The sequence below is a fragment of the Amphiura filiformis genome, chromosome 4, assembly GCF_039555335.1.
Source record: "Amphiura filiformis chromosome 4, Afil_fr2py, whole genome shotgun sequence".
In the NCBI taxonomy this organism is placed as follows: domain Eukaryota; kingdom Metazoa; phylum Echinodermata; class Ophiuroidea; order Amphilepidida; family Amphiuridae; genus Amphiura; species Amphiura filiformis.
In genome coordinates, this window is record NC_092631.1 from 46,425,519 (window position 1) to 46,490,492 (window position 64,974).

The following is a 64,974-nucleotide window of genomic DNA, read 5'->3' on the forward strand; positions in this document are numbered from 1 at the left end:
ATAGTTTCAGAGCACAAAACAATGCATGGGTGATTTTTCAACAATACTTCATTTTTGAGCAATATTACTTGTACGCATTGGTGGTAACGTATCAGTGGTAACGTATCTGTGAAGCCCTTTCACACTTTTGTCTTAATCGTGCAAGTGTAAAAACTTACCGACTTAATACTCATACTTGATCAGTCATCACCCAATGTACTAAAGTCTGGTATGGTATTTGGCTTCATTTATCACAGCGTGTTTTCCGAGGGGAGTAGAATTTAGGTAACGTATCTGTGACGACATGAACGTAACGTTAGGATTTTTTGCCATTAATAGACCTGATTTGTTTTACTTTGAAACCATTGTGTTATGTACCACATATATAATATAACTATGGAGCCTGCTTGATCCATCACATATGAAAACATTCACATAGCTAGTTATTTTGACAGATTGCTATCCATTAGAAATATGGTAACGTATCTGTGAACAATATTGGCGACATAGTCTCAAAGCCCTGTTGGAAAAATTTAATAACGTGCGTTGTGATGTTTATACTTTATAATTAGGGCATGATACCAGCTAATGAAAAGTACCTATAATCCATTATTATGCGCGCATGTATAGCGAACAGGGACACATTATACGGAACGCACCTTGGCTGGCGACATGGAGGAAAACAATGGACATGTATAATCAGCTTTATTGTTTTATACTTTCTAGGCATGTTACAACCTCTAGCCCCACACACTTTAGAAAGCAACTCCTAAGTATCAGTTATATTAATAAAAGTCATTTCTTTCTGACGAAACAAGTCTGAATACGACTTGTAACTATGGGCGACACAGATTTGGCTTTTTGGACACTATATCGGAGAATGTGCCGTTAGATTCTTTTGTGTTGTAAACTGTCATCATTTTTTGTCTACGTGTAACACGGGTGATAGAATGAAGTTTAAAATACCCTCCAAGGCCGCATTACTTCACATTTTAGGTAAAATTGAGCCGACGGGGACCCAACTTTGGCAGCCATTGAGGTATAGGAATGTGTGAAATTGGATTCGTCTATAGGAAGAAAGATCAAACAATTTGTCTGTGTATTGTTCCTTGCCTGGAAATATGCGCGCGCATCATGTTGTGTTCAGGGCCCGTGATTTTAAAAGTCCCGGCACATCACAATAAAGCCATTGAATAGTGTCGTGTGCAGTTCGCTCAAGCATATATAGGCCGTCCCTTTGCGCCACATTAATATGGGTTGAATTAGGTCAGGGACGCTATTATAGTAGTTCGAATCCTTTAAACAAAGGCCTTTAATCACACAGTTGTGGCTCTGCATAATATTTTATCATCAAAGCTGCTACCATAGAAGATTTCATGGAGATGCTAATTCAAAGCGATCAAATTGTCAGCAATTTTGTTGTACGGTTTATCTTGCTGAGTGCAAGGGCTGACAATTTCTCCTCTCCTGGCTACTACGGGTTTATGTGCCGATTAATTCGGTCACCTTTTACCATGTTGGTGTCCCGGTTGGTGTGCTTGATTTTATCATACTACAGGCTGAGTCAAAAAGAAGTAAACTCATGTTTGAGGGGCTGTAACTCGAGATCTGCTAAAAATTAAAATACCACTGGAAAGAGCAAATTCTACACGTCTAAATAAAAGAAGAATTGTTGCAATTGCTCACAGCAAACTAAAGTTATACTCATTTGAATACCACCACCCATTTTTGTAGCTGCACACGGTTTCACTTGGTTGGTAACGCGTGATATTCAAATTTTTATGCAAATAAAGTTCTGTGGCAGGTGTTGTTTCGATCAATAATTACTACATGTTAAAGGGCTCTTTTCAATATGAATTTTACCTCATTGCACTACATTATAATAAAGCGGGCCAAATGACAACATCCCAGTAAACACAAAACGTTTTCGACATCATTCGCAAAAGGTTATAAAAGGTTGTCAGAAAACGTTTAAATGTCGGGTTATATAAAGGGTATAAAAACGTTTTAATAACATTCCAAAAACATTCGTGAAAACTTGATACAAAATATTCTAAACAGAATGTTATTTTGGGGTTGAAAAAATATTTTGCGAAAAATGTTTGCCCAAAATATTTTCAATAACGTTTTTAACGTTTTTCATGACCTTTATATAACCCACATTAATTTAAATGTTATTAAAAGGTTTTGAAAAAACATTTTAAGAACATTTCTGTGTTTGCAGGGTTCAAATATTTTAACATAATGTTATTTAAGTATTGACAGAATATTTGGCAAAAATGTTTACAAAAATAGTTTACAATAACATTTTTTGAAAACATTTACAAATATTGCTGTAGCGTGTTTTCATACAAAACGTTTTAAAACGTTATCAGGACCTATATAACCCGACATTTTAATGTTATTAAAACGTTTTTACATAAACCAAAACCCAAAATATAACTTATTTAAAACGTTTTTAAAACGTTTGTGTGTTTGCTGGGATGGCACTACAATTTACCGCACGGGAGCGCACGTTTCTGTCGACGAAGTATCATGAAACTAAGAGTCGCACTGAAGTTCAGCGTCTTTTTCGTCTCCAATTTCCTACAGCTAACCGGGTTTAATGTAAGGGAGCAGTATATAAGAATGTGAACAAGCTCAATGTGCATGGGATACTAAGGAACAGACAGCCGGAAGCTTCAGGCAGACCACGAACTGCTAGATCACAAATGAACATTGCTAGAGTTAGACATGCGTTACAGCAAGACCAAAGATCAGCTCAATCATTTACCCAACATTCCCCAATCAAGCTTCTGCTGGATCGTTCGTAAAGACTTGACTATAGTACAGTCATGGACTTTGTTGAATATTAATTAAAAGCAAAAGTTGTCTTTTCAACAATAAATCCTGTTAGCACTTTGCTGATTCGTCGAAATTGAAATGGATGGAAATCAATCAACCGTGTGCAGCTACAAAAATGGGTGGTTGTATTCAAATGAGTATAACTTTAGTTTGCTGTGAGCAATTGCAACAATTCTTTTTTTATTTAGACTGTAGAATTTGCTCTTTCCAGTGGTATTTTTATTGTTAGCAGATTCCTTGCAGATCTCGAGTTACAGTCTCTCAAACATGAGTTTACTTCTTTTTGACTCAGTCTGAATAATCAGGGGCGGATCCAGGAATTTTTAATACGGGGGGCGCCGAGCTCGGCGCCCACACAAAGTCAGGTGCCACTCTGCAAAAAATACATAGAGTCAGGCGCCGCTCTGCAAAAAATAGAGGGGGTGCGCGCCTGGCGTGGTATTTGAGGAAGGTTTGGTTGTAGAACAACCAACGACAAAAGTCGCAGATTGCTTGAATTTTCTAAATTCTCTGAGCTTGCGATAGCCAGTACCTTTCATCCTTTTTAATAGCCAATAAACCTTCATCCACATAAACAATCTAAGGAGCAAGCAAGGGATTCACTAAATGGAATGACGCATAACATGATGGATCACATCCTTGAAAGCCCAAGAAGTTCCAATCTAGCGCGAGCCTTGCAAAGACAAGAACCTTCCCCAGCGCAGATATTGGAAGTGACCATTACCTCGTAATAACTAGGCTAAGACTGAAGCTGACGAAGAACATCTATGATACGTTTGACTTGGTGCTGAAAAGAAGCCAAGATTCATCGACAATACATTGGGAAATAGAAAGGGTTCCTGACTATTGTGAAATAGAGAAAACGCCAGTGGTTTGGACACGTGTTGAATATACACAAAGATCACAGATGGAAATTGTCTTGTGCTTTCACCAGCGGGATCATCAGTTGATTGTTTTGGGGAGTGAAAGTCAGTCAGCATTCCTCGTCTGAGTTGAAGCCTCCTCGACTTAAAAACTTCATCCTAACGCACTCCATAAGCTGCTCAAGCTTACATAGAATTGCTTCAAGTGCCTCTGCACTTGGATTAAGGAGAGTAAGGTCATCCATGAATGCTCGTATTGGCGGTAGTTCTTCTGCATCTCCCAATTCTACACATGAACCTGCTTTTTCTGTAGCTCTAATGACGATTTCCATTGCTAACACAAACAGGATTGGAGAAATTGCACAGCCCATTGGTATTCCAACTTCCAACCTCAGCCATGTGGTTGTGTACTGTGTTGTTGAAAACCGCACCGCATACAGAAATCGCTGTAATACTGCATTATGAAGCTTCTCACCTTCTCAGGAATCCACATGAATTCCATGGCAAACTCAATCAGTGCATGTGGAACAGAACCATAAGCATTTGCCTGATCGAGCCATACGGCGACACTCGACTCAGATCCTTTCTCATCTTCTTGGATTCCTGTATGTAATGCCATATCATACTGGTGTGTTCTAGGCACCCTGGGAACCCCGGTATTCCAGCCTTTTGCACATATGTATTGACGAAACCGTTCTCAAGCACAAGTGATAAAATGATCTCTGCTAAGATTCCAAACATAATTTTTCATTTTACATTCAGCAACGAAATGGGACAAAACTGGCTCGATGTACTGGAGCATTTCTCCTTTGGGATGTATACACCTTCCGCTGTACTCCCATGACAGAGGGACCACATCCTGCCTCCATACAACTCTCAGCAACCTCCACAGGAATGTCCTTAGTTCACCACACTTCTTATAGACTTTGTATGGAACTCCCATTTGGGCCAGGTCTACCTTTGTTGATGAACTTCAGCAAGTTTTGGTTGTATAAGTTCAAACTTTACGCCTGGTTGAGTTGGCTTCACTAAACCTGCAATGTTAGATATTGGTTCCTGACGTTGCTGGTCCGAATAGGTTAATTTCCTATAAATGGTCCTCTAGCTCTTCTTGTGGGACACTAAGCTCTCCACTTCTACTTTGCTCAAAGAGCCATTTCGTAAAATGATGAGAATTTGCGAAGAAGGATCTCCTGGACTGTTCTCTTTCTTCTTCCTTTGTGTCTGCACGCCGGAGTGACATGAGCTTGGTTCCCGGGGCTTGGTTCTTGCTTGCTAACGGAGTTGTGCCAGTCCTGGTTTTTCTTCCGGCCCAGCTTTATTCCATCGAGGCTTACGTGCTATTATCTCCTTCCTCAACCTACTGATCTTCTGGCGCCTGTTCGATGTTGGTTCAACTTCAGGACACTGCTGCCGCAATTCCACTGTTCCAAATCTCATCTTTCCATAGTCATAAATCAGATCCCCGGGGGTACTCAGTACAAATGACCATACGGGGACGTGCCGTAAACATGGGTAGCATTTTCAGCCTTCTGGTATATCAATGACCCCTTTTTCAAAGCCTATATTGGTATATGAATGGGTCCTTTTTTCAAAATTTTCTCAATTTTTTCGGAAAACAGCTCAATTTTTCCTTAATCTAGCCAAAATTTTCCCAAAATTTTGGGAAAATTTGTAGAAACTAAGACAATTTTGGGTAAATTCGGCCGAAAATTTTGACTTTTGGTATATCAATGGGTCCAAATTTCTTGAAAAATTACCAAAACCAAACTTGAGTACCCCCACGGGATCAGATCGCCCATCACAACTTCAACATCATGCTGATAATTATCTTCATCAAGTTTACGCCAAGCTTTCTCAGGTGCCATTGTTGACCACTTGACCTTCTTCTTCGTCACAACCACCTCCTCGCTACTTCCTTTCTCAGGTGCCATTGTTGGCCATTTGACCTTCTTCTTCGTCTCAACCACCTCCTCGCTACTTCCTTTCTCAGGTGTCATTGTTGGCCATTTGACCTTCTTCTTCGTCGTAACCACCTCCTCGCTACTTCCTTGCGGGGGATTTACCTGGGTACTGTGGTCTGAAACCTGAACTTGGTTATCTCTTGTCTGACCTGGAGACTGATGACTTCCTCCAGAGCGATCCACTTTGGATAGCAGATTACTGGTGCTTGATCATATAGGTGAAGAGCTCTCTTCTGCAACTGCAGAAACAGCATAACACTTCATTCTGGCTTGTGGTGAATTTGTATGCCTCCCAGTGACGCTGCTAAATACTTTGCCAGTGCCACACTAACATTATGACGGAAGCACTGGGTGGCTTTGTGAAGATTGGGATGTATACACCTTCCGCTGTACTCCCATGACAGAGGGACCACATCCTGCCTCCATACAACTCTCAGCAACCTCCACAGGAATGTCCTTAGTTCACCACACTTCTTATAGACTTTGTATGGAACTCCCATTTGGGCCAGGTCTACCTTTGTTGATGAACTTCAGCAAGTTTTGGTTGTATAAGTTCAAACTTTACGCCTGGTTGAGTTGGCTTCACTAAACCTGCAATGTTAGATATTGGTTCCTGACGTTGCTGGTCCGAATAGGTTAATTTCCTATAAATGGTCCTCTAGCTCTTCTTGTGGGACACTAAGCTCTCCACTTCTACTTTGCTCAAAGAGCCATTTCGTAAAATGATGAGAATTTGCGAAGAAGGATCTCCTGGACTGTTCTCTTTTCTTCCTTTGTGTCTGCACGCCGGAGTGACATGAGCTTGGTTCCCGGGGCTTGGTTCTTGCTTGCTAACGGAGTTGTGCCAGTCCTGGTTTTTCTTCCGGCCCAGCTTTATTCCATCGAGGCTTACGTGCTATTATCTCCTTCCTCAACCTACTGATCTTCTGGCGCCTGTTCGATGTTGGTTCAACTTCAGGACACTGCTGCCGCAATTCCACTGTTCCAAATCTCATCTTTCCATAGTCATAAATCAGATCCCCGGGGGGTACTCAGTACAAATGACCATACGGGGACGTGCCGTAAACATGGGTAGCATTTTCAGCCTTCTGGTATATCAATGACCCCTTTTTCAAAGCCTATTTTGGTATATGAATGGGTCCTTTTTTCAAAATTTTCTCAATTTTTTCGGAAAACAGCCCAATTTTTCCTTAATCTAGCCAAAATTTTCCCAAAATTTTGGGAAAATTTGTAGAAACTAAGACAATTTTGGGTAAATTCGGCCGAAAATTTTGACTTTTGGTATATCAATGGGTCCAAATTTCTTGAAAAATTACCAAAACCAAACTTGAGTACCCCCACGGGATCAGATCGCCCATCACAACTTCAACATCATGCTGATAATTATCTTCATCAAGTTTACGCTAAGCTTTCTCAGGTGCCATTGTTGACCACTTGACCTTCTTCTTCGTCACAACCACCTCCTCGCTACTTCCTTTCTCAGGTGCCATTGTTGGCCATTTGACCTTCTTCTTCGTCTCAACCACCTCCTCGCTACTTCCTTTCTCAGGTGTCATTGTTGGCCATTTGACCTTCTTCTTCGTCGTAACCACCTCCTCGCTACTTCCTTGCGGGGATTTACCTGGGTACTGTGGTCTGAAACCTGAACTTGGTTATCTCTTGTCTGACCTGGAGACTGATGACTTCCTCCAGAGCGATCCACTTTGGATAGCAGATTACTGGTGCTTGATCATATAGGTGAAGAGCTCTCTTCTGCAACTGCAGAAACAGCATAACACTTCATTCTGGCTTGTGGTGAATTTGTATGCCTCCCAGTGACGCTGCTAAATACTTTGCCAGTGCCACACTAACATTATGACGGAAGCACTGGGTGGCTTTGTGAAGATTGTAGGAAGATTACTGACCAATTTACGATTCATCGAATAGGCCTACATGCATTGGGAAACAGAAAGGGTTCCTGACTATTGTGAAGTAGAGAAAACTCCAGTGGTTCGGTCACGTGTTAAATATACACAAAGACCACAGATGGTGAGCTGCTAATAAAACTAAAACTATATGCTTCTAGCATATTATGTGATAAAGAAGATGTAACAGGCACGGGAGCTCACAGGCCAGCCAAGTTGAGCCAGTCAAAAGTAGAGATCAAGCACCAGTTAGCACCCATACTATATCTAGCCTCAGCGTGACAAAGCAAGACGCTTTGCCCAGTGGCTCGGACACGTAGTTAGATGGAAGAATAGCTTTTCACATACTATTCTTCAAGTATGTACAGATAGAACGCGTTAGAGAGGTAGACAAGCCAATTTATATGGATAGTCAACATCAAGGAGTTTATAGGGTTGAAATTGGAACAGCTAGTGAGACTGACATCGCCCAACGGCCTACCATGCAGCTACGGGGCAGTGTCATCGCCCCGATATCTTCATGGCAGAAATCGCCATGGTAGGTTGAATCCACAGCCATGCATGCCCATTTTGTTCCGACCTTTGAGACGCATAATGAGCCGAGGGACATCCGACTAAGGCTACTGACAATAGCCTGGTAATTGACCACTCTGTGTGTGAGTGAGCATGTATATGCCATTATGAGGTCAATGGTCATATGCTTTTAGACTGCTTGCACGAGTGAGTGCAGCTAGCCTACGCTGCACTATAGTTCGGCGCATATAAAATAAGAATATTTTTGTCAGTTTTTGAGTTCAAGACGCAATATGGTTCTTTCTCAAGACGCAAGCTAAAGACTATCATATCCGTTGAACACATATATTCAAGTGCAAGGAACAAAATCTGGCTTCTTTAGACTAAATCAATTACGGGAGATATTCATCATTTTCTACCCCGGTATCCAAAGATTTATCGTGCATAGCACATTCACATGTATCGATCCCGGGTATTCATTTCAGTGTCTCTGCTGTATAATGTAATTATTAACCGGGTGATATCGGTGTGCGGGAGACAGAGTGCATGAGAGTGAGTATATTCTGCTAAATCATAGTGAAATTCCAGCACCGCAACCACGAGTGCGCTTTCCTGCTTTCCCCCAGTGACCTTTCTATTAAATTCACAACGACTTCTGTATTTCCGTCTCAGTAACTCTTACAAACCGCTTGCCAAAACGCTCTATAGACTACTATAGTAGTATACTTTATAATCGAAAGGATTTGATTCACATATTAACTTCGGTTGACTGAGGATTTGGAGTCTTTGAAACTGCATAAAATTGCAAATAATTTGAGTGAAATTTCAATGGATTTATTCTCATTCAATAGACCAAAGGGCACTGACACCGTGCAATCTTGGTAATGGTATACACTATTTCTTTAATTTCAAGGGAAAAATGCAATTTCCTTTCGATTTGTAATAATTCAAGCGAGCTTTATATTGAACTTATTTTCATTGATTTTAGCAAGTCATATGATACAGAATACACGTTTGCATACAAGTTTAACTTAAGGGTTCGAATAGCGACGTTTGTACAGAGCACAGCACATCAGACACACCAAATTGCTTTCTAAATATGAGTGTCCTTCTGATATCAAATAATTTTGATTTTTGAAATTTGCAATATGATACAAATTTTATGGCAAATTATCAAAAATTGATATTTTTGATATTTTATAGCCTTCGAAGTAAAGTAGATCAATCTAATGATATGTACTTTAAAGTGTATGTAGCTGGAAGAAAAGCAGACCATCATTTGAAAATTTTGACCTTTCAGTATTGAAGATAAATGTATACATTTTCCCCAAAGACCTCTAATTTTTAATTGATAAGATCTTTTTCCTTTGGACGACCTAAAAACTCCACAGAACTAAATAAAATGCACTGTAGAGCAGCAAGCAAAAGAAGGAAAGAAAGAGACATAGAAATAGTGGGCGGAGTGTTAATTATTAATTTTTCTATTCAGTGGCCAGCTTAAGGGATCTGGAATGAGCGTTTCGACAGTATTTTTTGTGGGACATGAGAGCACATCAGACATATCGAATTGTATTCTGAATGCGAAGAATGTCTTTCTAATATCAAATAATTTTCATTTTTGAAATTCACGATATAATACAAATTTTATGACAAGTTATTAAAATTTGAGTTTCAAATTTTTGAAATATAACAGTCCTCGAAGTTAATTTTATAAATCTAATGATATATTCTTAAAGTGCATGTAGCTGGGAGGAAAAGCCGACAATCAATTGAAAATTTTGACTTTTCATATTGAAGATATGGATTTTTTTCCCCAAAAGACCTAATTTTTTTTGGTGTTTTGGGAAAAAAAAATCCATATCAATTGATCGTCGGCTTTTTTATCCCACCTACATACACTTTAAGTATAAATCATCAGATTTATAAAGTTTACTCGAGTACTGTTAAATATCAAAAATATCAATTTTAATCATTTGCCATAAAATGTGTATTACATTATGTGAATTTCAAAAAATCAACATTATTTGATATCAGAAAGACATTCTTCGTATTCAGAATGCAATTCGGTATGTCTGATGTGCTCTCATGTCCCACCAAAAATACTGTCGAAACAATCATAACGCTCATTCCAGATCCCTTAAAATGTTCAACAGGGATTTCTATCCAGTGCATTTGTACCTCTATTAATTGAATCTGGTCTATAAGTCCCTGAGGATCGTGTGGGTGGTGGCCATAATGATATAGGACAAGTGGGTCAGCAGCAGCCGGCAGGATATTTATGAATATACTTCCATGATATTAAGGGAGGTGTTATGAGCGAACCGTGGTTTGGATTCCAGAGGGAGGATGCCTGTAAGAGGCACAGCCATCAGAAAATGAATAACTGAGATCGCGCGCCAAATAAACTTACTGCAGTAATTTTCCAACTCTTTAAAAAAAATAGACATAGGTGGGAATCGAACCCGGCACCTTCCGGTTCTGAATCAACAGATAGTATCACTACGCCAACTTCCTATCTGCAATAAAACCTGTGATATTAATTCTTGATAATGTTTAACGAAAAAATCAATACTAATGTACGAAGTCATTCAAACTCTAATAGAAGTCCCACAACTAAAGTAGCAATCGATAAATCTGCTCACTCAATCATCAAATAATCAATCGAAAAATAAATAAATAAATAAAAAAATAAATAAATAAATAAACAAATAAATAAATAAATAAATAAATAAATAAATAAATAAATAAATAAATAAATAAATAAATAAATAAATAAATAAATAAATAAATAAATAAATAAATAAATAAATGTGTCCGTTCTCTCGAGCCCCAAAACGTCATTAAATAAATAAATAAAATTAAATAAATAAATAAATAAATAAATAAATAAATAAATAAATAAATAAATAAATAAATAAATAATACAAAAAGAAATTATAAATTAGTTTTTCTAGGACCTACGCTGGAAAAATAAATCAGCAAGATAAGAAAAAGAGACGCTCGGATTCGAACAAGCGACACTAAGAACAGCAACTAAGAAGCCACAATGCCTTAGACCACTCGCCATAGAAGCACACAGTCTTCTCCATGTCAAAAAATATATATTAACCTTTAACGCTATGCAATATTGGCACATGACACGGGCACATGTCTGTGGGTAAAGATACTGCATGATAGAAAGGCGTGCAAAGGATCTATCCCTGAAGTTAATGGTCATTGACATGTAACCAATTTTTTTGTATACCAGCTACACTCAACCTATACAAAGAAGTATATTAATTATTAGGCGTTGATTTAATCATGAATGCGGGAAGTATAAAACCATAGTCGCCACTCGTGCACTTGTTTGAGTCCACAGGTATTCCGAAACAGCATTCAACCCCGAATTCAGAGGTCGAGTTTGGGTTGTTACATGCAAATACAAACTAATTATATCATGAAAAACCCACCAAGAGGACTACGATACTTATTCAGAGCCAATCTACATTCTGTTATTTACAAAAGCCGACGGTCAAAGTAAAATTATAAAAGGAGCAAGACCAGATATCAACGTTAAATCACGGTAAGCCTAAAATCGCATCGAAACGCAAAAATGCAGTCACAAAATTTATAATATTACTAAATCACCACAACGAATTGTAACGTAGGTATGCAGAAAAGAGTTGTATTAGCAATAACAAAGTATGTGCAAAAAGATTTGTCTTTGGCATGTCGCTTTTTTGAAATATCGCCAAAAATATGAAATTTTGGAAAACGCCCCAAAATTTAAAACAAACACGAACCTTCCAAAATAAATATATAGCACTCGGCGGCCCAGTCACTACCTGTCGCTGTGATTTGGGGTAACTCGTTGCTTCCCTTCTCCAGATACCTGTACTTCAAGGTCGCTCATACCCCAGCCCTTAATGTAATCCATTTTCGCGCAATTTCCCGAGATAGTCGACAGGATTTAATATATATATATATAAGTGTGATTTTAGAACTGCCAGTCAAAAGTTTTGATTTGTGAGCAACATGGAGTGGAGCAAGAGATCCTAGGGCTCGACTCCCACTGTGGATGAAATTCCAGTGACATTTATCCGCACTCTCCTTAATTTACTCTATTTGAATTGTTGGGCAAATCAGGAAAGTGGGCAGATCATTACAGTAGATAACAAAGATATCTTTGCCTGTTCCGATACAGGGTAATGGCCGACTACACGTTGTCCTTGACATCATGGTCTGGGAGACTACTTGAATGCTAAATGATTCAGTCAGGTAATAGGAAAAACAAACACATACAACTTATTACAACAAGCATCCCCATCATAGGCATCTTCATAAAGGGCCTTATACTTAAAAGCAATCAGCCATAGCCCTAATCTTAAGTTTCATTGCAGGTGTTACAGTGATGTTAATTCTATATCATAGCAATTACTGACAATCAGAAGTTTCACATTATATACAGCATAGTCTTAAATTGTGCATGCTTTATATATAAACACAGCCAAAAAAGAAAGTCTCCAGTAGTTCCATCCCCATTTAGTCAGATTCTGATGAGTTTATGGCAAAATAATTTATATAATAATTTTCTATACATTCTCCTTCAAGATTGATACCAAATTTGATATCAAAAGTTAAATCATCGTGAGCATAGAAACATTTGTTTGGAAATTCGTGCAATTTTAAAAATGACATAGGAATTGTATCACGTAGCAGAGCTAGCGTGAGTGCCAAGAATTACGCCGCCTGAATAGGCCGGCAGGTTAAAGGTTTGCCCATGCATGTCAAAATGCAAATCGAATACCCGCTCTTTCAATTGTGCGCAGGCAAGGGTGCAATGATTCCTGTACGGGCATGCTTCAGGCCACATAATAAGCTGATACCATGCATTGATTTTTGCGTGGTCAATTCGTAATTTGTCATTTTCAAAATTGCACGAATTTCCAAACAACGGCTCCTTTGCTCATTATGATTAAATTTTTGATATCAAATTTGGTATCAATCTTCGCAGGAGAAGTGTACAGAAAATTATTATATAAATTATTTTGCCATAAACTCATCCAAATCTGATTAAATGGGGATGGGAACTACTGGAGACTTTCTTTTTTGGCTGTGTTTACATAGATTCTGACGGGAAAAGCAAATGGTGCTTTGCTGAGAGGTGCTGAACACATGTACCTGCGGGCTCTTGATTCCTACAGGTAAAAAATGTGTCCATTTTGAGTTGTCAGCATTAAGCGTTTTACACTCATTGCCACCAAAATACACTTTCATCGCTCTCAAGTGTTTATAGAGATTGACCATGTCTAGGTTAAATAAACCCAGGTTAAAACAGACTCCACTGGATATAAAACCAATATTAGAATCGACTTGATAGACAGACTTGTGGCCATCTATTTCAATCTAATCTGGGTTTTAAATTTGTTTTGAAAGGTCAGTTAGGTCTCAGGTTAGGTCCCTAGGCCCGAACCTGGATAGTCTCAAAGGTATTAAGATAAATAAGAAACCTGACCAGCTTAGTTTGCACAAGATCTTGCCAAAGAGCATTATATATTTGCGCCTATCACCTTACTCTGGGTCTTAAGTAGCCTATCCATCAGGGACTTATAATGGAAGATGAGAATATAAGTTGGTCTGTAAGGTTGAATTTGTATGATTTATGTGATGTGTAAGGATTTGTGTGATGTGTAATGAGTTGATGTAAGGTTGAATTTGTGATCAGGTTATGATGTGCAACTAAGGATTTGCTGCACTTAATTAGAAATGAACACTCAATCAAAATATCTAGGGCACTTCAATGTGCATTCAGGTACCAGCACACTTACAATAATTATAATTATTCTGCTGCCATGGAGAAGAAGGGTGCAACAGAAGCGTGACTCCTCTTATCACAGAAGAGATTGTAATTACCTCTAAACACTTCCCCACTACACCCAGGTGTAATGTGGACATTAAAGGGTTCCACAGATTCAGCTGTTTGTTTTATGAATATTAATCGGCACTTGGTGGCAGGCAGGATCACTCAAATTGGGAAATTTTAGAGATTGTTTTGTATTGTATCTTTAAAAGTAATGATGATATAAAGCACATTAAAATATACTTTTTCAGAAAGGAAAATGATGCAAGGAATCCAAGAAGTATGTTACAAATATGCAATTTTCGAAAAAATTGGCATGGATAATCAAATATGGTCCTTTTCTCAAAAACTGCTCATTTTTGCATAATTATATCGGTCACGCTAGTTGGATTCCTTGCATCATTTCCTTTCTGAAAATGAATACTTTTATGTATTTATCATCATTACTTTTAAAGATAAAATACAAAACAATGTTTAAAATTTCCCACTTTGAGTGATCCTGCCTGCCCCCTTAATTCAAATAACTGTTTTATGTAAGATAGCCATTTACATCAACGAGAAAACATTTTCAAAAATGACAAATTTAGCTATTTGCTTGTCCAAAGTTTGTCCTGCCTGTTTGATATCGACTCATTGAGATGTACCAGGCTTTGAGCTGTATATTAATATTATGTTTGAATAGAGAATCAATGGAAATTTAGTCATATTTGAAATTCTACCTTTTGTTTCAAATTGATACACATTGTAAATTGTAGAGTTATGTCACAATGTGCCAAGTGAGGTGTCACAATGCACTTTACAAAATTTAATCATCTAATCTTGTCTTGGCAGCAATATTTCAAGTTGTATGTACTGGTATCATATCATATTGTTTTCTACAATCCAATTAGGGTATATACAAATTGTATACAATATTTATTCACAAAATCCTGGTAAGCATGAAATATATGTCTTATTAAATTAATGTCGTGTCATCAAACAAAATCAGTCTTGAAGTTGGACATATTCAATTTCAGGTTTCTTATAGAATTGTAAAAGCATTTGCAAAGCTACATTTTGCAGAAAAACCCTGTTGAATTTAGACCACTTTAAAAGATATGAGCAGTTAAAAAGTTTCCAAAACAATGTTTTGATGAATCCAAGTGTGTGAAAATATTGGATTCAAAATATAATAATGATAAAATTGGATATGCCAAATATTTATTGGTCTCGCTATGAGTTTAAAAATATTGGACTCTACTACGTCTCGTCCAATATTTTAAAACTCATACCTTGACCAATAAATATATGGGCTCAATCGATCCAATTTTATGTCAATATGAATATTTCCAAATTCCGACTGATTTTGCTTGATCACATCAAATGTATTAATATTATTTTCTATCATGCTGCATAAATTTGAGTTAGACCATACAAATGATGACACTTATAAACTTCATATAGGAATGACAAATTCAATATCTTTATTACACAGCTGAATTTTATTCAGACCATGAAATACATCAATGTTTTTTTTTCTTCATATCACTCACCTATAGGTGTCCCCTACAGACTTGTATGTATTACACAATTTCATCTACAATTTCTGTACATTTATATGAAATATCACATCTTATTGATTAGAGCCTAGACGATGCAAATGCAAAGTAACAACAATAGCTGCAGCCAGTAGCGTGGTTGAGAAAAACTAATTCATTCGGGACTTAATAACACATTTCTTTGGAGTAACCTGTATTTTTGAACAGGTGCCGTCAATGACGGGTGCATTGACTCCACACTAATGCAATAGTTTTTTATTGCAGTTAGGATGAGATAAATTACAATTGAGGACCCTAGATTTTAAAGGGGATAAGTCACACTATAATGTTAGTGTCAGTCTCAGCTACAAAGGGTTTCTCTACACACTCTATGCAGGTTTTATAGTGAAGTTATGTGGTCGAGCATGTGTAAATTTAAAGACACAGACAGAGAGATGTAACCTGAGGGGTGACAGGTCAAGTTCACATGTGTACATCCATATCAAAACGATGCACTTGTCGGCTGCTACATGCGTCTCATTTTACATAATAGCTAGGAATAAGCATGATAAGTACCAGACTCATCTGAAGTGCAGGTCTCTTCAAATCATCTCCAAATCATATGGTTTCAGGCATGTTTTCTGTATTCCTAAACCATGTGACTTAATTTGTGATGATTTGATGTGACCTTCACTTGAGATAAGTCTGGTATTCATTCCTATCTATTATGTAAAATGAGACACATGTAGCAACCGACAAGTGCATACTCTTGATATGGATGTAGTACATATCTGGACATAGAATTAAAACTATATGGACATAACCCCCTTCTTGCATTGAAACTTTCAATTATTTCAAAATAATGATGGTATTATCAAATCCTGGATGCGACCTCCTTCTTAAAACCATGTTGAATAAAATCATCTTTATTTAGTAAATATTTTTAAATGAAGATACTATGGTATTTTTAACACATAGTGTTTAAAATCTAAAATGGAGGTCAAGTTCAATATTGGACTTGACCTCCTTAATATTTGAAAATGGCAAAAATATATCAAATTTTTCAAAAGAAAAAACCTTTTAAAAGATATTCTCAGTAATGCAAGAAATAATCCCCATCCACATGTCATTTTGTCAGAAAGAACTATAGATGAAAAACAGGTTTTGACCATTCTCTCAAAATACATTCATTGTGAATTGACCCCTTTTAGATCTAGGGTCCTCAATTGTTCTGCAAGCATTAGTATATTTGAAGCCAAATAAACAAGTAGAATTCCAACACATCAAAATTTGTGACACAAATTGTGAAATATTCAACTATTTAATCATCTCGAAGGTGGTCAATAAATAAAATTGAGTTTCTCATTTTAAGCTGAGGCTATTGAATAATTGTTGTTTTGTTACTACCGAACTGCATTAAACTTTCTGACGATATTAAACAATACGTTTTTTATGTTGCACATTTCTAATTCGGCAGTATCATATACATGTTCAGTGTTACATGTTCAGTGCTTACCATAACTTTGAATAAATAATGGCAAACTTTACTAAACTTTTCTTAAAAGTTTGTAAGACTTCTCAAAAAAAAAAGGACAAGACAAGACATCTACAGTCCATCCAGCCTTACAAATGAGGTAAAATATCTGTGTCCAGTGGTGGTGCTACGGGGTGGGGGTGCAAGGGGGGCATTTTCCCCCAAATATTTTTCTTGCCCCCCCACTCCACCCCCAAAATCATGTAAATTTCCACTTTTTGCAGCAATTTTGCGCAAAATGTGCCAATTTTGCCCCCCTGAAATTCACTTTGCCCCCAATCCCCGCTTGAAAAAAATGGCACCGCCACTGTCTGTGTCGTGATCAGGCAAAATGAGTTGATGTCGACCACATTTGCTTTCTAATTGTCAGCATAATTACTTTACAAATTGTAATTGCTTTTCTGAAAATTGAATCAAAAGATGAAATATGCACAGTTATGCCTGTATCTCAAACGATGTTTACAACCAACTCACTTTGCTTGATTGCATCGCATAATGGGGCTATTGCATTTGAAAACAACACTCCCTTTGTGGAAAATTTTGGGAATTTCAACCAAATTCTTCCAACCTTTTTCATCCATATGAAGTGCTAACAGTGTGGAAAGTTTTGAAATTCCAAACAAAATTGCCCAATTTTGTATCAAAATTTGAGCAATACTGAACTGGATTTTATGAATTTCAACAATTTTCAACAGGAATTTAACATAAAATTAGCACAAATTTTCAGGTGGATTGAACATTAACTACAATTGGATTTGAGATGGTAGTGAAATATTCCACAGGGGGTGTGCATTATAAATGGAATAGCCCAATGCATTTCCAACTGCCTCAGGATGTCTGCAGAAAACAGCCAAAATAACCAATGAAAACTGCTGAATTATGAAGCGGCTTTACTTAGTAAGCTGTATAAAGTTTATATATATATCCATAAGGTAGATCCTTCAAGCAATCAGTATGACGATGTAAGGTAGGTTTACTTCCAGAATTTCTTGATGGACATATTCTTCTCTGAATCTTTCTGCATCACCTGTAATATAAATATAAAAGGTACAAATTGACATCAGAGAATTTTTTTAATTAAAAGAAGGAGATTGTGAGAAAGGTTTTTAACACAAGTGTCTGTCAAGATCTGTTCCATGATTACAATTGTAAAAATATTATTTATATAACTCATACAAAGATCCTTGTCATTTGATTGGCCAATTACTATTGGTTATTTTTAGCTGCTATTTTTAGCTGCAAAAAGACTATTGCACTCAACACAAGTGCAGTAGTCGATTTTCCATTGCACCCACATGGATATTACCATGGCAACACTGACATGTGAGTGTATGGTGCGTAGTTATACTAAATTGGACTTATGTTAAATTTTAATTTATTTTGTCTCCCTGGTGGTCAGCCGGCTGGCGCCGCCCACCAAAGCTACAACCCCCCTGCCTGGAACTGACGCTGGCTGGCTGCCCGGCATTAAAAAAAAAAATTAGCAAATGATCTTCTCATCATAAAAAGAGCAAAATACCCTTTTTTAGTGGGGAATACGCCTAGGCTATTCCCCAATTCCTCATGTTTGCTAATAATTTGGGCCCTGAGACAGCACTCTAAGTGGATAGTAAAATTGGCTGGCACTCAACTTGGACTAGCTATATCCCTGATGGTAATTTATAAAATTAAGTGGAACAAAAGGAATTTAATAAAACAAATATTGAATGTTTTTATTTGTACATAGGAAAGAATATTTTCATTCGGTGAAATATGAATTGTTCCATTAAGGGGTACTACACCCTGTGGTAAATTGTGACTATTTTTGCATTTTCTCAAAAATATTAACATATTGGTAACAAAAGTTATGTATATTATTGGGGCAAGGAACCCAGTTACTACACTGAAATTCCAGTGACTCAAGACAAGCGGTTCAGTATTTATGATAGAAAACGAGGTACATCCTAGCTGTACCTTATTTCTTATCATAAATAACAAACCGCTTGTCTTGGGTTACTGAAATTCCAGTGTAGTAATTGGATTCCTTGCCCCTATATTATACATAACTTTTGTTACCACTGCGTTATTAGTTTTTGAGAAAAATGCAAAAATAGACACAAATTTATCGAGGGGTGTAGTACCCCCTTAAACTCGGCAAAGAATAGAACGATATAATAAGCAAGATACATACATAAACACAGGGCTTTTATAATCCACCTTTTTTAGACCACAGCGCAAAAAAACCCATTAACAACATATACAGCAAACAATGAAAAAATGAACCAGACATGGAAATATGGTGACTGTGAACAAGAACTATCAGTAAAAGATATAAGCTAAAATAAGCTCTTTAAACACAAGATCAGCTGAAATACAGATGTGAGCAGGTAAATTGATGAAAAACAATTCTAGGAAAATCTTTACTACATCAAAAGGCCATTTTTTAAAAATAGTTGTTAACATCAATATTTTCTTCAGTTGATGAAGAGCTATTCTTCTTTTAAGCTATTGATACCCTGTGGTTGACAAGTACTTTTGTCACACTGCGGATGTGGCAAAAAACATCACCAGATTCCTACTATTTTTGTTCAAGACAACAAAACTTGATGAGTTTTTAAAAATTTATTCTGGGAACCTGGAAAGGAATGTTAAATTTCAATATTTGCTCAATGTTTGATATTAAGTGGAAATCTTCCTGATTTTCAAAATCTTTACTTATCTTTAGTAACCTAATAAAAATCACCCTTAATTTCATTCTTTCATAAAAGAATATTAAACATGTTTGTGGTTTCCACAATAAAACTACACTGAAAGTGAAACTAGTCTTGTAAAAATCTTTAGTTTGAATGGTCTGACTGGTGAAAAAAAAAAAACCCAAAGAAATACAGGTTTCAGGCCCTATTTCTGAAAATTGATTGAAATTGTAATTTTATTTTTATTACCAATTTGATCAAACTAAAGAATTACGATATGAGAAGATGGAATAGTTTCGTAAATAAAACAAAAATGTAATGATGTATGGTGTGGGACCCTTTCTGTACATCTCATCATACTAACTGACATTGGAATACTTTCTCTAGAGAGAGTTTACTTTTCAATTTTTTATGATTTTGCATTACAGGAAGGTTAGGTAATAAAAAAATCTTGGCAAACATACAGACCATTGGTGTAATGGTAATGATGTTACTGGTTATAGTTTGATCAGCTCATAATCGGCTGTAACTGTTATGCTTTTACCACTACCCGGAAAAGTAGACACGAATTAAGGGTGATATAGTTGTGCGTATTAAATAAAGTAGACAAAATATAGGTCTTGAATTAATAATTCGAGATACTTCTGGCAAGATATCACAAGATAATTTTCCAATCAAAATATAAAAATATGAGATGTTATAATGCCTGCCAATTACAAACTGATCAAACTATAGGTGAAAGGTGAAATAAGGCATATGTCACAAGTCCTACAATTCTCTGATCAAATGACAGTGATCCATAAACCTAAATATCATAAGTGATACCTACCTTGGCAACGGCCATCTCAAAGTCCTCCTGTGTGACGTGTACTCGTCTCTCTCTCAATGCATACATGCCTGACTCTGTGCAAACACCCTATGTAAACACAACAAGAAATGCAAGCGGTTTGGGGTTAAAAGACACTTTTGATGTTTTTAAGTGATACAGAGGATTTGTCTATATGTGATGTGTCATGTCAAAAGGAGACACTTTTGGGCAGGTTATAAATTTTGAGGTTTTTACATATCTTAAATATAGAGATATTTTGCTCCATAACGCCATTTTCCCCAATGAAATCGGACATTCCTAAGCGAAGATAATGAGTTCGTAAGTTATGGTATTAAAAAATATTATTGACAATGTTGAGAGTAGGAATTACCTTGAAAAATGTCTCAAAAATACAAGATGCCAGTTATATTCCGGTCTGAAACTATCAGACAATATTTTTAACATCACAAATTCACAACAAACCCAAATTGTGAAAAAAATCACCCCGGGCAGATTTTTGGCTATAATTTCTCCATTTACGATCCTGCCCAAAAGTGTCTGCTTTTGACATGACACGTCACATATTTGCCAGGGCACAAAATTAACAGGTGCAAAGAGCCATTTGATTGAATTTGATTAAAGTATTTTCTAGCATGGCTACTAAGCCCCCCCCCCCTCCCCTTGAATACAGTCCACATATTCCACTTTGCATGATAAAACCTACAATATATAGGCCTATATATCCACTATGATGAATGGTAAAACAGAATATTTGAAGAGTGCATCCTTTCATAATTTATGGCAACAAACTTAATCTCCACCTGACAAATATAAGTTGCATGTTTTGGGCTAAAGTGGGGCCGAGGCCAAAAAACTGGAAAAAAAATGAGACCCCTACAAATCACCTTAATTCTGTTTTCTAGCATCAGAGGAGTATTGTTCCTATCAATCAGTACCTCTTTGTTTGCATTTGAAAATGAACTTTAATGAGCTTCGCTACAGACATTAAAGCAAATTTATCCAGAGATTTGTAAGATCGCATTAGTTGTCATGTAAGTTATACATGTATACGTAATAACATTGACAGAGCTGCCTTATATTTTTTCGAACTAAGGCATGTCAGAGTCTTCAAGCCATATTTTTCCAGTTTTAGTAATTTTGCTTAAGGGATCTGGAATGAGCATTTTGAGCGTTTCGATAGTATTTTGAGCACATCGAATTGCATTCTGAATACGAAGAATGTTCTTCTGATATCAAATAATTTTGAATTTTTGAAATTCGCAATTGAATACACATTTTATGGCAAATCATTAAAAATTGATATTTTTGATATTTAACAGTACTTGAAGTAAACTTTATAAATCTGATGATTTATACTTAAAGTGTATGTAGGTGGGTTGAAAAGCCGACGATCAATTGAAAATTTTGACCTTTCGTATTGAAGATATGGATTTTTTCCCAAAACACCAAAAAAATTAGGTCTTTTGGGGAAAAAAATCCATATCTTCAATATGAAAGGTCAAAATTTTCAATTGACCGTCGGCTTTTCCTCCCTGCTACATACACTTTAAGAATATATCATTAGATTTATATAATTTACCGAGGACTGTTATATATCAAAATTGAAAAATATCAAATTTTATAATTTGTCATAAAATTTTATTATATTGTGATTTTCAAAAATGAAAATTATTTGATATCAGAAAGACATGCTTCAGTATTTAGAATACAATTCGATAGGTCTGAGGTGCTCTCATGTGCCACAAAAAATACTGTCGAAACGCAATAAACGCTCATTTTAGATCCCTTAAACAATGCGGTTTATTTATGCAGGGTGATACGTTGATCTTATAGTCAAGAAAGCCACTGGTCACATATATATTTTCATATGTATAGCGATTATTGGGTTATGACAAAAAATAGGTCAAAATGAAAGTTTTTGCATTTCCCCCTCCCAGACAAAAACATGCATTACACACAGCAGAAAAATAAAACCCATTGCAATGAGCCTTAGGATCTCACATATTGAACCCATACCTTTCCCTGTGAGTGTGGGCTTTATTTTTTTTCAATATATGAGTACAAACTCCGTTAGCTCAGGCACCGCTCCGACTCATCTTAAGCAAATGAAAGAAAATTTCCGTTCGAACTTTTCTTCACATGGACATGATTCCGCATTTGACATATGTGACCCCTCAGCACAACTAAGCCCTGAAGTCGCCAATCATCATTTTTGAGATATTCAACCAAAATATTCTGCTTGAAATTAGCTTTAAAATGATATATATCATGTCTATAGTACTTGACATTTAAGTAGTGAAAAATCAATAAAACAGTCAATAAATCCTTTGTTTCCTATTGTTTATTGTTAAGTTCGATGGAGCATATCTCAATAGTGGCACTGGCGACATCCGGGCTCAGTTGTGGAGGATGGTCACATATTATGAATGCATACAATGCACAAGAGACATAATATTTACCACTTAGGCCAAAATAAATTACCGGGTAATTGTTTGCTTGTCCATAGATCACTTTCAGAAGTTGGGTCGGTCGGTCGGGAAAAGGGTTTTTTTTTTCTTATATCTTTTTTTTCCAAGTACCAAAAGTATTAATAATGTGAAGTACTTTTTGTATGTAAAACACTCACTGACCACAGAATTTCCACCAAAGATAAATTCAAGGTAAACCCTGATCTATTTGACATGTAAAATACTGCATTTCTAAGTTCAACAATGTTTTACTTTGTGTAGACACTGAGGGTGATAATACGAAATATCGGAACCCTTAGCCAGGTACGACTGGACAGGGGAAAACATGCAGGAAATGGTATTTTACAACATTTATTTTATATCTTCAGTTTTTCAGACGAAAAATTCATGAATCTTTTGGGAAAATGGTTAAAAAAACCTTTTTTCCAAAAAAAAAAAGTTCTGGTCAGGACTGCCGAGACGGCCAGTCGGATTTGAGGACAAGCAAACAACTTTTTTTTTTTGACCTTAAAAAAGATGCTTTAGAAACTTAAGTTGTTAAGGGCAGCTACTGTTGGCATACCTCAACTGCAATTTTGTGATGATCTCTCGCTCTTTCTAAGAAGTGATTAATTAATATTTGTCAGAACTTGAACTTTGTAGTCAAAAGATGAATCAGTCCATTTCACCCACCCACCCACCTACCGGCTTATGAAATTGAACAATAAACTTTCTTCCTCTGTAATCATATTTCAACCGTCAGTCCGCCACACTCATAGACCCAGTGGCGGCACTACAGGTGGGGCATTTGCCCCCCCACCCCCAATATTTTCTTCCCCCCACTTTAGAGGCAACCTCCCCAAATTAAGTAAATTTCCACTTTTTGTGCAAATTTGCATAAAATTGTTGATTTTGCCCCCCTGAAATTCACTTTGCCCCCAATGCCCCCCCCCCCAATTCCTGGTGCTGCCACTGATAGACTGTTAATATTTGTACAGTTACCATATTCTGCATCATCTGTGATGATGCTTAAATCTATTACTGTCATCCATTTGATACTATATACCATGCATCATAAACATTGCACATGTGTGATATAATTATAAATGTGTGCATAGTTCATATTGAGCAGTATCATTTAAAGACTCATCTTTTATTTTCTTGCAGGCAATTAAAGTTATAATCAGGGACAGGCGATTTTGCGCGGAAAAAAATAGCAAATTGCGCGGAACTTTTTTTTCAGTGCAAATCATGTATCCCTGCCCATAGGAAAAAAAATAGCCAATTGTGCGGAAAAAAAGTTCCGCGTAAATCGCTTGTCCCTGGTTATTATCAATGGATTTCATGAAGCAAAACACCCTACAATTCATCAGAATTCACATTTTTTTGCCTTTTACGACAATCATTGATTGTGCTACTGAAGTAGCAATGATGGCAAACATGAAAGCCAATAGGTTAAGACAAGATTGGATATCAAAATTTGACACAGAATAAAAGTAGCTCTAGGCTGTTGAATTTGGCATGGTATGGTATGCTACTTACGCTAACAGCAGACGTATGAAGATATCAATTTAAACTCACAGATGTTTAAATGCTTTATGAAATAGACATGAGATATCAAATTGGTTAACATAATATATAATTGTTAATCATTTGGTGTGCTGTTAAAACTAAATACCTTGTACCGAAAATTTCTGATAAACACTTTGAAGCACTTTTCTAAAGGGTTCCTAAAGCTATAAAACCAACTATAAAACATACATGTAATAATGGCTGAGTTACATTAAACTGCTTGAAATCAGGTGATAGTAAAACTTTGTAACACCTCATGAATATTCATGAGCAAATCATGCCAATTTATTGGTCAATTGTAAATGACAACCTATTTCACAATACACTATACAGGAAGATATTTTTGTGCTATTCCTTTTCTCCGATCGACCTTCCTTTTACGCGCTATTAACCAATCAGGGATTGCAGGGAATTTGATTGACAGTGACGTCAGACGCAAACTAATCTTTTTTATCTCTGTCTTCAATTATAGTTTTCCCTATCTACATGACAATCTTACCCCCATAGCCTAAGTTTGCTGTAATAAAACAAATACTATATGGTTTATATCGGGGGGAAATAGGGCAACTAAATTTTCCTCAGTACTGGCTACAGGGTGATAGGCCTGTAGCCAGTACCTCAAGAAAATAGTTTGTCCTATTTCCCCTTCAACCATGTAGCATTTGTATAGTACAATCCCTCTTTGAAAGATGTATTGTTCTATTTTCAACAACTCTTCCTATACCTTTGTAGTTTGTACAGGAGCCAACCGTTGTTAATCCGTGATGAATCCACAGTCCAGTAGCGTATACGCGAACGCAAGGTTTTGCGTACGCGTTACACATGAACGCGTAAAATTCGTCATGCCTGGAACGTATGCGTAAACATGAACTCTCTTATGTTGGTGGTAGCAGCTAAATATTACCGCTTTATTCTTTAGTTTTATTGCCGATATCAACAGAGAAATACCGCGATCTTCTTGTAAAGGTTGAGTGGCAATGACAAATGGACATTCCGAATGAAATAATCATGTGAATTGGACATCTTTAACTTGTTTCGTTGTTGAAAGGGATTCAATCATGTTTCACCGTTGTTCATCACCGATTAACAACTCGCGTCCAGCGCATCTGCGTGGTTTACTTCGCTCGGGCAGCTAAAGCTGCCCTCGCGTCTGGCGCGTCTATGTGGTTTGAACCACTCAGACGACGCGGACGCATCGTTGTTAATCGGTGATGAACAATGGTGAAACATGATTAAATCCCTAATTGGCTTGCAAATGGAAAAAGATAGTAAGCTATATTTCTACTATCACACTTGAAAACAGCAAGTATACATGTATGTATTCTAGGCATATGATAACTACAGAATACCCACCTCACCTCCCAACACAGCGTTAGGGTTAGGGTTAGGATTAGGGTTAGGGTTATAGGCACCCTGAGCGGGGGTATTCTGTAGTTACTCCGTATTCTATTCACTGCACAGGTGCATTCAGAGACACCTGTTAACTGTGCGTTCTCTCCCTTTCTCTTCACATACCTTTACTTCAGCTCCCGAGGCACCAGGCATCAGCTCGGCAATCTTCCTCAGATTAATACCTCTCGTCAGATTCATCTTACGGGAATGGATCTTCAAAATGTCCAGACGAGCCTCCTCATTGGGTGGTGGGAACTCAATCTTACGATCGATACGTCCGGGACGCAGAAGGGCGGAATCTAGGATGTCAATTCGATTTGTTGCCATAATAACCTAGGATAAAGTAGAGAGAGACAATTGATAAGTGATTTACTAATTAATAATACTCTAATTTGGCAAATAATCAGAAAGCCTTTTCATACTTGTGAACTTTAATCAATTCAAAGCTGTATTGTTTTACCTTAATATTCTTTGTAGCTTCAAAACCATCGAGTTGATTGAGTAATTCTAACATAGTACGCTGCACTTCGCTATCACCCCCTGAGCTGCCTTCAATACGTGTGCTGCCTATAGAGTCAATCTCATCCATGAATATAATGGACGGAGCATGCTCTCTGCAAAAAAAATACAATCACATGTACCGTTATTAGCGTTTGATTCACTATTTGTAGTGGAATTCCATCATTAAACATTCCAATATTAGATGTATTGTAGATTACATGTGGAGTGGGAATGATCCAAAAACTACCATCAGAAATTCAATTGAATTAACAAAATGTGCCTTTATTCACTTCATGCATGGTCATCAAGTTTGAGGGTAGAGCCTTGATCTGGCAGCATGCATGAATGGGAATTGAACGAGTCATATAACATTGTATAAAGTGACGTAATTCTTTCTTTCATGTCTACAGGAAGAGTCAAACCCTGTGCACGTTAAGTGTCAGAGCTATTCGAAAAGAGAAGCGACACCATCCCCGGTTCTGATATTTGCAATCAATCCTAGGTTCCAGGATCGTGCATAGGTAAACTGTGCACGTTAAGCCCGTGCAACAATACTCAAATTAAAGTATTACCCAATATGGCGGAACAATGTAAGGGGTGAATAACCACACACATGACATAATTTCACACGTCTGATGTGTTCTTTAACCCTAACCCGCCCGTATACTACAAAATACTACTTGATATAGATGCGCTGTTCGTGCGTGCATCCCACGTGGTGTGATGATGCAATCGCCCTAAGTGATATATAGGCACGGTTTCGCTGGCCAGCGAAGCCCAAGACCCGTGGCAAGGTGTCGCCGACCCAGTGCTTGGCATGCGAGGGGTCTCTGGTTCGAATCCCACCCAGAGCAAACAACTTGTTTCTTTCTTTTCTCTCTTTATTCCTTCCTTCTTTCCCTTCCTGTAGCCAAAAAGCCCCTGGCGGGTTAGGGATAACCTCCCTCTGTGCATGTTGTCATGGTTGAGTGGAGGGCATACATTTGTTCGTCACGCTGTATTCATTCAACTGCCTTTCTTTGCATATATAAACCAAGGAAACATGTGTGTGATGGGGAAGCAAAGTAAAGACCAAAAAGGGTAATTTCGTAAGTTCGACACTGAGCAGCACTAGAAACTCTTTTTGTGGTTTGGCTATGTACCCATCAGGGCTTGAATTCTGGCACTTACTCATTGAAATGAGAGCGGTAAACATGTCCAGAAAGTCGTACAAGTATTGTTACTTCCTGAAAGTCCAGTTGCACAATATGGGCACAACAAATAAATGTCACCCAAAGCTTCTCATTAAACAAAACTTCAACAATAATTATGCACTAAGAAAACTACCAAAAATATATATGGGCTAGATGAATATTGGTGATGGGTCAGTTGTGAAACAAAGCAACCAGTGCTCTCTGGACCAATGGGCAAGGTGAAAGTGAGAGCCCTGGTACCCACCTGTAATAATTTGAAACACAGCAACTTGTATTTGACATACCTGGCCATTACAAAGAGTTCTCTGACCATACGTGAACCTTCACCGATGAATTTCTGCACCAGTTCTGATCCTGATACCCTGATGAATGTGCACTCAGTGTGGTGAGCTACTGCCCTTGCAAGTAGTGTTTTGCCTGTGCCTGGTGGCCCATATAAAAGTACAAAAAAAAAAAAAAGGGAAGATAAGAATGAGTCTTCTACTCAAAAGACTTTAATAAAAAAATGTTATCTGCCCAATGAAGCAAACACTAAGTGGTTCTCCAGGTATTACCAGATTAAAAATGCTGGAAATCCAAGCTTAAGAGAGACTCATTCTTATTAAGCTTGATCTGTCCTTTATTTACATAGCACCACTTCTCTTCTCTAGTCTTTTGTTTGCCATTAATTATGGTAGGTACATTGAGTTCTATCAGGCAACTTTTGCTAGATTTTAGTGGAAGCATGACTCATAATGTACTTTGTTTTTCAGACCATAAGGCATTCATTTCATAAGATGAGCCTGGGTGTAAAAACGTTTTTGAGGGTCACATTTTAGGCAGTTTGATGGGTCGCATAGAGCATTATTTTTTGTTTTATATTTTCATAATGTTGCAATGTTGATAGCCACAATGGTCACCCTGCATTAGATGAATGTGTTTTGGGGCATGTATATTATACTCCCAAGGTCAAATGCAGCGACTAAAGTTTCAGCCAAAGAAGAACGGCATTTGCTTACATTTTGAGAGCGTGCAAAGTGTAAACATGAAAGTGGGGTTCTGATTCAATCGTCTGACAATCATCACAACAGACGTGGTAATCTGATTGGTCGATTACGCGTCAAAACGTTGGCCGGTGCAAACAAAGCTTCTCGTATGTCGCTCATTAACAAGGCGCTCGTGTTAACCTGAACAAGGGACTGCAGTTCTTCTCTGAAACCCGAGCTTAGTACTTACCTTTGGCTGTGCAATTCCTAAAGCATCAAACAGCTCTGGATGTTTGACAGGCAATTCAATGACCTCTTTGATTTCTTTGATCTGTTTGTTGAGACCGCCAACCATTTCATAGGTGGAGTCTGGCACTTTCTCAACCATCATCAAGCTGACGAGAGGATCCACCTATACAAGCAAGAAAACATCAATATAAATAAATGGATGTATATGTAGAATGCCATTAACTAGTTAAGCTCTATTACATCAAGTCATCATTTTCACACATAAAATACACATGTAATACAATGCACAGTTACATAAATAAAATATTTATTTAATTTTTTTTCTAATTTCTTAATCTATTATTTCTAACAGCAATAAACTTCTCAGTATCTCTACAAGATTTCAGAAAGTTTACAAAAAACATTAAATATGGCGTTACTGTCATCCCATTTACAAGTATAAATAAAAATACTTTGCATAAAGAAAGAAAAAAGTTTTGATTTTCAAAACCTAAAAGGCCCAAAGTGACATTTCTCATCTAAGTTCAAGGGAATTTCCCAAAAGGTAAGTGTGAGCTTTTATCACTGCGAGAATGCAACGGAAGTGTAGAGTGTGATTGCCAACTTATATCTACGTAACAAGTTCACCTATCTGTGAGTTATTCCTTACCTTGTTTGGTAGAATCTTGTGTAATGTGTGACTGTCATTTCGTAGTGCTACTCTACAGTTGGGTTGGATGTCATTGATATCTACTGACTTGTCAATGTCAACTACAAATTTACCTTCTGGATGAACCTGAAATAAAGGTAAAATGGTTACAATTATTAGAACTGTATTGAACTGATTAAGTGCCCCTAAATAAAGTCATTTCAAGAGGCACTACAGTATTAGCACTATAATCGACATGCAGAAAAAGTTGCCGACGTTTTTTTATGTCGACATGTTGATGGATTTTTCCGACATGTCGACAAGAAAAAACCATTTCAATGACACCACTATTATATCCAATTGAATGGATACTCCTGAGCAATAAACCTTGTTTTCCTGCAGCTCATCCATGATAGCACAGCCCCCTGGGGAGGTTATGAGACGCAGTAGATGCGTGGAAGTACACACACATCTAAAATGGCATGCTGTGTGTGCATTCACTTTACTTTTTCACTGATTACTGGATATTTTCCATACAAAATGATGGTGCAACTTGCGATAATAATTTAACATAAATTAAACATAGATATTACACTCATTGCAACTCGATATCCAGACTGTTTTCCTAAGGCCAAAAAAAAAAAAAAAGTTCGTATCAAAAATTACGCGCTCGTTTAAAAAATCCCACGATTTGACAAAAAACAAATGCGGAAATTTTTTTTATTTAAAAAAAAAATATTTTTTTAATAGTTTTTTCCAGAAAAAATCGGCGAAAAAAGTCGGGAATAAAAAAATCGCATTTCGCATTTGTTTTAAATTTCTCGTGAGCTTTGAGACAAACCTTTTTTTTTTTTGTGGCCTAATTCCTAAATTACATAAGTCCACAGGGTGTGCTAATTACGGGACACTAATCAGGGTGAATTTGAACTGCAGAATAACAAGATTGAACTCAAAGTAACTGAGCAACAAATATCTGTTAGCTATCATTGTGCTAATTTTACCCCTTCCTATCATTTACCATATAGCTGTTAATAAATTCAAAGAAAACTTATATTTTTGATCAAAAAGGACAACCATTTTACAACATCATTAGAACAGCATACCTTCACTAAGACTTTCTTTTTGTCCATTGCTTTTACCACCTCCCCAACATGAGATCCTTGCTCCTGGAGAAGTTGTAACTCCTCCCGTAACATGCGCACTGCAAAAAGAATGTAAGGGATTCAAGACAAGCATTATTACTTATAGTGCATAATTAGTAAAGTGACACTGGCCGGTGCTTTGCAATTGTGGCAGAACCTTAGCAACAACATAACACTTAATTTTATTGCTATCCATTTCAAAAACAAAACACAATTTGTCAGTTTGCATCCAGGTTTCTCTACACCTTTGATAGATGGGATTTATTCTTTTGTTGTGCATTTCTCATATTTTCACATTTTTGTCATCAGCGGTCATTCCTTTTTTTACAGCAAAGGGTAAAATGACTAAGACGCATAATAAATGTAAGGGTACAATTACCGAATAGGGTGCAACTTGCTAGACTTGAGTCCAGGGCTCGTTTACGGAGTTTAGGGTTAGGGTTTAGGGTTGGGGTAGGACAGTCTTGTAATAAGACTAGTAGAGTTGCACCCTATTCGGCATTCACTCCAATATAAGAAACAAATATGACACAGATCTGCTGCACTCACACTGATGAAAGATGAGTACCATGACTACCATGTGAAAATTCCAAGGTAGAAATTAATTGTTTGTGTTTCAAAAAACAGTTTGATCAAGAAATATTTTCTACTTGCAGGGCAATATTTTTACATTGTATTACTTTTTCTTCTTAAATCCTATGTTTATATCTCACCTTTTGCATTCAATTCATTTCTTTGGGCTTCCAATCGTCTCAAATTCTGACTCTTTTCTGTCACAACCATCTGAAATCAAAACAATGCTAATTAATTAATAACAATTGATACAAGACAAATCGTCGGCAGAATGCAACACTAACGTAAGTGCAGTAGAATGTCATAGCTGCCTTGTAAAACACCTATTGTTTGCAGCACAATCCCTCATCACGCTCATCGTAAAGTGTGGATTTTCTGTATACTTTCCTGGCCACTAAGCTAACCCCAAGATATCACCTTTACATGTAGTTAGGTGTTTTTCTAGTGTCATTGGTTAAAAGTAAGTACATTTATTAAAATGTTGCAAATGGCAGCTATTGCATTCTACTACACTTACGATAGTGTTGCACTCTGCCGACAAAATATATCCATCCATATTTCTATCCAAAATATAGATTTTCAGCACAAAATTAGAATGACAACTTTGAACATAATTTCTCCTAGAAATATTAGTCCTGAGCTGTTGATTTTGAAGTTCATGATTTGTTACTTTGAAGGCCTACTGTTCAAATAAAGCCTTTTATTGCATGTGATATAAATCATAAACCTAATTTTGCATTTGATTGCATGACGTTACAAAACATGTTGATTAATGATTATGTTACATACACAATACAGTACATTGTAAAACTTTGTAACACCATCTTCTGGTCCGGAAATCACTGCTTCAGTGCACTTAAAACGCACCAATTTTGCAACAAAAAAGTAAGTTTACCTGAAGTTCCTCTAGTTTAGTCAAGTAGTATTGCGGATGCCTTCACTCCTTCCATCTCCGTTGGCATCAACTTCCATCTACAGACAGAGAAAAGAGGATTATATACCGGTACATGAAAACAATAATTACCGTATACATACAATAATTGTAAGTACTCTGTACAACTATGACAACTTGGAAATTTTGCTGTTGCATCAAAAATGCAGGCGCTGCCGCTGATACATGTAGTGTTGTGCAGCAAGTGTTGTGCAACAAGTTTTAACAACCTTTGCTTGTGCTATTCAAAAAAGTGAACTTACAATGTACTTTATGATTCTCAATTCATCTCACTGAAATCAAAAGTTAATGAAAGAAAACTGATGACCCATTATATGACATGTGATTGTGAACTGTTAACTTGTTAAGCATCTCATTTAATTTAAGAGACGTGTTTGAGTGTCTCATTCGCCATCTTGAATAAATCATAATACACAATTGCATCACACACAGAAAATTTAAGACTAAGTAGATGTGTTTGAGTGTCTCATTCGCCATCTTGAATAAATCATAATATTGCGTCACACACAGAAAAATCTGTCAAATGCACTTGAAAATGTATGCAAGATAGTTGATACCTGGACACTATCGTAAATTGCTGCTACACAAGGCTTAAAAGCTTGAGCTTGCATTAGCAGTTTTATAGCAATTAAACTAAAAACATGATTCATGCACTTGACGAAGGATGAATTTTGGAACAAAAATCAGTAGAAATTTCAATTGAATGAAAACGGCTTTCAACAGCTGCACTTGATCCAACCGCAATCACACCAATTATAGTGTTTGGGCCAATTTGGCTGACAAAGTGTTAACTATAATATTTTGCAGTAAATCTTTGACGAGCGCATACAATGTAGTATGCATACATATGTGCATACTACTGTGATGTTGCAAACTCAGAGCCAAAAACATGTGCGGTGCAAAGTTCATTCATAAATTTCTGCTCAGCAGCAGATCACTTCGGCAGCCAATCAGACATTTCAACGTGCAGTAAATACACAATGTACGCTTAAAATACGCTCTCTCATTCTCAAAGCCAAAGCAAAGGTTTACTGCAAAATATTATTAAGGTTTGCCTACTCTATTAACGTGGCTCTGTGTACTCTAGATGTTGTTTCTTTCCGAAATTGAGTTTTTTGATATGTTTGTACTTTGTTATGTTTTTTATAAATACAAGGAATGAAAATCCAGATTTGTAAACTCCAACTGCAATATTTTAAGGATTTTATTTCATTATTCCACTCGTGTTTGAAATTTAAAAGGAAAGAAAATCTTTGTTGTACCAGCATCTTGTTGCGTATCGCGCAATTTGTTAATGTACAGATACGCTACGCATACGCAATGCTTATCTGCATGCGCAGCGCATCTTATGGAAACATCACGGAAGCACTGATTTCACAAAAACCTATAGTGGGAATTCCAATTGAATGGAACGCAGCTTTCAATAGCGTGACAAATTTTTGTGCACACTGCACGACGTACGCCAGCGTGTGCGACTGTGCATGAGTAACACGGAAGTGAATCCAACCATGCCAACGCACTTGTGATTGGTTAGCAATAGCATTGTATCCAAGTTCGTGTGTTAGCGTTTTAGTTTGAAATCGCGATATACGATCACGGTTGGATCGAGTGCAGCTGTTGAAAGCTGTGTTCATTCAATTGGAATTCTTACTATAGGTCACGTGTCATATGGTGGGGCACATTTGCATTACAAACACTGATTTTGATCATTTGTCTTAATTTTCACTTAAATTGATGCATGTCTAAAACTATACATCTCACACCAACAAAACTATACATTTTTGGAAAGCTAATGTTCCAAGGAATCCAACAATGCAAAATTGATGTTGGTATACAGGGTGTGTAAGAAAATATATAGGGTGATATCATGAAAAAAAAAAAAATTTACTAGAAAATTGATAATTTATTGCATTTGCTACTGATATGGAATACCTCTAATGTAATCTAATTTAGTGGCAGGCAACACTATGAGCTTTAATAAAATGTATACTTTTACTATGTTATGATTGGCCAAAGTGGTGATACAGGGTGTGAAAATGTATGTAACTTTACGCACCAAATGTTGATTACATTTTTGAAAATATTTTCTTTAGAGTGTATCCTACATTTATTTTAACTGCATATTTGGATTCCCTGGGTAAAATGCTTTCCAAAAATGTATACTTTTCCTATCTTAGGGTGTATAATTCTCAAGTAACAACAATTTAAAGCCAAAACGCACGTTGTGACTGAAAATCTCATATAGGGTATAATCTTCTTCCACGGTAAACCAAACAGCTTCCGTGGTAAACCTTATAGCGCCATCGCTTGATGAAAGTACGTTATTAATAGGCGTGAGTTAAAAGCTATCTGGGCTAGAACTATTTCGACTGTAGGGGTGAGCTTGCCTACAGGTAAATACTAAATGGCGGTTACATTATACACGTATAGTTTAGAACAACGGGGGGTGGAAAGGAGGGTATGCCTACTACGGGGATGTGCGACAGAATCGGGGTGCATTTTGGTTTCTTGATGGCCCTCAATTTCATGAAAATTTGGTTATTTTTTTCAGCCCTCAAATGAACAAAATCTCAAAAATTTTACAGATTAGACACTAAAAGTGACCACCTAAATAACATATTTGAACTCCCATGGCCACCAAACACAACCCTCTCCTGTATAGTTTAAATAGGCCTATTAATATAATTTTAAATGCTATTTTATTATTTTGTTACTAATTGAAAATCTAGAATAGTATAACATTGTATATGATGCCTTAAATTAAAGTTTAAAACGTTCTTCCAATATTAAAAACTATTATTAAATAATCCCTAACATCTCAGACAACACCCCCTCCCCAACACACACACCTACACACCCCTACACCAACAACCACATGCCAAGTACATCGGTGCAACCCAGCGTGCACCCAGCATTGCCCGCTAAATACACTACCCTATTACGAGCAATGGAATAGCCCGTCAATCATACACAGTGGTTGCTCCTGGAAGGAAGATTATACCCGATATGACGCGGTTGCTCATGGAAGACAAGAAGGATTATACCCCTTTTCGAAAATCTTGGCATTTGTGTGTAGTGAATAGGGAAAAATTGTGGGTCTTGTGACTTGCGGTTCTCAGTGAGTACTTGAAAACATGAAATAGATCAAACTAATAGTTGAATATGAATAATGAATGAACAAGCTTTGATTTGAGATATGATTTGCATGTATAGCACAGAATTTGGCAATGATAAAATTTAAAATTCAAAAAGATATCATGTTTCCACAACATTTCTCATAGAGATTGCACATACTCCTCTACCGCTTATCCTCTACCGCTTATCCTCCAGGTTTATCCTCGTTAACATTTTAATATTTTTCACTAATTAAACAAATGATAATTTCAAATTGTGAAACATATTTGAAAAGTAGAATAATCAAGCTGTATAATGAGCCCAAACTTTATGCAATTGAACAAAGAATAGCTCTGTACCAACAAGTTAAATCTGGAAGAGGAGAGAAAAATGTAACGCCTCCCACTATTTTGGGGTCCCACCATATAACACATGACCTATAGTGGTCAAATGGCTCGGTTTTAGCTGATAAAATGTGAGTTTTGTCAAGCTCTTTCCCCCGATTTAAATATCAACTTGTCTTATGAATGGATTTCGCTCAAACTTCTCAAGGGATTTACCCGATGTTAGCGTAATTCAAGGTAGAAAAACGAAAACTGACGCATTCTCTTGTGAGATTTGATGAAAGTGCAAAACGACTGACATACCGAATCAGATTGTCAGATAATTGTCAATCGTTAATATAAATCGTGCGAGAATAAAAGATAAAATGCTTGTAGTTGTACAGCTAAATTTTAAGCATTTTTAACCTTGATACAAAAGTTTAATTTGATAAATTAATTATTTTAATAATTTATAGCTCGGTGGTTCAAAAGGAAAAAAACTCGCCTCTGGCCCCTGTCCTGGTGCATTAGACTGCGGAACTCAGTCCTCAATGATAGTCAGTCATTTATCTTTTGGTCGTTATATGACTATCATTTGAGGGACTGAGTTGTTATAATATATTTTCCGAGGTGCAATTTCAGACAATAGCTGGGGATTAGTGGGGCAGAGGTTATCTATTGAATCCTTTCATGACCACTGCGTGAAGCATAGTCAAGTCTGCCAAGGATAGACATGTCCACATTGCTTATTATAGAGGCGACATTCAATCCAAAAGTTGCGACCACAGTAGCTCACAGTCAATGGCTTAACTGTGTAAACCCCATAGGGAATACAAAAATTTGAAATTTGGACACCAGAAACTTGACGACGTAGTCTAAAAAGTGCTGGTACTTTATCCTTGATACAGAAGTCAGCATGCAGTGAAAGTTAGATTTCATAAAATAAAATTGCCTTTGTGTAAAACTAGCGGGATACCCGCGCTTCGCGCGGGTCCCCGCTAGATGGGAGGCAGCGTTCACCATAACAGGAATAATTACTGAACAGGTAGAATCATTGAAAAGGTACATTTTATTTTTCTAAACCTGTCTCTTCTTACACTTTCTTTTTTTAGTTTCTTTTGCTTAGCTTGTGATTTTCCGTTTCCATGTTATTTATTTATTTAAGGGGGTACTACACCCCTGGCCAATTTTGTGCATATTTTTGCATTTTCTCAAAAATTATAGCGCATTGGTGACAAGTAAGATATGCATATTATAGGGGCAAGGACTACAACTACTGCACTGAAAATTCAGCAACTCAAGGCAACAAGCCTTGAATTTCGTTATTTTTAGGGCAGGCCAACTTGGCCTTGGCTATTTAACATTTTAGGGGGCACCGAGGCCATCATGCCAGGGCACCAAGGCCAAAGCAAATTTTGTTATTTTTAGGGCAGGCCAACTTGGCCTAGGCTATTTAACATTTTAGGGGGCACCGAGACCATGATTTATTTATTTCATATATTTATTCGTTCATCCATCCATCCATCCACCATTATTTCTTCTTTCTTTCTTTATTTCATGATTCATTAATTTATTTATATATATATTTATTTATTTATTTATTTCATGATTCATTCAGTGAAATATGAGTATGTAAAAAGTAAATAAACAGAAACAAACACCTGGGAGGTGCAGTGATACAGTCAAACTTTTACCTGTTATTAGAATGATTATACAGCTTCAATTTCCATATTCGTTCCAGGTTCGTTATTAGAATACATTCAGGCATGAAAATGTCAGCGTTTTTATTTTCCAGCATTTTTTTTTAACGCTGAAAAAACACGGAAGAAAAAAAAATCACGCAAAAATACGTAAAATAAATCTCCGATCACAAATTGCAGGATGTCACAGGATCTCTACCTGTTGCAGAACGATCGAAAAACATATTTGCCAACCCCGCTAAGGAGACACGTGTTGGGCGCTTTCGTCAGCAAGGGAACATGCCCCTATGACCTTTGTTGTGTGCAGCATGCAGCGCATTTGCGGTGCTTGTGCGGCAAAAGATCTGGCAACTCCGTTGTGATATCGCTATGGGCGAGGAAGCTGGAGAAAGCGACACGTGTGATCATAATGATTGAGTGTAACCTGCGATTGTATGAAAGCTTAAGCTTTACAGTCAATTGTGATACAAAATAAAAGGGCTACTTTTAAATTGGTTCCACTTCCGAAATCGAGAGCATTTTTTGTTCCCGACCGAGACTCGATCCCAAATGCTACTGGCCACTGCAAAATTAGGGCAAGGCCATTGTGGCCGCGTAAAGTTCTTGTTTTTCAGGGCATTAAGGCCAAATGAAAGGGCACCGCGGCAATGGCCGCGGTGGCCGACGCGAAATTCGAGCACTGCAAGGCAAGTAGTTATTGATTTATTGATCAAATATTGGTTTCCCCTCATTTTGACTGTAACTCCAGAACTGTTGTCTGTGTTGAAATAAAATTTCCAGTGCAGTAGTTGTAGTCCTTGCCCCTATAATCTAAATATCTTATTTGTCACCAATGCGCTATAATTTTTGAGAAAAATGCAAAAATAGTCACAAAATTTGGCAGGGGTGTAGTACCCCCTTAACCTCGTTCCCATTATTTTCTAAATCTGTTCTTTCTTACTTTTCCCTTTAGCTTCTTTGTTTATTTGCTGCTTGTGATTTCCCGTTTCCATGTTTTTTATTTAATTCTGGAATCTGTTCTCATTATTTTAACTTCTTTTTTCTTACATTTCCTGATTAGTTTCTTTCCTTCTTACTTTGTTTCGTTCCCGTTTCATTTAGTTACTTTTAACTCGTACTTTTTTGTCCTCATTTTAATTTAATTTTTCTTCATAGTACCGCTTCATGTTGTTTATACAACAAACATCTTTTTCCCGTATTTATTCCTCTCATAGCGTGTCTGCGGACGTGTTCACCTGTTATCATAATCCTGTGACCCTTCTTTCCGTATTATCATGTCCACTGGCCTCTGGCTCGCAGTCACGTGGCTCTGCGCCGTTTATGCGCCCATTGGCGTAGTGCGCATTACGCACAAGGCGCCGACGCGCTGCCGGCCAGCTGCAGTGACGCGTAGGCTGACAACCGATTTTCATAACAAAAAACCTGTTTTTACCCATATTTTCACTGTTTTTGCAGCCAATTCTTGACCGTTTTCAACCAAATAAAGTTTAAACATGTTTCCGTATATTCATCGATCTCCGTATGAATTTGGCGACATTTGGATTGAAACTGACGGAGCCTTTATAGCGATACATACATAGATACATAGATAGATACATACAACATTCCCCTATTTATAGTAAGATGGATCATCGTGGTAAAAAATGATGCATTACATGCTTTTTTTGTATAGTAAGGCATTGTCAATGATGGCCGCAGAAAAGTGTAGTTTTTTAAAAACAGACATTTGCCCATAACTTCGCTAATTTTTGACCTACAGACATGGTTGACCCCTCATTTTTAAAGTTAAATAATCACCTTTTTAAACAAAATAATTTCCATGTGAAATATCCTACTTGAAAATTTTGTGAACATGCCTACCAAGCTGTCCAAGCCTAGGTCAGGACACTCGGCACAAATTGAAAGACCATGCCATGTCAACTCTCGACAAAAGAATGCATGCATGTCAGGTCATACGACACCAATTTGGTGTTTGTTATGACACCAATTTGGTGTTTGTTATGCTCCTCAGTCCTCGAAATTAGTACCTTACAGTCTATGTCTGCTGGTGCATATGGTGCCGAATTCGGCATGCATAACAACATGACAAAGCAAATGCTACAAAAATGTAGCGATCATTTTAGACGCAAATTACTTAGCGGATTAACCTGCATTTCGACAATATAAGAACAGAGTAAAATAGACAAGGCCATGGACCAAATATATATAGAATAGTGCCAAATTATACTGGAAATTTGGTGTTATAAAAACTTTTTCATCCAACAAAATCACAAAATTCTTACCTTGGTTGCGGCCATTTTGATCATTTTCGTTTGAGGGCGCTTTTGTTCTTCTTTTTTTCACCAGGCGGGGCGGGGCTGTAAGACCATCCTTCATGTAAATTCCGTGTAATTTCATCACTGATGTAAATAATCTCCTCTCCCTCACTACCGGAGGACAAAGGCAAAGGGGCATTCCCCTCCCCAACATTTTCTTGCCCCCCCTCTTTCAGCCTTAAAACCCAAAATTACGAAAATGCCAACTCTTTGCGGCAATTTTATGCAAGTTGCTCCGTCCCAAAATTATTGGTGCTGCTGCGTGTAATTTGGACTGTACTGATGAGATTCTAAATGCTAGGCCTATCTTCAGTAGATATAGCGAAAAATATCCTAAAACGCGCACGGTTACTCTGTGCGAATAAAAAAAAAATCGGCATTCGGCCTATATGCCGCGCTATCATAAAAAAGAGGTAAAAATAGAGAAACAGGCAGATGCGGAAAGTGATGAGTCTGTAATATCGCTTTAAACTTTCTGATCGGGACTGGTGTATTAGAAAGAAAAACTCGCCGCTACATGATGAAGTAAAAATTTAGAGAAAATAATGTAAAACATTACTTCTAGAGTAGAAAGATGGAATGACTAGGGATGAGATTCTAAATGCTATCTTCAGATAGCCTATAGCCAAAAAATCCTAAAACGCGCACGGTTACTCTGCCCGAATTAAAAAATCGGCATTCGGCCTATATGCCGCGCTAAAAAAGGGGGGGGGGAGAGGTAAAAATAGAGAAACAGACAGATGATAGTCTCGTCATTTTTACATTTCTTTATAGCTCTGCAGTCGGCCCAATGCCGAATTTTCTCTGAGCGCGCAATCGTGCAATGCAGTTTTGCCATTTCGCGCCGTACTGAATCATTATTTACAATGCGTGCTAGGCAATAGGGCCTATAGGCTATATATATATTTTTTTAATATTAGGCCTATTATTATTTTATTTTTTTGCTTGCTATCTTCTGAAGATAGCAATTTTGGTCAGCTTCGTCATTTCAACATTTCATTATAGCTTTGCATTTGACTTAGTGCCGATTTTTATACTACTAGAAAATGTGGCGAGACATGCCGTAATTTGCTCGATTCTGGTACCGGTGTCTATAGAGCTCCTGCATTGATTTACATGTGTAATATTAAAATTGAAATATCTCAAGAACCGAATACCGTATGACGCTGAAACAAACTTTGAAATAAAGCTTTTACATTTCTCTATCTGTTTTAAGCCATTTTGGTGTTTGTCGGATTCGTGTGATTTTGCTATCAACTGCAGATAGCTCAAATTTAAATGCCCGTTGGTTGTCATTTTTGTCTGCTGAACGAGATTTAAGGGTACTATCACATAAAAAAAACCCTTTAAAAGGGTTAAGCAGCGTCAAAGGAAATCTTTGAAATTTTGGAATCTGTGATGAATTTTTTGGTAAGGGGGGGTAGATGTTTTACTGTTGTATTTTATTACTTTTTAAACAATTTTGGAACTCAACATGTCCGATGTTTAGGATCTTAATACTGTCATATGATTATTCTTTGTGTTTATGTGTTAACTTCATGTTTGCTTTGGTGTTTAGGTGTCTTTTACACTTAGTGTGAATTGGACAGGCCTAAATAAACACTTTTCAGTGTTAAAAAGTGTTACAAAAACTTTAAACACTTTGATAAAGTGTATGCTCAACGAAATGTTTGGCATTTAATAGGTTTGTGTTTTATGCACACTGTTTGAAGTGGAAGCAAAGGAGTTAAGCTATATACTGTGAGAACACTTCGGAGTAAAGCACTTGAACACAGAAATTGTACTTCGTGTAAGTTTATTTGGTGGAAAAATATAACGTTCAGATGTACATATAATTATAAAAATATTAGTTACTGGCAAAAGTAAGGCTCTGTTGAAAGATTACATGAAATCTGGTTTGGCAGATGAGTTGTACAGTTTGTACTGGTAAATGTGGACATTATAAACGTATTTAAAGTTATGTGGAGAAGTACATTTGTAATATTACAAAGAACGCATATTATACATAAGTTAAAAGTTAAACTAATCTAAGTTATAAGCATTAAGTTACAATAATGATTTTGGTGTAAAATGTTAAAGACCCCGGGGGCACTCAACTTTGGAAGTGATGGGTATGTGCCTACCGGAGTCGCGAAGTACAGGGGCCTATCGGGTGAGCGTTATTTTAAAAAGGGGTCATTGGGTACAAACAAAATAAAAAAGGGGTCATTGGGTACAATATTTTGAAAAAAGGGGGTCATCGAGTATAAGATTTTAAAAAAAGGGTCATCTGGTAGAAAATTTTGAAAAAATAGAGCAAAATTTTGAAAATTTTGGCATAATTTTGAAAAAATGGAGCAAAATTGTACATTTTCGGCATTTTTTGTTGCATTTTGATAGCTTTTGATGGTGCTATTCTAGAAAGAAGGGGGTCATTGGGTAGCTGCAACCAAAAAAAAAGGGGGTCATTGGGTAGCTGCAACCAAAAAAAGGGGGTCATTGGGTAGCCGCAACTAAAAAAAAAGGGGGTCATCGGGTATGGCTTTTAAAAAAAGGGGGTCATCGGGTATAGTCGACTTCAAAAGAGGGGGCCTATTGACAGGCACATACCGTCACTTCCAAAGTTGAGTGACCCCCCCCCCGGGGTTAAAGACCATGCTAATCGATAACCAAGGAGTTCAGGTTTGTTTACAAGTACATTGAATCATGGAAATAAGAGAATAAGATATTCTCTTATTTCCATGATTGAATGAAGATTGAATGCTATAATCGCCCCTTGCCAATCGATAAACCAAGTTTTATAGTTTTTTGGACTCGTTGAGTCTCCGCGCGTATCGTATCGTAACGTATCGTAGCGTATCGTAGCGTAGCGTATCGGCTACCATGACTATCCTACAGTTGGAAAATCATCATACAGGTATCAAAGTACAGCACAGAAACCAGTGCTAGTTTACGTCACTCGGAAGATCTGCATTATAAAAGACATACCATTATATTTTTAGGGAAACATAAAATTGTAATCTGGCAAGCAAGAGTGTTCCTAAATTACACACAAAAGACACCATTCATAATTGGTAAGGCCCTGTCAAGTTTCACTAAGTTTTCATCTGGTTTCACTAAGGGCACTACAGTCACTTTATAAAATGGCGTGTCGTTTGTTTTGAATCAGAGTATAGTGCAAATTCACGACTGAATAATATAATATAACCCCTTCCAAATCTGGTGGTCTCACCTTAGTTAACCTCTACTTACACTGTCAATACATACTACAAACCGGCCAACCCTTGCACAGACTGTTAAAAAGACAAACTATGCTTATTCTCTTTCTCAGTCATGTACTGCCATTCAAATCAAACTCATAACAAAATACAGCATGTGCATGCGCCTAACCTGTAATATTCTAGGCTCATTTGAGCTCAATTATCGTAATGTATTTTGAATGGTGTATCAACGAAAGTTGAGGAATATCACCTAATCGTATGTGCAAGCCATTTCAGTGAAATTAAATAGGGAAGCATCGCCTGCGGGCGCTGCTTCAAAAAAGGCTTTCCAGAGACTTTACGTGCTAAATAGGGGTCGATCGCGTTTTGGCCATAAGTCGAGTTACGTCCAACTTTGAAATATATATTTGATATCATCTTAACCAGAACAAACAAAATTCTGCATAACATATCTGAAAATGACACCAAATTTTAGGTCTACTTTTGAGAAAAATAGCGCTATATAAAAAGGCCCGATTTTCCCGTGTTTACGTCCGACTGCTCACCGCGTTTTGACCTCGTGTGTTCATGCGCTCATCATCGTAAACATCACTCAATTTTTTTGCGTTTTCTGTTCAAATTAGTAGAGATCACATTCACAAGTTCTAGCAAAATACGATTTGCAACACTAAAATTGTTAATATTGTACCGATTTTGCACAATTTTTATGCAAAGTTGGGACTATAGGCGTGATAAACTTTTACCGGAAAACGCTTCACAGGCGGATTTAGTGGTATATGAACCCTAAAGCGATATTTTATAGAATCATGTTACTGGTGTGCTATCTTCTGAAGCTCAAATTAAAATTTCAAATGTTGCTACATTTTGTTTTGGTATAGGCCCTAATTTGGGACTATACGCGTTAATTTGGACTGTACTGATGAGATTCTAAATGCTAGGCCTATCTTCAGTAGATATAGCGAAAAAATCCTAAAACGCGCACGGTTACTCTGTGCGAATAAAAAAAAATCGGCATTCGGCCTATATACCGCGCTATTAAAAAAAAAAAAAAGGGGGGAGAGGTAAAAATAGAGAAACAGACAGATGATAGTCTCGTCATTTTTACATTTCTTTATAGCTCTGCAGTCGGCCCAATGCCGAATTTTCTCTGAGCGCGCAATCCCCGTGCAATGCAGTTTTGCCATTTCGCGCCGTACTGAATCATTATTTACAATGCGTGCTAGGCAATCCCTATATATAGGCCTATATTTTTTTAATATTAGGCCTATTATTATTATTTTTTTTGCTTGCTATCTTCTGAGGATAGCAATTTTGGTCAGCTTCGTCATTTCAACATTTCATTATAGCTTTGCATTCGGCTTAGTGCCGATTTTTATACTGCTAGAAAATGTGGCGAGACATGCCGTAATTTGCTCGATTCTGGTGCCGGTGTCTATAGAGCTCCTGCATTGATTTACATGTGTAATATTAAAATTGAAATATCTCAAGAACCGAATACCTTATGACGCTGAAACAAACTTTGAAATAAAGCTTTTACATTTCTCTATCTGTTTTAAGCCATTTTGGTGTTTGTCGGATTCGTGTGATTTTGCTATCAACTGCAGATAGCTCAAATTTAAATGCCCGTTGGTTGTCGTTTTTGTCTGCTGAACGAGATAAAGGGTACATATCACAAAAAGGCTTTCCAGAGACTTTACGTGCTAAATAGGGTCGATCGCGTTTTGGCCATAAGTCGAGTTACGTCCAACTTTGAAATATATATTTGATATCATTAACCAGAACAAAATTCTGCATAACATATCTGAAAATGACACCAAATTTTAGGTCGAGAAAAATAGCGCTATATAGAAAGGCCCGATTTTCCCGTGTTTACGTCCGACTGCTCACCGCGTTTTGACCTCGTGTGTTCATGCGCTCATCATCGTAAACATCACTCAAATTTTTTGCGTTTTCTGTTCAAATTAGTAGAGATCACATTCACAAGTTCTAGCAAAATACGATTTGCAACACTAAAATTGTTAATATTGTACCGATTTTGCACAATTTTTATGCAAAGTTGGGACTATAGGCGTGATAAACTTTTACCGGAAAACGCTTCACAAGCGGATTTAGTGGTATATGAACCCTAAAGCGATATTTTATAGAATCATGTTACTGGTGTGCTATCTTCTGAAGCTCAAATTAAAATTTCAAATGTTGCTACATTTTGTTTTGGTATAATTTGGGACTATAGGCGTTAATTTGGACTGTACTGATGAGATTCTAAATGCTAGGCCTATCTTCAGTAGATATAGCGAAAAAATCCTAAAACGCGCACGGTTACTCTGTGCGAATAAAAAAAATCGGCATTCGGCCTATATGCCGCGCTATTAAAAAAGAGGTAAAAATAGAGAAACAGGCAGATGCGGAAAGTGATAAGTCTGTAATATCGCTTTAAACTTTCTGGTCGGGACTGATGTATTAGAAAGAAAAAACTCGCCGCTACATGATGAAGTAAAATTTAGAGAAAATAATGTAAAACATTACTTCTAGAGTAGAAAGATGGAATGACTAGGGATGAGATTCTAAATGCTATCTTCAGTAGATATAGCCTATAGCCAAAAAATCCTAAAACGCGCACGGTTACTCTGCCCGAATTAAAAAATCGGCATTCGGCCTATAGGGCCTATGTCGCGCTATTAAAAAAAAAAAAAAGGGGGGGGAGAGAGGTAAAAATAGAGAAACAGACAGATGATAGTCTCGTCATTTTTACATTTCTTTATAGCTCTGCAGTCGGCCCAATGCCGAATTTTCTCTGAGCGCGCAATCCCCGTGCAATGCAGTTTTGCCATTTCGCGCCGTACTGAATCATTATTTACAATGCGTGCTAGGCAATATATCTTAATACTAATTATAGAGAGTTTGTCCGTCTGTCCGCGCGCTATCGCGTGCTCGCGGAGCTATCCCGTGTTCGCGTGCGCGCGGAGCTATCGCGTGCTCGCAGAGCGCAATCGCGGAGTATCAACGGGCGTGAACGCGGAGTATCAACGGGCGTGTACGCGGAGTACCAACGCGTCGCGACGGGCGCAGTGCGGGCATCGGAAAGCATTACAGAGTGCATGTGACTAGCAGGCGCATCTCATCGGACCAATAGGCCTATTTTCAACATATATTTAAATACTGAACGCGTGCATAAGCCTCTTTCATGTATTTCAGCAGGACATAACCCATTATATTAGGCCTTATTGCGTGCACATATCTCCCGATTGATTTCATTACTTTAGTAACGGCCTACATCCAGATACCGGGAGCAGCAGGACACTCAGGGCTTGGAAGAGGCGAACGATGGGTTTCAGATAATGGATACCAAAGTAAGCGTCACAGCTACAAAACAGTTGGGTCTTGATCACTGAGTGAAGTAAGCCTATATCATAGAAGTTTAAAAGGTCAGGGTAGGTATATGGTTAACGGCCATTAGAGATAGGCCTATAAGAGAACCACCCAACCCGAGAACCGCGAAATCTAGTATATGGTCGAATCCAACGAAAAGTGTACACGGCATGTTCAGGGCCATAACTTAAAAGTATTAATCAATTGGCATTCGTTTTTGTATTGTGTTTATTCGCCTTGATCATACGCTTCGCGCCATATATAATAAGACCCCTTCTGTGAAAAACTTAGACACAGAGACCCCAAAACATGCTATTTTTACCCATTTTTCAAAATATTTCTTAAAGTATTTTTAAAAACATCTAAATCAGTTATGAAAAGAAGTCATTGGATTGAATCTAAATTGATTTCCTGAAAGGTGTGTATTCAAAGATTGCCTGTTCAATTTTTCACATATTTGTACATAATTATGAATTTTTGTGATAACTTTTGAGTGGTATTTTTTTACATTACCTACGAATACAATTTTTCATAGCACTAGATATATCTTTAAAAATGGAAATCACTAATAAATGCGCAATTGATACAAGCTTTGATATGTCCAATACTGAAATGCATTGCATTCGGACATATTTATTATTGTGTTTAGCTGCCAGAAATTCTAAATGGCACAAAGGTAGGTTTGGTAAAAAATATGCATTACCTCCGAATACATGTTAAAAGCTGTGTCATTTCCACAAAGTGAGAGAATAGTAAACAATAGTTAAGCAATAGGTGCAGGGTAATACACTCTTTATTTCTACCAAGTTTCAATAGCCTGCGTTTAAATAATTCTGAGATGTCAACAATAAAAGCAAGTATTCGTAGGTAAATTTCGGTAACCGAATGTTACCTACGAATACAATTTGACATCATGACAGTATTGTGAAACACCGCCATTCATGCCAATGCCCATATTGGTACATAACGAAGGCCTGTATGTTTGCTATCAAATCATATGTCAATGAAAGTTGCGAATTCACATACATGCCCACCATGCAAAAGTGAATACGGCTTAATTGTTAAAAAATATGTACTGAAATAGATGAAGGTCTGATAATTAGAAAGAAAAATCAGATTCAAAGACGATTAGAAGTGTATAAATACCTGGATTTGTCAACTGTCATGTGTGCTTCATTTTAAATGTTTACCGACCTTCTGGTTTCTGAGTAATTTGTGTCCAAATTGATTTATTCGAAGGTAACTTTTGACGTTTTCGCTAAGGTTACCTACGAATACCATGGAAAAAACGACTGTTCTCATTGTCTCATGATCTAGACAACACAGTGATGGACCCTGGTATAAAGCTAATTGTAGTTGCCCTCAAACGAAAGGCCACAAGACGTAACTGACTCCAAGATGGACTTCACAAGTCTGCAATAACGGTTTTAAGCGATTTGTGTGCAATTAAGCAAATTAAAGTCACTTTAGTGCCTTTGTTTCTTACTTCAATCCTCTTTCAACCGCTGTGAACCGACATTATTAATACATGATAGGGTCTAAAGTATCAATAAACGCACATAAAGAAAATATTACATTCAAAGTGCTTTATAAAATGAAGTTTTGATTGCGATATCCACCAAAAGTCTAATTCTTACCTACAAATACTGAAATGTTACTTACGAATACAGCATAATACATGACATGTGTAATGAAGTGTCCCTACCAATGGAAATTAATTGTCAAAAACTTTAAGCGGTACCCCAGGATACTATTATTACCCATATACGGATTCATTCAACAATTATTTATTATGTAAAATTGCTGATTAACTACTTGTATATCAAAATGAAGTGGTCAAAATCTTGCTAAAAGCATCAAAAATTTTTTGATCTAAGGTAATAGCATTTATTCATTTGGACGTACCATCTGAAAGAGATCTAAAACGACATTGGAAGAGCGTCGTGTACCATAATAGCAAAATTTAAACCTCTAAACTCAATATAGATATTGTTAAATCGCTCATGTTACCTACGAAAACCCGGGTTTCTTCACCTTTTCATTGTATAAAGCGTTAGGTGTATGCGTATAATTCCTAATATTCTTGAAAACATATATCCTACTCGTTCTTATACAATGTGTAAATTGATTCATACTCATTTGATAAAAAGAATACAGAAACTGACCTAAACTTCATTTTCAAAAATAAACTAGCATACATTGACTAAGATCATATTGATCGCGTTATAAAAATAAAAACAAATATTTTCTGGTTGAGCTAGCATTTTCCTGACACCCTGTGGTCTACATTACACGAAAAAAGCGTTAATGGGAATTTTCCATTTGTTTTAGGTTGATTAGTATTGCGATAGTGAAAGCATCCTAGTGGTATTCGTAGGTAACATTGGGTTTTGATATCACATTTACAATCACACGTCCTGGATTTATTTTTCAAGATTAGTAATGGCACTTTTGGTTCCTATAAGGCCAATATGTCACCAATCAATGGGCAAAAGGAAAAAATTGTGGAGACATTTTTATTTCGGACTTTTATTTTTGGCCCGTGGACACTTTTGGTTGGATTCGACCATATATATATTTTTAATATTAGGCCTATTATTTTTTTTTTTTTGCTTGCTATCTTCTGAAGATAGCAATTTTGGTCAGCTTCGTCATTTCAACATTTCATTATAGCTTTGCATTCGGCTTAGTGCCGATTTTTATACTGCTAGAAAATGTGGCGAGACATGCCGTAATTTGCTCGATTCTGGTGCCGGTGTCTATAGAGCTCCTGCATTGATTTACATGTGTAATATTAAAATTGAAATATCTCAAGAACCGAATACCGTATGACGCTGAAACAAACTTTGAAATAAAGCTTTTACATTTCTCTCTCTGTTTTAAGCCATTTTGGTGTTTGTCGGATTCGTGTGATTTTGCTATCAACTGCAGATAGCTCAAATTTAAATGCCCGTTGGTTGTCGTTTTTGTCTGCTGAACGAGATAAAGGGTACATATCACAAAAAGGCTTTCCAGAGACTTTACGTGCTAAATAGGGGTCGATCGCGTTTTGGCCATATTAAAGTCGAGTTACGTCCAACTTTGAAATATATATTTGATATCATCTTAACCAGAACAAAATTCTGCATAACATATCTGAAAATGACACCAAATTTTAGGTCTACTTTTGAGAAAAATAGCGCTATATAAAAAGGCCCGATTTCCCGAGTCCGACTGCTCACCGCGTTTTGACCTCGTGTGTTCATGCGCTCATCATCGTAAACATCACTCAAATTTTTTTGCGTTTTCTGTTCAAATTTGAAATTAGTAGAGATCACATTCACAAGTTCTAGCAAAATACGATTTGCAACACTAAAATTGTTAATATTGTACCGATTTTGCACAATTTTTATGCAAAGTTGGGACTATAGGCGTGATAAACTTTTACCGGAAAACGCTTCACAGGCGGATTTAGTGGTATATGAACCCTAAAGCGATATTTTATAGAATCATGTTACTGGTGTGCTATCTTTTGAAGCTCAAATTAAAATTTCAAATGTTGCTACATTTTGTTTTGGTATAATTTGGGACTATAGGCGTTAATTTGGACTGTACTGATGAGATTCTAAATGCTAGGCCTATCTTCAGTAGATATAGCGAAAAAAATCCTAAAACGCGCACGGTTACTCTTTGCGAATAAAAAAAAATCGGCATTCGGCCTATATGCCGCGCTATTAAAAAAGAGGTAAAAATAGAGAAACAGGCAGATGCGGAAAGTGATGAGTCTGTAATATCGCTTTAAACTTTCTGGTCGGGACTGATGTATTAGAAAGAAAAAACTCGCCGCTACATGATGAAGTAAAAATTTAGAGAAAATAATGTAAAACATTACTTCTAGAGTAGAAAGATGGAATGACTAGGGATGAGATTCTAAATGCTATCTTCAGTAGATATAGCCTATAGCCAAAAAATCCTAAAACGCGCACGGTTACTCTGCCCGAATTAAAAAATCGGCATTCGGCCTATAGGGCCTATCGGCCGCGCTATTAAAAAAAAAAAAGGGGGGGAGAGGTAAAAATAGAGAAACAGACAGATGATAGTCTCGTCATTTTTACATTTCTTTATAGCTCTGCAGTCGGCCCAATGCCGAATTTTCTCTGAGCGCGCAATCCCCGTGCAATGCAGTTTTGCCATTTCGCGCCGTAGGCCTACTGAATCATTATTTACAATGCGTGCTAGGCAATATATATATATATATTTAATATTAGGCCTATTATTATTATTTTTTTTTGCTTGCTATCTTCTGAAAATAGCAATTTTGGTCAGCTTCGTCATTTCAACATTTCATTATAGCTTTGCATTCGGCTTAGTGCCGATTTTTATACTGCTAGAAAATGTGGCGAGACATGCCGTAATTTGCTCGATTCTGGTGCCGGTGTCTATAGAGCTCCTGCATTGATTTACATGTGTAATATTAAAATTGAAATATCTCAAGAACCGAATACCGTATGACGCTGAAACAAACTTTGAAATAAAGCTTTTACATTTCTCTATCTGTTTTAAGCCATTTTGGTGTTTGTCGGATTCGTGTGATTTTGCTATCAACTGCAGATAGCTCAAATTTAAATGCCCGTTGGTTGTCGTTTTTGTCTGCTGAACGAGATAAAGGGTACATATCACAAAAAGGCTTTCCAGAGACTTTACGTGCTAAATAGGGGTCGATCGCGTTTTGGCCATAAGTCGAGTTACGTCCAACTTTGAAATATATATTTGATATCATCTTAACCAGAACAAAATTCTGCATAACATATCTGAAAATGACACCAAATTTTAGGTCTACTTTTGAGAAAAATAGCGCTATATAAAAAGGCCCGATTTCCCGTGTTTACGTCCGACTGCTCACCGCGTTTTGACCTCGTGTGTTCATGCGCTCATCATCGTAAACATCACTCAAATTTTTGCGTTTTCTGTTCAAATTAGGGGGCTGGCATTTTCTTCGGAAGGGGGGGGGTCCCAAATATGCCGGTGACCGGAGTCAATTTTTTATGACCCCCCCCCCCTATCGCGGGCAAATTTTTTTTACGACCCCCCCTATCGCGGGTCGAAAAATTTTATGACCCCCCCCCCCCTTCCAACTACACAGACTCAAGAAAAATTATTCATTGCCGGAACTAAGGCGCGGAGCGCGTCAAAACTTAAAAGTGAAGAAAGTGTGTGGAGCGCGTTAAAATTTTTATTGTAAGTGTAAAGAAGGCGCGCGGGCGTGTAAAAAATTTGCATAGATTGTATGCACATTTCGATTACGAAGTTAAAGAATGCGCGCGGAACGCGCGAAAATTTTGAGTCACCAGCCCTTAATAATTCTATAACCCCCCTACTTTGGGTGTTAAAAAATTATAACCCCCCTATTTTTGGTCTGAAAATTCTATGACCCCCCAGTATTTTTGGGACCCCCCCTTCCGAAGAAAATGCCAGCCCCTTAGTAGAGATCACATTCACAAGTTCTAGCAAAATACGATTTGCAACACTAAAATTGTTAATATTGTACCGATTTTGCACAATTTTTATGCAAAGTTGGGACTATAGGCGTGATAAACTTTTACCGGAAAACGCTTCACAGGCGGATTTAGTGGTATATGAACCCTAAAGCGATATTTTATAGAATCATGTTACTGGTGTGCTATCTTTTGAAGCTCAAATTAAAATTTCAAATGTTGCTACATTTTGTTTTGGTATAATTTGGGACTATAGGCGTTAATTTGGACTGTACTGATGAGATTCTAAATGCTAGGCCTATCTTCAGTATTAGCGAAAAAATCCTAAATCGCGCACGGTTACTCTGTGCGAATAAAAAAAAATCGGCATTCGGCCTATATGCCGCGCTTTTAAAAAGAGGTAAAAATAGAGAAACAGGCAGATGCGGAAAGTGATGAGTCTGTAATATCGCTTTAAACTTTCTGATCGGGACTGATGTATTAGAAAGAAAAAACTCGCCGCTACATGATGAAGTAAAAATTTAGAGAAAATAATGTAAAAATTACTTCTAGAGTAGAAAGATGGAATGACTAGGGATGAGATTCTAAATGCTATCTTCAGTAGATATAGCCTATAGCCAAAAAATCCTAAAACGCGCACGGTTACTCTGCCCGAATTAAAAAATCGGCATTCGGCATGCCGCGCTATTTAAAAAAAAAAAGGGGGGGGAGGTAAAAATAGAGAAACAGACAGATGATAGTCTCGTCATTTTTACATTTCTTTATAGCTCTGCAGTCGGCCCAATGCCGAATTTTCTCTGAGCGCGCAATCCCCGTGCAATGCAGTTTTGCCATTTCGCGCCGTACTGAATCATTATTTACAATGCGTGCTAGGCAATATATATATAGGCTTATATTTTTATAATATTAGGCCTATTATTTATTTTTTTTTTGCTTGCTATCTTCTGAAGATAGCAATTTTGGTCAGCTTCGTCATTTCAACATTTCATTATAGCTTTGCATTCGGCTTAGTGCCGATTTTTATACTGCTAGAAAATGTGGCGAGACATGCCGTAATTTGCTCGATTCTGGTGCCGGTGTCTATAGAGCTCCTGCATTGATTTACATGTGTAATATTAAAATTGAAATATCTCAAGAACCGAATACCGTATGACGCTGAAACAAACTTTGAAATAAAGCTTTTACATTTCTCTATCTGTTTTAAGCCATTTTGGTGTTTGTCGGATTCGTGTGATTTTGCTATCAACTGCAGATAGCTCAAATTTAAATGCCCGTTGGTTGTCGTTTTTGTCTGCTGAACGAGATAAAGGGTACATATCACAAAAAGGCTTTAATGTAAATAATTTTGTGTGATGTAATTTTTTACCCTAAGCCAAAATCAGGGACCAAAATCCTATAAAACCCAAACCGTAACTTCGTGTAATTAGGCCGAGTAAAAAATTAAAGCTTGCCCTCCGGCCCGCTTCCTTTTTGAAGACTATAGTCTTAAATTTTCTTTTGTTTTCTAAAATTTCAGTTAAAACTTTTTAATGAAGATGTGTGAGAAGTTCTATAGCCTTACAAATGTAAAAGAAGCACTTCAGTAAAGTTTTATGATCAGTAGAGGAGCATAACCTACCAGAAAAACTAAAAAAGGGTCTCCTCCTTTTTTTCTAGGTATAGGGGTTGGCACCATTTTTATTTAAAAAAAAGCCCACCCCTCCTTCCTTATTTTTCAAAAACCTGGACACTAAACAGATATACATTGTATATATTTATTCGGCCTTATAGTGTAGGAATAGACTCGGCCTATTGAAATTTGAATACTTTACTATGATCCAATCATCTACTCTAGTAATCGATCACGTCCATCACGAGGATATCAAGGCAAGGGATAGTGGTGAAACTGACGGTAGACATATTGCCCCTCCCTCCACGCCCAGATCAATTCAATATATTAAATTCAATACAAAATTACACTATCAAGTTCAAGTTATGGTTAAGTTTAGTATAACTTGCAGGTGTAGGCAATTAAAGCGCAAGTTTTAAACATCATTTTTTGATATGCGATTACTTCAGGAAACAAACAAATAAAAAAAACGACTTTGGAAAGAGCTGAAAAGGGGCAATTTGGATGACAAAACTGAAGTGGCCCGGAAGGTGACGAGGAAAATAATGTGATAAACAGGTAAGGGTGTGTCCAGTTGGTGGGTGTGTGTGTGGGGGTGGGGTCAATACTTGTCAGTGGCGTCATCATATCAGGAAATTTTCATAAGGGGGAGGGGTAAATTTCCAAGTCATCCCGCTGACATGACAAACTATGTGCAACAAAAATACACTCTTAAATATATTCAATTTCACATTTCAATTAACATTTATTGTTACCTGTACAAATACATGGAAGTTTCATCTTGAGAAATTGAGCTGAATATCCGGGCTGAATATATAGGCCTATAACATAACGATATAAATATCTATACTATTAAAGAGGAACTTGCCGATAATCGATACTTTGAAGAGGAACTGATCGATTCATCGGTATCATCTCGGAGATTATAGATAAATTATAAATTAATAAATAGATAAATAAATAAGTTCTAGCATTTCCAGATGAATGGTAAATGCATAGATAGATAGATAAATTAATAAATACAAATAATTATTTGGATTTATTCGGTAGATCAACCAATGGTGGCCCGCTTATTTACGGTCCGTTGCTGCGTTGCTATACGCGGATTACGCACAGGTCGTGGCAACTTCCCGACGCGCTAATGGTAACAAAACTTCCAGTTTCATCTAAGACGGAAAATATCACATCTCTTAGTCTTAGACGGAACTAACAAATTAATGGCTGAGACAAAGGTGGTTTTAAGTTACGTATTTTGAAAATAAATGGTCCAAGTGATCTAATAATTTTGAAAGTGATATTAGTTTATCCGTTCGTGGTGACTTTCGACGGAGAGTGGGCATTATGCGGCATGGTAACCGCAACGGCTATAATAATAAATCAACTGCATTCGTTTATGCAAATTATGACTTTCGGAAACTTCTTTTGTGATGACTTTCCGAAGATTTTAAATTCAAGGTAGGCCTAGGCATATATACGGTATTGGAAAGTAATTTGAGTTTATTCGTTTGTCATGTTGTGATGAATTTCGATGGGGAGTGTGGGGCATTATTAGCAGATTATAGCATGGTATAAAACCGCAACCGCTAAATATCCGTGGCGTAGATTTCTTTTTGACATTGGGGGAGGGATGAAAACATTTCTTGAAGTAGGCATATTAATAGTGAATCCGGCATCTTTTGGCAACATTAACAATGGCGTAGATGGGGGATGGGTCCGTTTAAATCAATTTCTTGCAATAGGCCTACAGTGAAGCCAGCATCTTGGCGACAGAATAATTTATGGCAAGCTAATTAGGCCTACTGGTGAATTATATTGTGCAAAAGTGGAACAAATTCGCACGAAGGCCGCAAAATTGGCACTTTTAGTTTGGCCAAAAATGAGGTGAATTTTGTCAGGTACCCACACCTATTATGCCTGTGTGATCTTGGAGTGATTGTACGGACCATTGTCCTTATCAAAACATTGGGGGGGTTTACCCACCCCAACACCGGAATTTACGCTATGTAACTCAACCTTCTTGAAACCCAATGTTGCTATAGGCCTACTTGATGAAACAGAAACACATATAAAAAAGAACGAACGAAAGAAATAAAGGAACCCACATACATGCGTCAACATGGAGGTGATTCAGTAGATCATGCCCCTTATCGAAATATTGAGGAATTTATTACTCATCCCGGGATTTATGCCTATGTAAAGAAAGAAGAAGGAAGGAAGGAAAAAAGGAAGGAAAGAGGGAAGGAAAGAGGGAAAGAACGAAAGAAAGAAAGAAAAAGAAACAACGGGAAAGCAAGAAAGAAAGAGGGAGAGAGAAACGAAAACAAAGAAGAAATAGACAGACAGAAAGAAAGAAAGAAAGAAAGAAGAGAGAGAGAGAGAGAGAAAGAAAGTGGGAGAGAAAGAAAGTGAACAAGCAAGAAACAGAAAGAGAAATGGAACGCAGGAAAGAGAGAAACTGAAAGAAAAAGGGAAAAAACAAAAAAAATAAGTAAAAGGGGAAGGAAAGAGGGAAAGAAAGAAAGAAAGAAAGAAAGAAAGAAAGAAAGAAAGAAAGAAAGAAAGAAAGAAAGAAAGAAAGAAAGAAAGAAAGAAAGAGGGAAAGAAAGAAAGAAAGATAGAAAGAAAGGGAAAAAGAAAGAAAGAAAGAAAGAAAGAAAGAAAGAAAGAAAGAAAGAAAGAAAGAAAGAAAGAAAGAAAGAAAGAAAGAAAAAGAAAGAAAGAAAAGGAAAGCAAGAAAGAAAGGGAAAGCAAGAAAGAAAGGGAGGGAAAGCAAGAAAGAAAGGGAGGGAAAGCAAGAAAGAAAGAACGGGAAAGCAAGAAAGAAAGAACGGGAAAGTAAGAAAGAAAGAACGTCGTTTGCAAAGTAGAGGAAAAAAAAAGGGAGGGAAAGCAAGAAAGAAAGGGAGGGAAAGCAAGAAAGAAAGAACGGGAAAGCAAGAAAGAAAGAACGGGAAAGCAAGAAAGAAAGAACGGGAAAGTAAGAAAGAAAGAACGTCGTTTGCAAAGTAGAGGCAACAAATGGTAGGCCTACCACATCACTAACCGCGTAATAATTGAGCTGTTAAAAGCGATACCAATTGACATGATTACCATTTCCATCGTTTATACTAACCGATCCCGTTTACTAACCGCTCCCATTTACTCATCTAGCGGGGGCCCGCGCGAAGCGCGGGTACCCGCTAGTATAACATTATTTATGGACGGATCCTGTGGACGGATTGAAGTTTTAGCACTTGGTAATTATTTTCTTGGAAGTTCGTATTGAAACACTATCAATGTTGTCTTCTTTACATAGAAAATTATTTGAGAAGAATATATAAATTTGTTTATGATCTCTTTAGTCAGACCCAGTTCATCAATAACAAAATATCATGGATTAAATTGGCAGCAGCATGCAATTGAATTAACCAGTTTTTGAAAAAGTAATAATAACAGTATTCTCACAAAAAGGTACATGTACATATAAAATTTTGTGGTAAATAACCCAGAAGCTACGTTTTTTTTATGTGTATCAAAATTTACTTTCATTACTTTTCTTTTGGTACATTCACATACTTCAGTGTGTATTCTATGGCATAAAAATGCTACTCAACTCCAAAATTGTGTTGCAAATTGATAAAATTGTGTAGCATTTTTCTACGTGATACCAATAATTTCCAACGCTGATGGTGTACACCAGGAAGCAAAGGTCTTGAGTATCAGATATTATGTTCCTGACCATGTTGATAAGCCTCCTCTGGTTGCACAATGCATATCAATCTGAAGTGCATCATTATCACAAGCATAAATCAGGGGTTAAATTTTTTTTTTCATTCACAAGGATTTGATATCAAACGTAAGATGAACTGCTGAAGAGTTCACATGCAAATGCTGATAAAATCCATTTTCAAACTTTCTGCGTTAAGGGATCTGGAAAGAGCGTTTCGACAGTATTTTTTGTGGGACATGAAGAGCACATCAGTCTCAGACATATCGAATTGCATTCTGAATACAAAGAATGTCTTTCTGATATCAAATAATTTTCATTTTTTGAAATTCACGATATATACAAATTTTACGACAAATTATTCAAATTTGATATTTTTCACATTAACAGTAAATTTTATAAGTCTAATGACATATTCTTAAAGTGTATGTAGCTGGGAGGAAAAGCCGACGATCAATTAAAAATTTTGACCTTTCATATTGAAGATATGGATTTTTTCCCCAAAAGACCTAATTATTTTTGGTGTTTTGGGGGAAAAAATCCATATCATCAATATACGAAAGGTCAACATTTTCAATTGATTGTTGGCTTTTCATACCACCTACATACAATTTAAGTATAAATCATCAGATTTATAAAGTTTATTTCGAGTACTGTTAAATATCAAAAATATCAATTTTTAATCATTTGCCATAAAATGTGTATTACATTGCGAATTTCAAAAAATCTAAATTAGAAGGTCATTCTTTGTATTCAGAATGCAATTCAATATGTCTGATGTGCTCTAATGTCCCACAATAAATACTGTAAAAAACGTTCATACCCCACCCCTTAAGGCCACCAATATCTGCCCTGTACATTTGTAATACTATAAAAATCCAATGTGGCTTTGAATTGACATCCTACTTTTAAAAATCCAATGTATATTTTTGAAATTATGAACAAAAAACAGCACATATTTTCACTTCCATGTTCTTAATGACAAGTTATGTTTGCCTATATTTTAAATTGAAAAAAAAATGGATACATCAGTTTTTGCATCTGAAATCTTCAATTACATTTGGTATTCAAGAAACACACTTTCAAAATGTAAATGTTTTATCATTAAGTGTGAAGTCAGAGTGAATAACTATACATTTTGATTAAACATTACAAGTTAAAACGGTGTAAGACTTATTAAAACTTGTAGCTTGCCACAAATAAATTATCACAGTTAAACATGGTGCACAATTTGCTCCAAGCTTAGTATTAGATTTGTTCAAGCATCAAGTGGCACCCAGGGTGGTAACATTAGATTCTTATATTCTTGCAAAGACTAAAATTGCATGGACATTTAAAATCCTTTCATGTTGTGTCTTGATCAAAAGTATGTTGAAATTTCGTTTAAAAATTATGTTTTGGATGAAAAAATTAACAATATAATAGTGTACACCTTATGTATAAACAATATTTACATAATTACATTCATATGTACAAGTCTTGATGATGATTATCATTAACAGTGGCGGTGCCACGGGGGGGGGGGGTTGCAAATTCCCCCCGCTCTTTCCCCCAAAAAAACCCAAAATTATGAAAATTTCCACTTTTTGCGGTAATTTGTGCGCAAAATTGGTTGATTTTGCCCCGAAATTCACTTTGCCCCCTAATAAATTTCCACTTTTTGCGGTAATTTATGCATAAAATTGGTTGATTTTGCCCCCCTGAAATTCACTTTGCCCCCCTAATAAATTTCCACTTTTTGCGGTAATTTTATGCATAAAATTGGTTGATTTTGCCCCCCTGAAATTCACTTTGCCCCCCCTAATAAATTTCCACTTTTTGCGGTAATTTATGCATAAAATTGGTTGATTTTGCCCCCCCTGAAATTCACTTTGCCCCCTAATGCCCCGAAAAAAAATTCCTGGCGCCGCCACTGATCATTAACAGGAAGAATGCTATTGGTAAACCTCATTCTCATTCAAAAAAATTACAAAATAACACTTTGGAAGTTATTTGGTCCACATTTGTGACTACAAAGTTAGTATCTTATTTTCCTCAGTCATCCAATAACGCAATTACCAAAAAAGTATACAATAAATATAAAGCAACAATAATTTGTTAACTTATGTCTAAAATTTGATGAAAAGGTCATATTTTTCCAATTGTTAACAAAACCAATCAAAACTAGTAAGTCACATTGCTTTGAAATTGATACTATTCTGTTAAACTTTCCCCGCCTCTTTTATGTCCCAGCTAAAAGTTGACTAACCAATAAGCAATGTCTATTCAAATAAACTGAACCTAGTTCAACTAGTGCTCAATGAGCAATATAGATGGTTTTATGTTTCTCTAATAATTCAATGTCTCTTTCTAGTTGTTTCATTTCTGCCTCCATACGCTCTTTCCTAGCTTTCTTTGGTGGGGTATCTGTGACGACCGATAAGCCTTGGTACTGATGGTGGATCTCTTGCCAATTTTTCTTGAGGCCGTCTAAAATGCTATTTCTTTCTGTTCCAGTTAAATGTTTCATTGCTCCTTGCCTGTAGTACTCCTTGATGTAAGCGTCATATTCTTCCTGCGCCCTTTTCACTTCTGAATTGCGCTGTTGGAGGTAGTTAGGCACTTTACCAAACTCCTGTGAAAGACAAATAAAATAATTATTCAGTATAAATATTAAACTAATAAATATTTACAAATTAACAAAATTCATTAGTATTATTACATTTCTTGTTTCAATTTTAAACCCATAATGTATGATTTCCATCAAATTTAATTTTGTTATTCTCTACTAAAAATATATAACAACATTAGTAATAACTGCCAGTCAGGAAAGGTTTCTGTCCAAAATAACAAGGTAAAGTGAAAGAAATCCCACTGGCTATTTTGGCTGTTTAACATGGAGTTCTATGAGGGACTTAATGTGTGAATTATGACATGCATGTAAGTTGGAACATGTGTAAACATTACAATGCCAAAAAAAAAGAAAAAAAAAAGAAAGAGAATAGTAATAGTGAATAAACAGAACTTCTTCTCAACGATCAACACAGGTTTTTTTCTCAAAACAGCCAGTTATTTAAGTTTCCAAGTGTACCAATCTCAAAATATGTATGTACTATTGAAGATGTCTTGATGTCAAAGAAGTGCTGTGTGCTCTCATCAGCATACCAGAGTTTTGTCCTTACCCTTTTCTTTGTGTAAACTGGCATGAGTCCTGATGGTTCCAAAGGCTGTGTTGAGCCCTTCGCAGTATCCACAAAGTTTGCTGCTGGTTTCTTTGGTACAGACATGATATTCTCTACTGCATTTGTCTTGACAAAGTCTTTATTGGATTTGATTCCCATCAATGGCTTCTCAGTATGCCTGGGAACTGGTGGTCTGGATTTGTCGGCATCTGAATATCTGAAATCTGTCTTCTCTGGAAGTTGTGGTTCTTTGGACCGCTTCGTGAGATACTCTCCAGGAGGGTTCACTTGTACTTTGGCTGGTCCCATGGTTTTGTTGGGTGATTTGTTGGTCTTGGTCTCATTTTTCACTGTACTTCGGAATTGTGACTGATGCCTAAAAGCAACAAAAAAAATGGGAAAGCGATTAAAAATTGCACAGAATTTACTATTTTTTGCACGGTCATCTCAAAATCAGCCTCTACCCCAGAACTGAGAAAGAAGAGCTAGCTATTAAATGCAAAAGTGAAAGAGAAGAGAACACTCTCAAATTGAAATTTTAATATTTTTACAATTTGAGGGAAAATGGCCCCAAAACATGCAATTTTGTTCAAGTCTCTGGGCTTGATTGTCACAGAATACGAAAAAAGGTAGAAAAATGCCCTAAAAATGCATGTTTTTGGCCCTTATTTCCAAAAATTGACCAAAATATTAAAATTTGACTTTTACTGCCAGTTAATAGGAATAACAAAAGGATTTCAGCTTTCAACAGCTGTACTCAATCCAACCGCAATCGTATATATTTCAAACTACAACGAGAACGCACCTTGGATGCAATTCACTCGGTCGGACATCCGGGAACATTGTCCCCCTTCGTACAAGCGCGCGCATAGCAACCAGCTGGAGAAAGGGGAACTGCACATGCGCACACTGGTTTTACAAGGCTATTTCCCCTTTGTGACGTCAGCCCGACCGAATGCTAACCAATCACAAGTATGTGACTTGGCTAGGTATGTCCACATTGCTTATTATAGAGGGCGACGTTCAACTCAAAAAGTTGCGACCACAGTAAAATGGCTTAACTGTGTAATCCCCATAGGAAAACACAAAATTTTGAAATTTGGACACCAGAAACTTGGAGACGTAGTCTAAAAAGTGCTGGTACTTTATCCTTGATACAGAAGTCGTCATGCAGTGATAGTTAGATTTCATAAAATAAAATCGCCTTTGTGTAAAACGGATCGACATGGTGAAAAAATGATGCATTATTTGCTTTTTTGTACAGTAAGTCATGTAAAGGCATTGTCAATGATGGCCGCAGAAAATTGCAGAATTTTAAAACAGACATTTGCCCATAACTTTGCTGATATTTGAGCTACAAACATGGTTGACCCCTTATTTTTTAAGTTAAATAATCACCTTTTCAAACAAAATATTTCCATGTGAAAAAACCTACTTGAAAATTTTGTGATCATGTCTAACTTGGCATGGTTGGATTCACTTCCTCGTTTACCTCACACACACAGTCGCACAGGCTGGCATCAGGGGTAGCATTAAGCCGAGGCCCGAAAGTCGGGGGTTGTTTTCCTGTGTTTTTCACTCCCGAGCTTGCAGAAAATCCAAACAAATATTTTGCAGTGCAGTCAGGGGTAGGAGTAAGGTCCAAAAGTAGAGGGTCAGAGTTCACCCCCGAGCTTGCACATTCCCCATATATGGAGGCATTTGGAGGGTGAAATATTAATATTTTTTCAATTTAGGGGGTCATTCACCCCCGATCGGGGGTTAACGCTACCTGGCTGGCATACATCGCGCAGTGTACACAAAAAATCATCACTATATTGAAAGCTGCATTCATTCAATTGGAATTCCCACTATAGTAAGTTATTAAGCTTTCTTCTCGGCTCCGGTCATTGCCGGTACGTACTATTACTGCCGACCATTCTGCCGGCATGGCTGGGGTCGGTGGACCCTGCATTTTTCAATACATCGTCATCAGTGTTTACTCAGTCTCAGACAGAGGCTGTATGTCTCAATTTTGGCCCAGTGAAAATTATTTTTGGCGCAAACAGATTTGCAATACTGTATTACAATTGATCAATTTGGGGAATTACTGAGACAAAATTAGGCCAATTTGGGAAAAAAATGTTTCATTTGGCGCACCCAATTTCCAGAGAGAGTAAACACTGATCGTCATCGATTCGATGTTCATGCCAATCGTGCGGAGTGGAGAAGGCTAGGAATTCAGCTAATGACATTCTACACTTTTTAAGCTTATAACAGATCAGCTGCCAGTCATGGCAGTGGCAGTGCCATGAAATGAATGATGAAACCATGCAGGGCTGAGGGGGGCACAGCACTGAACTGTATCATGGGGTAACTCATGAACTGATATCATTTTAATAAAATTACCGTATTTTGACTTCATAAAAACATTGGTAAAAACCCGGGGTAAAAACACTCACCTTTCTTGTTTTGGAGGTTTAATTTCCTCTCGAGGAATCAAATTATAGATACTTTCCATTATGGTACTAAAAAGTAGGGGGGAACTGCACGAAATATTGTAAATTGCAGAGTACTTTCGACTGCTTGTTTCTCGATCACTCCACGTAAATGAATGAATGTGTCCGTAGCAACCATACCGCGGAAACATGGCATGTTGCCTCAGGGGATCGACGCTAAGTCAGGTACCGGCGTACCGCGTGAGCAAACTCAAAATAGCGCAAACAGCGCGAGCGTACACAAAAGAAACTTCTCGCGTAAGATAAGCGATGTCGCCAGGTCTGTACGCTGTACCGGCGTCAGCTGAATTCTGGTACGCTTAGAGCGCACAGGCATGGAAAATTCCAATCTGTGTATTAATAATCTAAGGTAGCAACCAACAAAATATCGAAAATCAATCTCCTTCAAGCATTTGATTCACGCACTTTCAAACAAGAATACCATGCAAGCGTAGATTCTAAAACGTAACAGAGACTATAAAAATTTGTAGAGTTGGGCGGTATCTCCGATTTATTGGTGCTCCTACGAAAGCGGGATCAGAAACAATGTCAGCTCCCAGTGATGCAGTACGTGTTGGCGAGATAGATGGAATGTGGGCATTTTTAAAGCAAGTAAGTTCTATTGAAATACCTGTATACCTGTATACCTACCTGTATACCTGTAGAGTTGGGCACTGCAAAAGGAAGGCTTTTTAGCCTTATAACGCCCGTCCATATTCACACATAACTTAATGCAATAGTACTGAATGCAATGGAAGGAGGGATATGTGATGTGAGAGCAGGATTTATCTGGATGTCCACATAATTTGGTCCTGTGCTGAAAACCCGGAGAAGCTAAACATGTCAATATGTTTGGTGAGAAACTCATCAATACCATTCTTGAAGATGTTGGTGGATTGGGCATGAACAACAGCTGCTGGGAGTTTGTTCCACACATTACACACTCTCTGTGAGAAGCAGTTTTGCTGTAACCTCGAAAAACATCTCTGCTTATTAATCTTCAGATCATGACCTCTCAGGCCTTCTACATTTCTCGTCATATCAAACATCTTCGAAACTTCAATATCTTGTAGTTCATGCAGAATCTTGTATACTTGGATGAGATCTCCCCGAAGTCTTCTATAAGCCAGTGTCGGTAGATCCAAAAGAAGCAGTCTTGTAGCATATGGTATATCACGTAGTGATGGTACAATTTTCGTTGCCCTCCGCTGTACTTTCTCAAGTTTATCAATATCTCTCTTCAAGTAGGGGCTCCATACACTATTCGCATACTCCAAATGCGGACGAACCATGGACTTGTATAGTGTCTTGAATACATGCTCATCCATGTGGTCAAAAGTTCTCTTAATCACACCAACAACTCTGGTTGCCTTATTTGCTATTGTTCCTATGTGCTTACCGAAGGTCAGTGTCTTATCAAACTGGACTCCAAGATCTTTTCCTCATCAATTATCTTCAGGTCTCTCTTATCACTGCCATCATTCATACTGTAGGTGTAGTTTTCAGCATCTTTCCCATAGTGCAGTATGCCACACTTACTAACATTAAACTGTAACTGCCATCTAGCAGACCAATCACAAAGATGATCCAAATCTTCTTGCAGTCTATGACGATCAGCATCATTATTGACCGATGTGAACACCTTGGTGTCGTCAGCAAACATCATTACTAAACTGCTCACCACATTTGGCAGATCATTGATGTAAAGTATGAAAAGTATTGGCCCAAGGACACTGCCTTGTGGAATACCGCTTTTCACTGAGGCCCATGCTGACTTCTCTCCATTTACCGATACTCGTTGTCTCGTCCAACCAGGAAACTTTCAATCCAGTGAATCAACTTCCCGTTTATCCCATGTGATTTGGCTTTCTTCAAAAAGGCGCTGATGGGGAACTGAGTCAAAAGCCTTGAAATCTAAATACACTACATCAATGTTAGCACCTTCTTCTAGTAGTTTTGTCCAAATCTCCATAATCTCTAGAAGTTGAGTTACGCACGAACGGTCTTGCCTAAACCCATGTTGCTCGTCTTTGATGACATTATGCTCCTTCATGAATGCCATGAGCTGGTTTCTTATCATTGATTCCATTATCTTACACACAATTGAGGTTAGACTGACTGGTCTATAATTTCCTGCATCAGCTGCACTACCTTTCTTAAAAATAGCTGTGACCTCTGCTTCTTTCCAAGCTTTAGGAACTTCTCCTGCATCCATTGACTTCCTGAAGATTACACTCAGTGGATAGGCAATCTCATTGCTTACTTCTTTCAACACTCTAGGGTGTAGGCCATCAGGCCCCGGCGATTTTGCAGGCTTAAGTTTCTGTAACTGCTTCAAAACTTCTTAGGCTTTAAAATCTACATCCTGGATTTTCTCTTCGCTAAATATGATATCAGGTTCTGGCATGTCATTTAAATCTTCATCAGTAAATACACTTGCAAAAAATGAGTTCA

General features: G+C 37.1%; 3 protein-coding genes across 3 annotated transcripts in view; 1 reads left to right on the forward strand and 2 right to left on the reverse strand.

Moving 5' to 3' along the window:
• Positions 1–17,244: 17,244 nt before the first annotated feature.
• Positions 17,245–32,092, reverse strand: LOC140150945 (26S proteasome regulatory subunit 8-like). The gene is given in 11 exon segments (XM_072173102.1): positions 17,245–17,984; positions 20,459–20,545; positions 25,993–26,202; positions 26,330–26,483; positions 27,848–28,011; positions 28,779–28,940; positions 29,427–29,552; positions 30,509–30,606; positions 31,261–31,330; positions 32,016–32,047; positions 32,050–32,092. Coding segments are annotated over 11 exon segments (1,200 nt in total). The 3' UTR covers positions 17,245–17,930.
• A 26,995-nt stretch (positions 32,093–59,087) lies between these two features.
• Positions 59,088–62,644, reverse strand: LOC140150946 (enkurin-like). Its single transcript, XM_072173104.1, has 3 exons — positions 62,485–62,644; positions 60,044–60,419; positions 59,088–59,496 (listed from the first exon to the last, which is right to left on the reverse strand). The coding sequence occupies exons 1-3, from the start codon at positions 62,541–62,543 to the stop codon at positions 59,179–59,181; spliced, it is 753 nt and encodes a 250-aa protein (XP_072029205.1). The 5' UTR covers positions 62,544–62,644; the 3' UTR covers positions 59,088–59,178.
• Positions 62,645–63,007: 363 nt separating this feature from the next.
• Positions 63,008–64,974, forward strand: part of LOC140150947 (transmembrane protein 18-like) — a 9,656-nt gene continuing 7,689 nt past the window's right edge. Inside the window, exon 1 of the mRNA XM_072173105.1 lies at positions 63,008–63,132. Within this exon, the coding sequence (XP_072029206.1) occupies positions 63,067–63,132 (66 nt within the window). The 5' untranslated portion in view covers positions 63,008–63,066. The remainder of the gene's footprint in view (positions 63,133–64,974) is intronic.

Coding starts and splice junctions, on each gene's coding strand:
- LOC140150946 (XM_072173104.1), bottom strand. CDS start 62,543: ATGGAAAGTATCTATAATTTGATTCCTCGAGAGGAAATTAAACCTCCA. Junction 60,420..62,484: donor AAACCTCCAAAACAAGAAAG/GTGAGTGTTTTT, acceptor TGTTGCTTTTAG/GCATCAGTCACAATTCCGAA. Junction 59,497..60,043: donor CAGTTTACACAAAGAAAAGG/GTAAGGACAAAA, acceptor TGTCTTTCACAG/GAGTTTGGTAAAGTGCCTAA.